Below are 67,532 nucleotides of genomic sequence, written 5' to 3' on the forward strand. Positions count from 1 at the left end.
GGATGCCTTCAGAAGTCTTATTGGTGGTTGAAGCTCATTGCAACCTGAATATTATGAGTACCGTAATTCTCCTAAACCCCTATTTTATTGGTACTGTCACTGACGTAGTGCACTTTTGGCTCCTGGTTTCTGTCTTCTTTGTCTTTCTTCAGTCTTGGATTTTCGTGGTCCATTACCCATTGTGTATATTGATATGTAACCTCGACCTCACAGTGATGCTTAGTATAAGCTATAATGTCACACAGCCTTCTGCCCTACAGAGCACTCTGGGTGACAAGCTGTTATTCCTGCTCCCCAAATAAAAAAAAGTTCCACAGTAATGCACCATGGCTGTGCTCAGATGTGACTCAATGGGGAGTGCCTGTCCACCGCTGGTACTGAGTGCTTAAAAGCACCTTGCTGGTGCACGAGAGCAGGTCACAGCCTGAGAGGCCTTAGATAGATACATATTGCATATGTGCTGAAACAGTATATTATACATAAACTGATAAAAAAAAATATTCTTCACATTATATAGTTTTATTTTATTATTCTTTACATTTATTTGGAATTGTTGCACAGTTTTAGAATGCATTATACAATAATGTTGGGAGCTATTAATATTCTAGTTATACTTATGGTCTACTGATGATAATGTGCTAATGTTATATCGTAATAATTGATGTGCTTACTAATGTTTCCAACATAATAAAATGTGTTCTGCCATGGTTTTACTTATTTGTGTACCATTTTCCCCCTTTTCCTTTAAATGCCTGATACAAGTGGGAAAGAAAATTCATAAGACGAGTGTAATTAACTAGTGACCAGTGTTAAAAGGAACCTGAGGTGATCAGAACGATCAGCAGGACAGCCAGGCAATGTGCATCGTGTAAAAGGAAAGAAATGTGTCATCCTCCATATGTCTCTCAATTTAATAAAGAAAACACTAAAATAACAAAATCCAAGAATAACAAAACCAAATTCATGCTAAGGAGACACTGACCTGGCAGTGAAGAGTTTTATGGTAAAACACAAAGGTGTGTGTGTGGGGGGGGGAGGTCCTACATACACAAGCTTTGCAGCTGTGTGCATTGAGCAGCATACAGACAACGACAGTGGTAAGTAGAGTATGGTGGTAGACCAGGTAAGTAATGATTATCATAGAGAGAAATCTGTTGTTTTCCCCTGTCCCGTCCCCCCCACCAATACAGTGCTGGGGCCCCCCCAGAATCTCTTCAGCAAGCCCTTGTCGATGATTGCACACACGCTCCTGTCCGTGGGCTCAGGCAGAGGACGTCTCACACCTGTGCAGTGTGGCAGCACTTGTACAGGACGTCAGGATGGTCCCACCACTGGATTGATGGTAGGGAGAAGGACATGGGCAGACCGTGGAGCCTTTTTTTTTTTTATTACAGGTTTGTCTTGAAGATCTAAAATGTGAATTAAATAGTTTAACCCTTCAGGGACAGATTCTGACACGTAAAGAATATATTGATCCACCTTCCGTTACATACACCTAGCCACAGATATTTAATAGAGATGGGACAATGAATTCATCAAATCCCAGAAACTTCATAAAGATTTGAATCCTATCCCTCCATTTCCACAATTCAAATCCAATGGTCTTCATGAAGATTTAAATCCTACCCAATTTCCACTATTTGAATTTAAGTTCTTGTTGACAGGGACGGAGCAAGACCAAGTTGCGCTTGGGGCAAGGTCAGGTTTTGGCGCCTAAAGGTCAGGTTTTGGCGCCTAAACTGCCATTCATTTTGCCGCCTCTTTAAGAATTCAACAAACTGCGCCTGGGGCAAGATACCCGCTCCCCCCCCCCCCCCCCAGATCCGTCCCTGCTTGTTGAGTATGTTCAGAGGGTCCCAACGCTGGAACAGATATGTAACCAAATGGTGCTGTAGTGATTGGGGAAAAAAGTGGACTGCAAAAAAGCCTGCACTTTGGGAATAATGGATTGCTGTGCATACAACAATAACCCCATCCATACATAATGCCTAACAATATAGCTGAGTTCCCGTTGGGGATTAAATCCCAATCTAAAGGTGCCCGTACAACTTGTCCATTTTCCTGGCAGATTCCATTAAAATGATCAAATCTGCAGGGAATAATTTTCCAAAATGATTCCCTTTCCAATGATTTTGACCTGAAATCAATCAAAATGATCGATCAGTCCTGAAGGAAGATTTAGTTTGTTCCAGGGCGGTGCATAAGCAGTAGTTGATCAACGTCCCAATAAGATCGCAGGGCACTGAAAACTCGAAAGCGCTTCAAAAAAAGTGTGCTCACTGCCTAAGGCCAATACAGAATCTATTCAGTGTTCTGGCCCAGATTTACACCCAAGACTTTACCTCTGCTCGGCAAAGGTGCTATCCACTATGCCACCAATGTGCACATAACAGTCATTCAAACTACATGTGTAAAACATTTTAAATCAGTCAATAAATAAGTCCAGGGGTTAAAATAAGTAACAACAAATTACTAATAAGGCAAAACAGGACTTTCTGGATAGCTTCAGGGCAACAACTTCAGATGGTCAACTCAGGACACTTGAAGTGAGAGGGATACAGAGGCTTCCATATTTATTCCCTTTTAAACTATACCAGTTGCCTGGCTATCCTGCTCATCATCTGCCTCTAATACTTTTAGCCATTGAACCTGAACAAGCATGCAGATCAGATATTTCTGGCTGAATTATCGGCATGCTTGTTTCAGCCCTGTAATTCAGACACAACTGCAGTCAAAGAGATTAACAAGACTGCCAGGTAACCGAGTATGGCAGGCGTAATATCCCTCTCAGTTCAGGTGTCATCTCCTCCACTGATCTGCTGTCAGCTCCGGTAAAGTCAGCTGGGTCACGCACCGTGCACCTGGCCACGGGAGTGTGATCAAGGAGGCGCACTCCGGAATCTGCAGATGCGCAAAAGTGCGTGACCCAGCTATCTTGCAGACTTGGGGCCATATGCAATTCACATTTTCACCTGAGTTTTCTCCTAGGTGAAAATTTTAAACTTGTCAATGAAAAATGCATTTTAAGCCACCAGCAAGCAAGAAAATACTGAAAATAATTTTAATAGTACTTTCTCACCTACTTTTTTAGTTGAAAAGTTCTGGAAAGATATTTTAAATGGAAGATGAAACATTATCTCCTAGGAGAAAACTCAGGTGAAAAAGTGAATTGCATATGGCCCTTGGAGGACAGAGAGGTGCCTTCAAGACGGGTCCATTCACACCGAATTAGTTGATGTCAATTATAACTGAACGGACAACTAATTAGCAAGGTAATGTCCATGTTTCCCTATGGCTCAATTCACTTTAGATGCATTTTAACTGTTTTTTTTTTTTTTACAATGCACTGCTATGGAACAACAGATCAGTTAAAACGCATCCATTTCTCAGCGTTCATTGTGAATTGGCTCTTAGGCCTTGTTCACATTATAAATCGCCAGCGCTATCGCAAGTGCTGAGCGATTTATTAAGCATTTTGAAACTGCTTTTCCCTGCGCTTTTAGCTTAGAAAAGTGCTTTTGTATGTGCTTTTCTAAGCCCTTTTGCTCAGCAATTCAGATGACGTCAGGATGTGAACTCTTTGACCCGAAAAAGAAAATACAATGGGCTCGATTCACTAAGGCCCGGTTCACATTAGCGGCTGCTATCCGGAATCGCCGTGCCGGAGCCGTGCCGGAGCCGGACCGCATGCGGACCGGACGAAACGGACGCACGGCATAGCAATGAAAGTCTATGCGACCGTTCACATGCGTCCGTTTCGTCCGGACCGGAGCCGGACCGGATCCGGACTCCGGCGTCCGTTCCAACATGCGCTATTTTTTGGTCCGGCTGGTCCGGCTGACGTATCCGGACCGGAGCCGGAATGTTGCATCCGGCCAATGGAAACCAATGAGAACCGGAGAGCGCACAACACACTGGCTATAAAAACCGGATGTTGTACCACACTTCCTATGCTGACTCTATGGTATGGTGGCCATTTTGGATGGGGACCACATGGCACCAGCGTTCACAGAGTGGAGCAGCAGTGACTTCATGCTGGAGCTCTTTGGCAGCAATATGGAGCAGGATCTGTCTGATAGCGAGGGGGTGAGGCCCTACACATCAGAAGACCTCATCCTACAGGTGCAGCAGGTACCAGCCCTGTGGGACAAGGGGGATGCGGACCACAGCAACATCAAAAAATGCAGAGGACTGTGGAAAAAAATTGCCAAGCTGTATGTGGAGGACTTTGAGAACTTGAGCAAGAGACAGCAAGGCACAGAGGGTATGTTGACTAGAAGTTTTTGGGGGGGGGCTTGTGGTTTAAGCTTGTGATGTATTCAACTTTTGCTATGGATTTGTGTCACCCACGTGTTGCCCACCCACCCGTGGCCCACCCACCCGTGGCCCACCCACCTGTGCTGTATCCCACCCACCTGTGATGTATCACACCCACCTGTACCCCACCTGTGATGTATCCCACCTGTGATGTATCCCACCCACCTGTACCCCACCTGTGCTGTATCCCACCCACCTGTGATGTATCACACCCACCTGTACCCCACCTGTGATGTATCCCACCCACCTGTACCCCACCTGTGATGTATCCCACCTGTGATGTATCCCACCCACCTGTACCCCACCTGTGATGTATCCCACCCACCTGTACCCCACCTGTGATGTATCCCACCCACCTCTACCCCACCTGTGATGTATCCCACCCACCTCTACCCCACCTGTGATGTATCCCACCCACCTGTACCCCACCTGTGATGTATCCCACCTGTGATGTATCCCACCCACCTGTACCCCACCTGTGCTGTATCCCACCCACCTGTGATGTATCACACCCACCTGTACCCCACCTGTGATGTATCCCACCTGTGATGTATCCCACCCACCAGTACCCCACCTGTGATGTATCCCACCCACCTCTACCCCACCTGTGATGTATCCCACCCACCTGTACCCCACCTGTGATGTATCCCACCTGTGATGTATCCCACCCACCAGTACCCCACCTGTGATGTATCCCACCCACCTCTACCCCACCTGTGATGTATCCCACCCACCTCTACCCCACCTGTGATGTATCCCACCTGTGATGTATCCCACCCACCTGTACCCCACCTGTGCTGTATCCCACCCACCTGTGATGTATCCCACCCACCTGTACCCCACCTGTGCTGTATCCCACCCACCTGTGCTGTATCCCACCCACCTGTGATGTATCCCACCCACCTGCGATGTACCCCACCTGTACACATAAAACATACACAATGACCAATTATTATACATCAATTTATTGTAAAAAATTAATACATTTAAAATCACTCTAACTTGAAACTCCAAAATAAACACATTTCAACAAAACAAATTAAAAACCAAACATTCACCCTCGTCCAGGTGGTGTGGTAAAATAAAGTCTCAGTTGGTCCCTGTTCCGCAGTGACACTACCCTTGGCCTGGTTGCATACCTCCGCAGGGGCATTAGTGGAAGCACATTCGGGGGTTCCGGAGTCTCTCTTTCCTCCTGCCGCACAAAGTTGTGGAGGATGCATGCTGCCTTCACCACGACAACTGCGTTGCCCGGTTTCAGCAGCATGGGCGTGTGGAACACCCTCCACTTTGACACCAGGATCCCAAATGTGCACTCCACCATTCTCCTTGCACGGCTCAACCGAGCATTGAAGTGTAGCTGGCTGGCATCAAGTCCCCTGTCTGGGTACGGACGCATTACATGGTCGGACAGGGCGAAGGCCTCGTCCCCCACAAACACATAGGGGTAGGCCGGTGCCCTTGTCCCAGGCCAGGGTCTGTCACGGGGGAGACGCAGTCTGCCTTCCTCCATCAGCCGGCAAAGGGTCGTACGCTGGAAAATTCCAGAGTCATTGGAACTACCGTACGACCCCACATCCACGTACACAAACTTGTAGTCCGCATCTGCCACTGCCATTAGAACAATGCTGAAGTATTTTTTATAGTTGAAATAATGGCTGCCACTCCCCACGGGTTTCTGAATCCGGATGTGTTTCCCATCCAGTGCGCCAACACAATTAGGAAACTTGCACTCGGTCCAGAAGCCCTGGGCGATCTCCTCCCATTTCGTGGTGTCCGGCACAGGCATGTATCTGGCCCTCAGTCGCGTCCAAAGGATCCTCGAAGTCCTCACGACGATGCCTGCCACCGTGCTCTTCCCAATACGAAATGTGACATGTAGCGATGTATATGTTTGTCCAGTTGCGATGTACCTACAAGAGAAATAATCGAAATCAATTTTTCATGTCGTTACAGGAGAAAGGTACAAGACAAGGTGGCGCAATATACGGGATGCATATGTGAAATGGCTACGGAAGAAAAAACTTGCCGAACGAAGTGGCAGTGGCGGGGGAAGGCGACAAAAAGACTACCAATTTGCCAAGCAATTGTCTTTCATCAATGCAAGCCTGGAACCTAGACTGTAAGTACCACTACTGTGGGCAGGAACTGAGAGCTCATTACCATGACTTCGGCCATGTATTGCTATGGCCTCAATTCCCATGGCTAGCGAACTTTTCTCACAAGCTTTATCAAATGTTGGGTAGAAACTGGTGATAAAGTGATTGCTAGTGTTTGCTAGCTCTGTGAATTGACGCCACATGCTGTTTGGCACACCAATAAATATTTTTTTTATCTACAGGACTGAAGACAATTTGGAGCAAGAGGAACCGACCCAGGAGGCACGGTTCAGCAGTGAGGAGAGCTTGGTGGATGATGACGTCGCCGATGTAACCTATTGCCCCGAGGCGAGGAGTAGGAGGAGGGAGTCCTTAATCACAACTCCGTCCTTTGATGATGACTTGGCAGAAGAGAGCTTGGATGTTGAGGTTGCAGGACCGAGTGTGGAAGAAGCTGAACCTCCACAATCGACCACTATGGAAGCTCCAGGGGAACAAGAACAAAGTGAGGAGCACCGAGAGACTGCAGCACAACCAGCACGCAGGGCAACCCCGACACAGGCCAGAGGACGGGAAGATGCTGCCACACCACCAGTGAGGACCACCACACCAGTGAGGCGTCGAGGTACCCTCCCCCCAACAACGAGAGAGACAGAGTCCGAGATGTCCGGGGCTGTCTCCGGACTTCTCGGGATTCTTCAGAGCCACCAAACTCTCATAACCCGGCAGTTGCAAGATGAGGACAGGGGCCATATCATGGAGCAGTACAAGTCCCACATCACTACACTGCAATGTGAGCTCGACGCTGTACATGGGCACTACAGGGACGAGCTTAAAATGATGCATGAGATGCACAGAGGAGAAATCGACCAACTGCGTGCGCAGCATCATCAGTCGGTGGGCCAGCTGCAGAACATGATGCAGCAAATGCATCAACAAAGCAAGGAACTACTGAAATTGCAGGCACACCCGTGTTTTCACACTGTGATGTCTCTAATACCATATCTTGAAAAGGTGCCTTCACAAAACCTGATGGCGTGCCATTCCAATTTGCTGGAGGTGATTAAACAGCACATGGACACGCCATTATTGCAACCACCAATTTTTAGACCCCCACAACCAACAGCGGTGCCCACCTGGCAATCATCACAGATGTACACCGGCTACAGAGGCAGTCAATATGGGCCACCGCTGTCAGGGTCCAGCTCATCCACGACCAGCACCCAAGAGAGTCCAGATTTCCAGGCAGCAACTCCCACCTTTTCTAGTAGTGGTGCCGATACAATTTGAAAAAAAGTCAAATTGTTCCTGGACATGCTCCTCTGAATACCTCCGATCCTCGAAGGAAGGATACCATCACAGGGCTTTTTAACTTTTGGTTTTGCTGGACTTGAACTTTAGGGCCTGGTGTCCCCGAAAGACACTACCTGGGTCACAACCTTGTGCCTGTTGCACTGCACCTGTAGTCCTGCACCTGTGCCTTTGATTCCTCTTGTTCCTTACTTTGTTGATCCTAATCACTTGCACAAGACCCTTGGAGCCATGGGTGAAGGACACCTTCACTGGTCGGTGAGAGGCCTAGCCTTTTCACTGACCTGTGTCCTTCATCCATGGCTCAGAGGGTCCTGTGCCAGTCGTTAGGTTTTAGAAGCACTAATAATTTAGGGCCTGGTGTCCCCGAAAGACACTACCTGGGTCACAACCTTGTGCCTGTTGCACTGCACCTGTAGTCATGCACCTCTGCCATCGGTTCCTCTTGCTCCTCACTTTGTTCTTGTTCCTAACCACTTGCACAAGACCCTTGGAGCCATGGATGAAGGACACCTTGACTGGTCGGTGAGAGGCCTAGCCTTTTCACTGACCTGTGTCCTTCATCCATGGCTCAGAGGGTCATGTGCCAGTGGTTAGGTTTTTGAAGCACTTCAATTTTAGGGCCTGGTGTCCCCGAAAGACACTACCTGGGTCACAACCTTGTGCCTGTTGCACTGCACCTGTAGTCATGCACCTCTGCCATCGGTTCCTCTTGCTCCTCACTTTGTTCTTGTTCCTAACCACTTGCACAAGACCCTTGGAGCCATGGATGAAGGACACCTTGACTGGTCGGTGAGAGGCCTAGCCTTTTCACTGACCTGTGTCCTTCATCCATGGCTCAGAGGGTCATGTGCCAGTGGTTAGGTTTTTGAAGCACTTCAATTTTAGGGCCTGGTGTCCCCGAAAGACACTACCTGGGTCACAACCTTGTGCACTGCACCTGTAGTCCTGCTCCTCTGCCATCGGTTCCTCTTGCTCCTCACTTTGTTCTTGTTCCTAACCACTTGCACAAGACCCTTTGAACCATGGATCAAGGACACCTTGACTGGTCGGTGAGAGGCCTAGCCTTTTCACTGACCTGTGTCCTTCACCCATGGCTCAGAGGGTCCTGTGCCAGTGGTTAGGTTTTTGAAGCACTTCAATTTATTAGGGCCTGGTGTCCCCGAAAGACACTTGGGCAGCTATGCCCTGCAACTCTTCCAGCACAAAGTTGGTGGTTGGTGTTCCTTAAAACTGACCGGGCTATACCATAGATATGTTATTTTTTTGTCTTCCATGTTGGAAGAATGTTTCCATGTTGGAAAGTGGTTGTTTTTGCAATAAAAAAAGTTTTTACATACCTCAGTGTGATGAGTAGTTGTTCTTGTGGTGTGACTGCTCTCCTGAACGTGGTATCCTTCTTCCTAAGGTCATCCTTCACCATCTCCAAAAGGGTATCAAACCTGTCAGGAGATGTAAAGGAAGAAGCTGTAAAGTATGTTGTGGGACAAGGTGTTGGGTGGAGGATGGGGGAGGTGTGTTTACAGAGGTTTGGGAGTGTTGTGGAGGGTGGGGGTGTAGTGTATAGCTAGGTATACAGGGGTGTGGGGGTCAGGGTGGTGTGTTTAGCTAGGTATACAGGGATGAGGTGTTGTGGGGGTGAGGGTGGGGTGTTTAGGAATGGTGGGGGTTGGTGTATTTAGGCCTATATACTTACAGGGGAATAGACATCCGAGTGTAGCTGTAGAACTTCTGTGGGTGTCGTCTGAGGTCCCGGTAGAGGGCCTGGAACTCTCCCTTCCTCTGCCTCCTGGCTAGTAGAGGGTGCACCCACCATCTCCTGCGAGGAGCACGCCTTCTCCCCACATAGTAGTAGGTAAACAACAGGAAGGAGAGAATTCCCAGGTAATAAGCGTAAAAAATGACTGGATCCATGGTCCCAACTGCTGTCTCTGTATCCAAGGATGGTCTCCACACGTCCAGCTGTCTCCAAAAATGACCCCAGAGCTTCTGCTGACCTCCCAGAACCCCAGGTATTTATACAGGTTGTTATCTCTTTAAGAATCCGGATCCGGACCGCAACCGTGTTCATACCGCACGAAAACCGTATGCAACCGGACCGGATCCGGACAGGAACCGTACGGTTCAGGTCCGATCCGGCTCCGGTGCGGTCCGGACATCCGGTGCGGTTTTTGCAAAACCGCAAGTGTGAACGGGGCCTTAGACAAATAGCATGCCTTATCAAAGTTAACACGCCTTATCAGAGTAGCATACAAACCCACAGGAGCTCAGGGCAGGACGAGTGGAGCTCTTGTAATTTCCAATTAGCAGGCATAAGTTCGTAGCACTCGCTATGCTACTCTGATTAGGTACGTTAACTTTGATAAGGCGTGTTATTTGTCTTAGTGAATCAAGCCCAATGTATTTATTCTTAAAAGCACTCTAAAAATCGCTACACAAAGCGCTTTTTAAAGTGCTTTGCTATTTCCTTATACCTTGTACTGAGCAAAAACGCTGAGAAAATGGGACATGTAGCGCATTTGCGATTTGTCAAAAATCGAACCGCGCACATGTGAACACTCTCATAGGAAAACATTGCACAATCGCCCTCAGAGAGATTTCTAAAAATCGCCAGCACTTAAAAAAATATTCTATTGCTCATAGTGTGATCAATCCCTAAGGCCTCTTTCCCACTGAATGCTTAAAGAAAACCTGGACTGAAAATTAAAAGTCAAAATAAGCATACACAAGTCATACTTACCTTCCATGTAGTCTACTCCTCAATCTCTTTCTCCTCTCCCGCATCCTGTTTGTTCACTGTGATCAAGGGAATTTTCCGTCCTCCATTTTGAAAATAGCCATTACCCATAACAGCTTTCTGGTCAGCACACAGTTAAACTGTAACATCGCCCACTTGAGCTATAGGGAAACATGGACATTTACCTGGTACATCAGTTTTCCTCTCAGCTATAACGGACAGCAACTGATATTTTACTGACAGCAACTGATATATTTCAGATCTGACAAAATATTGTCAGAAATGGAAGGGATTATTGTCAGAAGAAAATGGTGAGCTTCTGACAGGAACTGATGGCAAGGTAACTATGTAATGTTCATTTGAAGTTACCTCATGTGTTTATTTTAAATATTTTTACTCAGTACAGGTTCTCTTTAAAGAGACTCTGAAGTCTCTAAAAAAACGTATTTTTATTTCATAAATGTGTTTAATATGTTATCCCTAACTAAACCGCCGCACCCCCGCCACAGTACGCTAGCTAAATCCCCCCAAACTCCCCCCCTACCTCTCCCCCGCAAAATCCACGACTTTCTTGGTCGTGGATTTTGCTGCCCTGTGCGCTTCCATGTGAGGCAGGGCTATGAGCTGCAGCCCTGCCTCACACACGTCTGTCAGCGGCAGATCTCTACCTCTCCCCCGCCCCTCTCAGCGAAGGAAGACTGAGAGGCGGGGGAGAGGCGGCGATCCGCCGCTGGCAGACGCATGTGAGACAGGGCTGCAGCTCATAGCCCTGCCTCACACGGAAGCGCTGCCCAGATTGCCCCCCCTGGGAAGTTTGGGAGGATTTAGATAGCGTACCGCGGCGGGGATGCAGCGGTTTAGTTAGGGATAACACAATAAACATATTTATGAAATAAAAAGACTTTTTTTTAGAGACTTCAGAGTCTCTTTAAAACGGATGTGTTTTAACTGTGTTGTGAAAAGATTTCAGTTAAATGTATATAATGTGGACTGACCCATAGGGAAACATGGACACTGGGCTGCACATCAGTTGTCTGTTCAGTTATAACTGACAGCAACTGATATAGTGTGAATAAACCTGGAACCAACAAGCAGCATTAGCAAGAGCTTTTCAAATCACAAGCGCTTGAAAAGAGCTGCTACTGGGTCCCAGGCCTTAGGGCTATTTCACAGTGCATCAGTTGTATAACAGAATAATTCTGCATGTCAACTCACTGCCCATACAATTGTATGGGCCTGTTCACATTGCTGAGTTGTGGATGGGAACATACTTTCCATCCATCGATCTAAATCCCCCGCAGAAAAAATGACGGTCTCTTATCAGAGGACGCGGTCTTTCTGCAAAACAAAAAAAAAAGTTTCCCGTCCTCTTTGTTGTTCCTGGAAGCGAGATCGTTCACTTCCAGAACTTTTTGACTGTGGCAATCTTGTGCCCAAATAACAAAAAGTATTTGTCCGCAAACACTGGCAAGCTATATGAGTGTGCTTGGGCCCAAAAGAAGAACTATGCATGTAGAAGAAAGAAAGCCCATATGTACAGCACCACTCTAGAGATATATTAAATTGTTATAAATTTATTGACAAGAATTAACATCTGATAATTGACACATTGGAAAGTTCAATATATAAAAACACTTAAAAAGACCACATTGTCCTAGAATTCCAGCTGCAATAGTTGATATCCATCATACTAATAATGAATAATTACTTGCAAATATAAAGAAATAAGCATCAATAAAATGTAAATAAATACCAACTTGGTGGGCTACAATGTAGAGCCCACCAGTGGTAGAACCCGGGTTCAGTATTACCTAAAGTGCATATAACATGTGAATACAAATATATATATTAAAAGTGCTAAGTGCAAAAAATATACATTAATGTGCAAATATTGAACTGCAAAAACTGTTGATCACTGATAATAGGAGCAGCCCAAGGATAGAGTGCATAGAGCGTGAGAAATAACAGTGAGAAACAAGATACTTAGCCCAGGTACTAGAATGTAGGCAGCTGGAGCAAGACTGGGGACCCCTCAGACATTCCACCAGGTTCGCGAGCGTCACCTCGCTTTGAGAGGAGGAGAGGACACCACAATCTTGTGGCCAAATAGTAAACTACACCCACATACATTTTTTATTAAATAATTACATTATATTTACATTTAAAATTAGCTGTTTACCTCCCACACAAAAAATTACCCAAATATTTTTTTTAATTAAAAAAAAAATAAAAAAATGACAATAAAAAAAAAAAGCAACATAAATAGGTACCTAAGGTTCTGAACTTTTTAAATATGCATGTCAAGAGAGTATATTATTATATATTTTTTTTACTTATAAGCTTGTAAATAGTGATGGAAGCAAATTGAAAAAATGCACCTTTATTTCTAAATAAAATATCAGCACCATAAATTGGGATAGGGACATCATTTAAACGGTGTAATAACCGGGACAAATGGGCAAATAAAATACATGAGTTTTAATTTACGGTAGCATGTATTAATTTCAAACTATAATGGCCAAAATATGAGAAATAATGTTTTTTTTTCCATTTCTTTCTTAATCTTCAAGTAAAAATGGATTTAGAAAAAAATAATTCTTAGCAAAATGTACCACCTAAAGATAGCCTAATTAGTGGCGGAAAAAACAAGATATTGATCAATTAATTGTGATAAGTAGTTATAAAGTTATTGGCGAATGAATGGGAGGTGAAAGATGCTTGGATGCATAAGGTGAACAACACTGTAAGCTGAAGAGATGAAGGGGCATAAAAGATTTACACATACTTGGGGCTTCCTCCAGCCCCCTCCATGCAGATCGCTCCCTCACTGCAGTCTAAAGCCTTCTGGATCATCAGTATCAGCCCTGTTCTCCTCAGCCAGTCAGCGCAGTGCGGCCAATCGCGCTCCCCCATCTCAGTCCCGGCATCGGGTTCGCACGGCCAGACCACACATGCGCAGTACACCCGATTGGACGGGGAATACGGGACTGATACTGGATGATTCAGAAGGCTTAGGGCCCATTTCCACTAGGAGTGGTGCGATGCGGCTACATAGCTGCATCGCACCGCTGATGTCCTGAAACACATGCACGCCAGTGGAAGAGTTTCCACTGTGTGCATGTTGTGCGGAGCAGTGCGATCCGAAAATCTGCAGCATGCTGCAGATTATCGCACGGCCGCAGCCGCGTCCCATCTCCCCCATGGACTTCCGCATCGGGCGGCGGCGGAAGTGATGTGATGCGGCTAGGTGGCCGCATTCGCATCATTTATAAGTGGAAACCCGCCCTTAAAGAGAACCAGAGACGAAGAGCATAACAGATTTATACATACCTGGGGCTTCCTCCAGCCCCATCAGTCAATGCAAGCACAGTGCGCTCCCTCCGTACTGCACAGGCGCATGCGTAAAGAGCCGGAGGGAGCCCCTGCGCATGCGGAAAACTGGTTGGGTCCGGCGGAAGTGACGGGACCCGGTACCGGCGATAGAGGCAGCGGAGCACGGCGGCGTGGGAGCTATCCATGCGGATGGGGCTGGAGGAAGCCCCATGTATGCATAAAAGCTTTTTTCATTTTTTAGCTAGTCTTCTTCTCTGGTTCCCTTTAACACCGCAGCAAGGGAGTGATCTGCATGGAGGGCACTGGAGGAAGCCTGAGGTATGTAGAAATCTTTTATGCCCCTTTGTCTCTGGTACACTTTAAAGTATTAAAAGATTTGAAAGTTCTTAGCTGGCAGCAGATTAACAGTTAAAGGGATACTGTAGGGGGGTCAGGGGAAAATGAGTTTAAGTTACCCGGGGCTTCTAATGGTCCCCCACAGACATCCTGTGCCCGCGCAGCCACTCCCCAATGCTTTGGCCCTGCCTCCGGTTAACTTTTGGAATTTCAGACTTTAAAGTCTGAAAACCACTGCGCCTGCGTTGCCGTGTCCTCACTCCCGTTGATGTCACCAGCAGCGTACTGCGCAGGCCCAGTATGGTCTGTGTCTGTGCAGTACGCTCCTGGTGACATCAGTGGGATTGAGGACACGGCAACGCAGGCGCAGTGGTTTTCAGACTTTAAAGTCTGAAATTCCAGAAGTGAACCAGTGGCGGGGCAGGAGCATTGGGGAGTGGCTGCACGGGCACAGGATGTCTGCGGGGGACCATTAGAAGCCCCGGGTAACTTCAACTCATTTTCCCCTGACCCCCCCCCCCCACACACACACACACAGTATCCCTTTAAAAACTATTTTAGTGTTCAAAATATGCCTTTATTGATAGGCAAATCAATGTATAACAGCCACGAAAAACAATTTTAATAACAAATAGCAAAAAAAAAAATTAAAAAAAACACTTGCACACCACCAATCTCTTTTTTATAAGTTTCATCATAATACAAGTGGAACAACCCTATAATGGACTGACAATTTCACATATCACAAGCCACTCGGTAGTTTTTTTTCCCCCCAGTAAATAAATAATTCAGCAAATGATACCACAACTATTTCGTGCGGTGCCCATCCGCAATCATGGTCAAATCATCACTACAAACGTCCAGGCTGTTTTGTGGAGTAAAGTTAAGTTACGGGCTTCCTAAAAGAAGAAATACCAACGCCCAAATATCACAACCGCACAAGCCACCCCCACCTCTCACAGGCATTACGTCACGCAGCACTACAACGCATGTGCGGAAATATGGAGTTGCCCTACACAAATATGGCGCTAGCGGTGTAAGGTCACCGGAAGTGTGGAAGTTCAGCATGTCTGCGCCCAAAAATGCTTCTGCGTCGTGCGTTTCGTAGTTACTAGAGAGGGTCGGAAAGTGTTGTGACTGTTCTACTGATGAAGTTAAGCTTTTCGAAGCTTTGAAGGAAGCCATGTCCCTTCTCCAGCGGAGCAGATTCCTCGTACAGGGTAAGGGGGCGATATGATAATGAGGAGGAGGTAACATGAAATAATGTGTCAGGCAAGGTGACAGCTACAGTAATTTCTGCAGTTCCCTCACTATTCCTTCTTCAAGAGTATCCCATCAATCTTTAACATTGAATTGATCTTTATAAGTTCAGAAATGGCCGTATAGTATATTTAAATGTCTTACACCAGTAATGAATAATAAATGTTATTTGACTTTTACTCCATCCAGGGTCTGTGTGCCTATTACACATGTGTGTTGCAGGTGGTTGTTTTGTAGAAAATATCCATCAATCTATGTCCATAGCTCCCAACTGTCCCTCTTTGGAAGCCCTGTCCCTCTGACCCTTTTTCCTCCTCATTTGTCCCTCTTCCAGGACTTTGTCCCTCTTTCTATGTAAATATATATTTTTATCTGCTAAAAAATGTATTTGACTCTAAACTTTATTCCCATCCTGTAAATTGATATATTACTAATGTTAATATGAAGGAAAATGAACCAGGATAGAAAGGACCAGTGTAGTTTGAATTATGAAACAACGTAATGTTCTTATGAAATCTTTATGGTATGCGTTACTAGGGGTGTGACAGATGCATGATCAGAGGTGTGGCAGGGCGTGACTTAACCTCCCTGGCGGTCTATTAAGATCGCCAGGGCGGCTGCGGGAGAGTTTTTTTTTTAATTAAAAAAAAACTGTTTCATGCAGCCAACTGAAAGTTGGCTGCATGAAAGCCCACTAGAGGGCGCTCTGGAAGCGTCATTCTGATCGCCTCCGGCGACCAGAATAAACAAGGAAGGCCGCAATGAGCAGCCTTCCTTGTTTTGCTTACATCGTCGCCATAGTGACGAGCGGAGTGACGTCATGGACGCCGCCTCCGATCCAGCCCTTAGCGCTGGCCGGAACTTTTGTTCCGGCTGCGCAGGGCTCGGGCGGCTGGGGGGACCCTCTTTCGCCGCTGCTCACGGTGGATCGCCGCAGAGCGGCGGCGATCAGGCAGCACACGCGGCTGGCAAAGTGCCGGCTGCATGTGCTGCTTTTTATTTCGCTCAAATCGGCCCAGCAGGGCCTGAGCGGCGACCTCCGGCGGTGATGGACGTGTATAGTCGTCCATACCGCTGAGGAGGTTAAGTGTCCCTTTTTCTAATCTCAAAAAGTTGGGAGGTATGCTATGTCCCTTCCATGGTGTTATTGTGGCAGGTGCTACATTCCTTCATTATTGTCTCTTGTGTACATTTTATAATTTGGAGATGTGTGATCCGCTAAGGCGTAGTTTGCACATGACATAATTTGTTGTTTCCTCCATGTGAATTTGCATCTGGAATGATAGACTATTGAAATTGATAGGCTGTTCCTGAGAGTACATTTGAAATCGGCGCCAGTAGATTGGGCGCAGAATACAGCCGTTATATGGCTGATCCTGCTTCTGCACAAGTCTGGGCCGTATTAATTACTATTCCCCCTCCAGGCCGCCATGGATAGTGGGGGAATGAAATAATTCGGCTTCCAGCGATTGCTGGAGGCCGAATTATTGTTTTTAAGCAACCTCGGCTCCGTTTTCTGATGGCGCCGACGTTACTCACTGAGTGCTGCAATAGGAGTGATTCCTATTATAGTCTATAGAGGAGCTGGCTGCGCCCAAATCTAGCAGCGCTGAAAAGCACTGCTCTGGTTCCTGAATCATGTGCAGGAAAAAAGTGCATCATTTTTTTTCCTACAGATTGCATCCGAATCTCCCTGCGGTGGGGGTATGTAGATGCAAATCTGCATTGGCACAAGTGTCACGTTTGGGAGATGGACACTGCAGGAGATTTGCGATGTGTAGAAACAAGGCTTCAAGACTCTTGTTAGTACAGAACAACATGGATCGCATTATTCTGTAGTAATAAGATTTTTATTGTAGATTGATTTGCCTGTTTCCTAGACCTCCATTGTAATGCCCATGCCATGCAATGTGTACAGTTGTGAATGCCGAAGCTTAAAGTGTACCAGAGATGGAGGGATAACCAGTCGAAATATAAAAACCTGGGGCTTACTCCGATTGGTTAGTTCCTACTGTGTCCTCTTCTTCCTCTCCATTTGGCCGCTACTGGCTCTGGAAAATCCGTCGGTCTGGGCCAGTCGGCGCATGCACTGTCCAGCCAGGCTCTCCCACTGCAGGGAGCCCCAGGCGACGTGAATGCGACAGAAGCGTGGTCGGGCTGTGCATGCGCAGTTGGGCCCGGAACAGAGGACTATCCTTTGGCCAATTGTAGGCGGACGAAAAGGATGCCATGGGAGCGATCTGGCCGAAGGGGGCTTGAAGAAGCCCCAGGTATGTATATTTTAATAGTAATCCCCCATCTCAGGTTCAACTGAAGTGAGAGCTATATTGAGGCTGCCATATGTATTTCCTTTTAAGCAATACCAGTTGCCTGACTTTCCTTTTTTTGCCATAGACCCTGAACAGGCATATGCAGATCAGGTGTTTTTGACATTGTCAGATGTGACAAGATGCTTGTTTCTGGTGTGATTCAGACACTACTGCAGCCAAATAGATCAACAGGGCTGCCAGGCAACTGGAATTGTTTAAAAGGAAATAAATATGGCAGCCTCTATATTCTAATCACGTCATTTGTCCTTTAAGCCCTATCCTTTGCTATGTAACCAGTGGAGGGATTGACGAGGTGAGTGGCATCTGAGGAGTGAAAGGAGAGATTGGTTAGTCAAGCAGTGGAATTTAGGATAGACTGGAGAGGTGTCAGTTAATTAATTGCCAGAGCACAGAGCAGGATAGTTCCAATAGTCTAGTCAGGAAATAAGGGCATGCACTAGCATTTTACTTGCCCATATTGAGTTTAAGAATGCAAAAGGATATGAAGTAGGACATATTTTAGAAGTTAAAGGGAACCTGAAGCAAGAAGTGTATTGAGAAACACTTGATCTGCTGCATGCTTGTTCAGGGTCTATGGCAGGCATGGGCAAACTCGGCCCTCCAGCTGTTACGGAACTACAAGTCCCACAATGCATTTGCCTTTATGAGTCATGACTGTGGCTGTCAGACTCCTGCAATGCATTGTGGGACTTGCAGTTCCTTAACAACTGGAGGGCCAAGTTTGCCCATGCCTGGTCTATGGCAACTGGTATTGCTGAAAAGGAAATATAGATGGCAGCCTCCATATACCTCTCCCTTCAGGTTCACTTTAAGCCAGAAAGACTTAGAGCGGAGAGATACATTTTTGTTATCATTGTCATGTAAGTGGTTGGTAGATGGAGAAAAAGACACCCTGAGCCCTATAGTCCGACAACAGAAAGAAGATTATGGATAGAGACTGTTTCAAGGGTGGCAGCACTGGAAGTCCTTCCACTAAGATTATAAAAAACATGACAACAGCCTGAAATATCTAGAGGGTAGAGAATTTTGAAGATGTAAAGGATGGTCAACAATGTCAGATCCTGAAGACAGGTCAAGAAGAATGAGTATGACATTGGGCTCTATTCTCAAAGAGCCAAAAGTACCGCAAAATTTTACCGCTAAATTCCCGCCAGCGGTAAACTCCGCATTTTTTCAGCATTCACTAACATTTTCCGCATGTTTGCCGCATGCGGGAAAAAAGATGCGGAAACAGCCATTATTCATGCGGGAATCATGCGGTAAAAAGGTCGCATGAAAAAGTGTTTAAAAAAAAAAGTTAAAGTCCAGCAAGCACAGCCCTTAAGCCTCCAGACTTCATTAAAGTCAATGGGATGCGGAATATTACTTGTAGGTGATAAAAAATCGGTAATTAACGACGAAATGATGCGCCTGAACATTTTTGAAAATTGATCTTTTATTGCGGAAAATACCGACTTTTGCGGAAAGTTTTCCGCAAGAATTCCGCACTTTTACCACACTTTTTCCGCATGCGGAAAAAACATGTGGAACCTTTTGAGAATTTCAATGTGGCGGTGTTTTGGTCGGTAACTTCCCGCATGCACTTTACCGCATGCGGGAAGTCTTTGAGAATAGAGCAGTAGCATTTAGACTAGTCATAAGTTTCTTTATTGATGGCAGTTTCTGTAGAATGGTTAAAGCAAACCTGGATTGGGGATGGGGAAGTTAGATAATTACCTCAGTAGTTAAAAGCCATTGGATGGTCCAGAGGCTTCCAGTATCCTCATAGAGGCCACCACCGGTCCAGCTCAGCGCACCACTTCATACTATGGCACTACTCCCGGATGTGGCTAAGTGCATCCAACATGGGCAATGTTTCAGTGGAGGAAGCATCTGAGTTACATGAAACGAGATGTAGAATGCAGCTCTGTGACTTTCTCCGCAATTAATGGTGCAGTACTTTGAATGGCATTATCCAGTTTTCCAAATAAGCAAACCTGGATTCAAACCCTTACACTATTAAAGCGGTATAAAACCCTGACATAATATTCAATAAAAACATGTTTTACTACTTTTTATATGCCATACGATTATCATATTTGCTTTTGTGCATAAGTATTGTTCATTTAGAAATTACAAGATTCCAAAGTACAATTTTATTTTTTTTTGCACAGAGAGCTGCCTTTGCATTTTATTCATAACTGGTTCATTCATCTTGTAATGTGTGCAGAAATGCTTTCTGAGTGTCTGTCTGCGTTCAGGAGTGCCTGCACAGTCAGAGAAATGTTTACTTACTTGTATCAAATGAGGAATGTAAACACAAGATAACATTATCTCCAGTTTGGATGCGTCCAGCTTTCCCTGCAGTGAGCTTGTAAATCACGTGTTTAACTAGTTGAATGCTGTTCTAGTAAAACAAATGGTGGTAGTATATAATATGCTGTTATTAATCTTTTAGAGCAAAGAAGAAATGCTGGATTTCATAACGCTTTAAAGAAGATACTGTATTTTTTGGACTAGACGACTAACTTTTTCTCCCCCAAAAGTGTGTGTGTGTGTGTGTGTGTGTGTGTGTGTGTGTGTGTGTGTGTGAATTCACTGCATCTTATAGTCCAAATGCAAGGAGTTCCTGACTTGTGAACGCCTGCCTATACAAACCTCCAACCTGCTGAAATGTCAGGGACTCCCCTGTACTGTGCCCATGCAGAGGAGGACACAAGGGGACACACGGGCATAGAGGAGGACAGAGGCGGACAGAGGAGGACACAGGGAGACACAAGGGGGCATGAGGTACAAAGGTAACATAATCCACAAGATGCCCCTTCACCATGGATGTACCAGGTTTAGTATATAATTTATTCAGGGCTGTGGAGTCGGAGTCGGGCAATTTTGGGTGCCTGGAGTCGGAGTCGGGAAAAAATGCTCCGACTCCTAATGAATTTGTAACTGTAATTAAAATAGAAAATATGATAAAATGTTCTATTTCTCATATAAAAGTCATTAAAAATAATGTATATATACAGTAATAGCTGTGCTTAGTCCACAAAAATGAAAATTAGTTACTTGTGCTGCTTCAATAAAGCAGTCCCCGTATTTTTAAGGTCAGATATACATATCTGATTGTGACTGTATATATGATGTGTACACAGGAATCTCTTATATATACTAAATAACATCTATGCTGTAAGAATAAAGCCTGATGTGTAGCTGTGTCACTAATAGAGATGGTCAACGAGATGGAAATAATTCTGCATTGATGCTGATTTATGCAAATGTATGCACTCCTTTTGCTGATGAAATCAAATAATTTGATATGTTATTAAAATTTGGTTTGGTGACTACAAATTAAAGGGTAACTGAGACGGATGAAAAGTAAAGTTTTATACATACCTGGGGCTTCCTCCAGCCCCCTTCAGGCTAATCAGTCCCTCACTGTCCTCCACCACCCGGATCTTCTGCTATGAGTCCTGGTAATTCAGCCAGTCAGCGCTGTCCGGCCGCATGCCGCTCCCACAGCCAGGAACATTCTGCACCTGCGCAGTAGTGCTGCACAGGTGTCGTATGCTCCTGGCGGCGGAGTGTGTGCATGCGCACTATGCCTGACTGGCTCAAGTACCTGGACTCATAGCAGAAGATCCAGGTGGTGGAGGAGGACAACGAGGGACTGATTATCCTGAAGGCGGCTGGAGGAAGCCCCAGGTATGTATAAAACTTTAATTTCATCTGTCTCAGGTTTACTTTGTTACACAGTAGTACTATACTCTACATATGCACTCCCCACAGAGCTGCAGGGAATCCACTGAGAATGCTGTGCACATTGAACACAGAGGTGTTGTCTGTTTACAATCTCCTCATTCCCCTGCAGAGTACCTGCACATCATTCTTACATGTACCCACACTTACATTGCCTAGGGCCTGATAGATGTTCTTTGTTCCGGTTTGTACCTTTTACAAGTACTCTTACCAAGGACTAGTTTTAGTCTAAAGGGAATAAATATAGTAGTCTACATATCCTTCTCACTTCAGTTGTCTTGTACAATTCCTAAGCGTTGGCAGTTAAGAGACGATTTTCATGTTACATATTTTTAATCAACAAAATTGTAATATGCAAATTAGAGGAGTCGGAGTCGTGGAATCCTAAACTGAGGAGTCGGAGTCGGTGGATTTTTGGACTGACTCCACAGCCCTGAATTTATTTATTTTTTTAACCCCTGGTTCTTGTCCTCTAAACCTAGGTGCGTCTTATGGTCAGGAGCATCTATTAGTCCGAAAAATACGGTAGTGTTTGATTTGACAATTTAGTTTTGTAGGGAGAAAACATGCTGAGGAAATGGAAAGCTAGGTTGTATAGTCAAGCTATTTCTAATCATGTGACTTTTATCTTTGAAGTGCATAGTACGGTAAATAAGCAATTTGCAGTCATATGAGGCGGAGGAGGGAGTAGGGTATTGAAATAATTGATAAGCTGTTTGTGGTTATTATGTATTCTATAAGAGAGAGGTGGTAGGCTTGCTTTGCTGCTGTGTTATTTTGACCTGCTGCAAGATACATCTGGATATAAGGCAAACATTGCTTGATTTACTGTTTCACCAGTGCCATTCTGCCACACAAGACTGTTGTTTTAATGCGCCAGAGTGGTGGGCTGAGAAGGCAAGGAAGATGGTTATTAAAGAGAACTATGTTCTCCCCAGAATTTTTTTTCAACCAGGTGACATGAAAAAGTAGCTGTGTAGGGAGTGACGGGGCGAATGCAGGGTTGGCACAACTCTGCTTACAGCATAGAAGGATAAGGTGGCGGAAGGCAGATGACAGCCGGGTGTTCACTAAAATTAGCTGGGTGGACCACCTGGCTAAAAGTCTGGGGAGAACACTGGGGAATCTGTGGAGGGAGGTAAAGTTAGATACTTTGCTGCATCCTTGACCCCTTTGCTGCTGGCCAGCTCCCGCTTCATATTTGAGGCCACGCTCTTTTCTGTGGATGAGTGTAGCCATACTGTGCATGTGTTTGTATGGTCTGCACATATAGTAATGTACTTCATTTTCACCAAAAATCATTGCAGTTCGCAAAATATTTCTCAAAATGGGTGCACAAAGTAAAGCTAGTTAAAAATATTAAAGCAGTACCAGTAGGGGGCAGTATTACGTAAATTAATGCCTAAGATTTTCAGGACTTGGATTGTTTTGTAGGTACTTTAGTGTTTTGTTTTTCCCTTCCTACTAAATCGCGCTAAAATGCTGCAGCCCGTTTGCTGATTGCAAGCACAAGCAAAATTGGCAGTGGAACCAAACTCCTGGGGTTCCACTGCCGTTATAGGGCTTTGTCGATCAGCAAGTTCTGCAAAAGTGCTTGTAGTGGGCCCCAGCCCGTAGTTGTTCTTCACTTCTCTTTCTGTAGTTATGCATTCTCGTGTTTTTTTGCAGCAGTGTGTTGTAAAAAAGCTCTTAGTTAAAACATGGATGTTAACCAACCTATAGGGAAACGCAGACATTTTCTTCACCTGTGCTTTGTATCAGTTGTCTGTTGCTTCAAAGCTCACTGCAACCTATTTAGCTAGCTACCTGTACTTCTTAGGGAGTGATGTCATTCAAAAAGTTTTAGCTCTATTAAGAGGATGACTGTAATGACAGGAATATGGAGGCTGCCATATTTATTTCCTTTTAAGCAATACCAGTTGCCTGGCTATCTTGCTGATACTCAGCCTCTAATACTTTTTAGCCATAGACCTTGAACAAGCATGCAGCAGATCAGGTGTTTCTGACATTATCGTCAGATCTGACAAGATTAGCTGCATGCTTGTTTCTGGTGTTATTCAGACACCACTGCAACCATATCGATCAGCAGGGCTGCCATACAACTGGTATTGTAAAAAGAAATAAAATATGGCAGCTTCTATAGCCTTCTCACCTCAGTTGGCCTTTAAAAAAATCCTTCCATTTGTTTTAATGAAAAGGCGGTAGATCCCTTCTAAACCACGCTTTCGTTGGCAAGCAAAAACGTTGCATATCCCGCCATGTGAATAATAATAATGTGAACTATCCCTGAACAAAGACCTGCTTTAGTATACATGTGCTGCCAGGATTTAGTATGGCTGTAAATATTCTAGAAAACAAGAAATAATGCATGATGTAATGCAGATGGAAAAACGGTGTGAAAATGATGGTCTGTGAGTGTTTAGTGAGAGTGTATAGACTCAGGCTGACATAATGGCATCCTTTTGTTGAAGTATTAGATACACATTAGGAAGTTTACATATGATCCACCCACACAGTAGTCTGGGAACCCTTGCCAAGCCAGTGACTTCATATCAAAGAAAGCAATAACACTGATATCAGAGACTATCTGGCAAACCTTATATGGTATAGACCGATGATTTGCCACTTACAAATGGGATTTTTGTTATTTCTTAAAATATACTGCATCATTCATCGCATTTACCATAACACTTTATGATAACAGTTTGATAGTTGCCTGTTCATACTAATTCCAGACTTTTCTTACTGAATGGTGTTTTGTTTTTGTTTTTTGTGTGATTTAGCCATTCGGCCAGCGAGCAGCACTGCTAGTGCTTACACGTCACCAGTTGTTGAGGTGGACACAAGTGAAAATGAAATTGTGAATCCAGAATTCAACAATCGGAATCCTCGTAATTTAGAACGTCTGGCGCTGGCAGTTAAAGACCGTGGCTGGGGCACAATGTGGCCAACGAGGGCTTATTGGCATAGGTAAGAGCGGTCACCACTTCATAATTGTGTTTAACCCATCCACTTTGTTTCTCTCAAAGCAACTATGTTCTGATTCAAATCCAGGTGCTGCTTCTTCCAGCATTTAGAATGTGCTAGTTACTTTTTGCAACTAACAGTTTACTGACCTCCACCACACCGCATACCTGGTGTCTAGTTCCCCCCCCCCCCCACACACACACACACACACACACACATACACACACACACACATACACACACACACATACACACACATATACACACACATACACACACATACACACACATACACACACATACACACACATACACACACATACACACACATACACACACATACACACACACACACACACACACACACACACACACACACACACACACACACACACACACATACACACACATACACACACATACACACACATACACACACATACACACACATACACACACATACACACACATACACACACATACACACACATACACACACACACACACACACACACACACACACACACACACACATACACACACATACACACACATACACACACATACACACACATACACACACACACATACACACACATACACACACATACACACACATACACACACATACACACATACACACATACACACATACACACATACACACATACACACATACACACACACACACACACACACACTGTTTACCTGGTGTCTATTGGTCCTTCCTCCCCTCCCCCATACAACATACCTAGTGTCTAGCCCTCCCCCCTTCCATATATAATTACCTAATGTCTAGAAGTTCCTGTTCCTTCTCTATTGGTTCTCCCTCCCCCATACAGTGTCCCTGGTGTCTAGTGGTTCCCCCTCCCTCCCCCATGCAGCATACCTGGTGCCTAGTGATCTCCGATCCCATAGCATGATCCCTGGTGTCTAGTGATCTCCCCTCATTCCCCCATACAGTGTACCAGGTGTCTAGTGCCCCACCTCCTTCCCCATAGAGCATACCAGGTGTCTAGTGGTCTATTTTTTTTTTTCCCCAAAATTACACTATTATCTTCCCCTAGTGGAGGGAAAGCATGAAATTTATCCCGCAAGATTGGCTTTGTGTTATGAAAATATGATGCAAGGGATATTCTCCTGATCAGCACAAACAACTGTAACATCAGAGCTGATAACCTCTCCAGACTGTGTAAACTTTAATTCACACAAGAGGCTAATATGAGGTTCAATAGTTAGTATTGTAGACTGGTACACCACTAAATAAACGGCTAAATAAACAGGAAGTAGGTATTTAAACCAAAAAGGGTGACCTCTTATTGGCCATACTTAGTGTAAGCACTATAGAGAAAAGGAAGTAGTCCCAGACCAGTGGATACCAATAAATCCAAAAGTATTTTATATGCCAAGAAGCAATATAACTAAACACATACAAAATTGTCAAAAGTAAGCACAAGAAAAAGGTCAAATAACGACCAACACATTAATGTAAAGGGCAACTGTGAACGTATGGACACATTGTACGTGTCTGTTGTGTACCCAGTGTGACAACCTAGCACACCAGACATTGAAAAAAGTCTAAATTACAGTAGTTCTTTATGTTCTATTTAAAATATCCCTTACCCAGTAATTTCCATAGTCCTGCATTAGTGGTAAACTCAACAGATTAGGAAGTATTACAACTTGAAGGAAATCTTAAGTGAAAAAAATGTATGTTACCTGGGACTTTTGCAGCCCCCTGGAGTGATCCTTTGCCCACGACGTACCCCCGCAAAGCTGGCAGGCCAAGCACCTCCTCGCCGTGCTCCAGATGCTGGAAGCGCAATCAAGGTGAGTGTGTGGCTCAGGGCAGAGCAAGCACTGTAGTCGGCGACTACCAGCTTTGCAGGTGTCACCGCTGCTGGCCGGAGGGACTCAGGATGGCATAGGAACAGGATCACTCCAGGGGGCTGCAAGAATTGTTTTAGTTTTTTTTACACTTAAGTCTCCCTTTAGCCTCCGTGGCGTTATTATTATTTCCGGAGATTAGAGTTTTAAAGCGGTGCAATTTTTTCACATGCTATCATACTGCTAGATAGATCTGCGGCAGCCCTGCACATTTACACACCTCCCATGGATCAAGCTTGGGTTTACCGCTCTGAGCTGCAGATTTCTGTCCAGAGCGTAACTCAGGATTAGCGCTAAGGAGGTGAAGAGGAGTCATCTGCAATAATAAGCAGACCAGTAGGCATAGTTCTGTTACTATTTATATAACAAGTCTGTGCAGATACAATAAGAAAAGTGAAATGTTTGCAGAATTCCTTGTAATGCATAAGTCTGATCTTTTTATTCAAGCAAATCTGAAATGCTACAGTAAGTGGTGACGTGCACTATGAAGGACTAGACCAGTGGTCTGCAAACTACGGCCCGCGGGCCGAATGCGGCCCCTCAAGGCTTTTTCACTGGCCCCCAAACACAAATTGTACAACTTATAGATGTGGCCCACTGCACCTTTAAATATCGGCAGCCCGCATATAGAAAAGCAGTGCTGGCACCACCCATCCACATACTGTAGAAGCCAGCGAGCAGTCATTTGCTAGCTTCCAATACTGCATCAGGTGACACTGCTGTCCAATTGGAAGGCAGGTTGTCACCTGGGTATGCTTCACTGTCTGGTGCACAAAGACGGTCTTCGGGCGCAGCATGACTGAATGGCTGCTGCTGGGAGTTCTCCTCCGGGCATGATTGGGGGGAATCAATACCTAGATTCAATGTTTTTAAACATCATTTTATGTATGTTCTGGCAGTCTGAAGTATGTTGACGCGGCTTTGACCAGAAAAGATTGCACTGATGTAGCTATACCATCTGATCACGTAGTAAACAGTGCTATTTCTTGATATGAAACAAAGCTTCTGCAAGTGGTCATAGGACCTGGTGTGGCCTAACTGGAAGGATTAACAGCTGGCCATGTGGTCAGATTTGCTGCCTGGCTTGGGACAGGATCATTATTTTTCAACTGCAAGACTCGGGGCATAAACTGAGCTTTTTTTTTTTTTTTTTTTTTTTTTTTTTGAGAAAACTGAAATACTTTAAATGGAACGTGAATTGAGAGATATATGGAGGCTGTCATATGCATTTCATAATAATTCCACTACCCTGGAATCCTGCTGATCATTTTGGCTGCAGTAGTATCTGGTCACACACCTAAAACAAGCATGTAGCTAATCCAGTCAGACTTCAGCCAGGAACATCTCATCTGCATATGCTTGTTCAGGGTCTCTAGCTAAAAGTGTTAGAGACCGAGCACTAGCAGAATGCCAGTCAACTTGCATTGATTAAAATTAATAAATAGGTTAACCTCTATTCCTCTCACTTCAGGCTTCCTTTAATTAGTTTAACATCAGCTAATGAAAGCATTTATAAGAAGAAATAAAAACTGTTGTACCTCAGAGTGTCCACGTAGGAATGGAAAAAAACAATTGTTCTTGGTATTGAAGAATTGATGCAGTAAATAAACATGTTTCTCTATGTTCTAAAGCACAGGTGTATAACTCCAGGCCTGGAGGGCCATATCTATGCCAGTGTTTAGAATAGACAAAGGAAGGAATGTGTTCTACCTGATGGACCACACCTTTCCTGATTCAGTCCCATCAATTCATTTGTCAAAAATGTGTGAGGACCTCGGCCCTCTAAGGATTGGTTTGACATACATGCACTAAAGTGTGAAGTTAAATCATTTGATTACTACGGAAAAGAAGAAAAAAAAATTTGGTTGAAGTAATCAACAATATTTTCCCCATTCTTACCGTATTTTATTCACTTTCTGTTCTTTTTCCTAAAGGCTGCGACTGGAACGCAGTCATCACCATGTTACGGCCTATGTGGAACATGCGAATGGCAAGATTGTGCTGTCAGCCTCCACCAGAGAATGGGCAGTGAAGAAACAGCTGTACAGGACAACAGATGTTATGGCTTGTCAGAATATTGGGAGAGTGATGGCTCAGCGCTGTCTGGAAGCAGGGATACATTATATGGTCTTTCGGGAGATCCCTTGGGTGTATCGTAGTGAATCGGTAAGATAAATAACAAATCTGCATATAGCAGGATATTATTTGTAATACTGGTGTTAAATCGACTTACAGATCTCAACTGTGCCAACAGTTTCCATATTCAACAGAAAAAGCTACCTAACATAGCCAACTTAAAGGGAACCTGAACTGAGTAAAATTATTTAAAATAAACGCATGATGTAGTTGAAAATGACTATTACATACTAACCTCACCGTCAGTTCCTCTCAGAAGCTCACAATTTTCTTCTTACAGTGATCCCTTCCGGTTCTGACAATATTTTGTCAGAACTGAAATATACCAGTTGCTGTCAGTTATAAATCAACAGCTGTCAGTTACAACTGAATGTGCAAGGTAATGTCCATGTTTCCCTATGGCTCAAGTGGGCGGTTAAACAGTGTGCTGACCAGGAAGCTGCTATGGGGGGGGGGGGGGGGTAATGGCCATTTTCAAAATGGAGGACTGAGAATGCCATTGATCAGTGGACAAATGGGACGCAGGAGAGGAGAAAGAGATTGAGCAGCAGAATGTACAGGAGGTAAATATGACGTCTGTATGTTTATTTTGACTTTTAATTTTCAGTTCAGGTTCTATTTAAAGAGAACCAGAGATAAATCAAAGAAAAGCTTTTATACATACCTGGGGCTTCCTCCAGCTCCATACGCACGGATCGCTCCCACGCCGCCGTCCTCCGCTGCCTGTATCCGCCGGTACCGGGTCCCGTCATTTCCGCCAGTCGGCCGGTGGACGCGGCCAATTGTCCGCATCACAGGGGCTCCCTCGTTATCCTTACGCGAGCGGCGCCTTACTGAGCAGCCGCATGCGTAAGGGTATGGAGGAAGCCCCTGTGTATGCGGACAATTGGTCACGTCCACCGAAAGTGACGGGACCCGGTACAGGCGATAGAGAAAGCGGATGATTGCGGCGTGGGAGCGATCCGGGCTTATGGGGCTGAAGGAAGCCCCAGGTATGTATGAAATCTTTTTATTTTTTTTACTTTCCTTCCTCTCTGGTTCCCTTTAAATGTACTTAAAGTGAGCCTGTAGTAATAATAATAATAAAAAAAAACTTGCCCATGGGGGTACTTTCCTCAGGAGTGGGGATCCTACAGTCTTCCCCAGTCCTTCTCAGCCATCTGGATCCAGTGCTAAATCCCCTGGACTCAGAGCGACAATATTTACAATTGTCACTGTGCACATTCAGTAGGCGCTCTCTGCTCGAGCTCCGGCAGAAATAACCGAGCCCGATTGGGTCTGCTCTATTGCGCAGGCGCATACGGCTGAGCGGACCCAATCAGGTTCGGCTATTTCTGCCACAGCCTGAGTGGAGAGCCGCTACTATGCATGTGCGCACGCCGACAAAGAGATCCTCTGGGGGGAGGCGGATCGGGTCCCAGTGCTGGATCCCCTCTACTGAGGAGGAAGGGGGGGGGGGGTTGGGTCCTAGCGCTGGATCCCCTCTTCTGAGGAGAAAGGGGGAAGCCTCTTTAGGATCCAGAGACTTACCCCTACCGAGGTAAGTACCCCCAGGAGCTCTTTTTTTTTTGTTACAGATTCTCTTTAAAGTAAACCTGTAATTTTGAAAAAAGAAGAAAAAAATCCCTTGGGAGGAAGAAGCCTCTGGTTCCTACTGAGCTTCCCCGGTCTCCCTCCACCAGCACGATCCAGCCCTGCCACCCCAAACAGGCACAATAATATTTACATTTGCTTGCCTGCGCAGACTCACTAGCGGCTTTCTGTTTGGACTCTGGTGGAAATAGCCAAGCCCAATCGAGTCCGCTCTGCTCCGCAGCAGAGTGGACTCAGTCAGGCTTGGCTATTTACGCCAGAGCCGGTGGGAAAGCCGCTAGTGCATCTGCACAGGAGCCAAGTGGGCTTTCAGGGAGCCATCGCTGGATCCCCTCTGCTTAGGATCCAGAGGCACTTTTTTTCCCTTCAGGTACACTTTACGTTTTTTTCTGAGTCTTTGGGGTTACCGTGAAGGCTGGAGTCCTTTTTTTGTTTAGAATTAGGGTCTGTCTTTAACCATTGAGACTGTATGTCCAGCTCTACTTGCTAGAGTTGTTAGAATAAGGGGCGACTATGGCTCAAAAATATACTGGCAGACTCCCCACTAACACTTGGTATGTCTCAACTATTACTGTATTTGTATTTTGATGATGGAACCATTGCACAAAAACGGCACTCAAAACCTTGCAAGATTTAAAAACACAGGCAGTGCTAGGTGAATTATAAACAGGTGAAACACTAAAAAAAATTAGAGTATCGTGCAAAAGTGTATTTATTGCAGTAATTGAACTAAAAAGGTGAAACTAATGAATATAATACTAATTCTACTAATTACATGCAAAGTGAGTTATGTCAAGCCTTTATATGTTATAATTTTGATTATGGCTTACAGCTTATGAAAACATCAAAATCTCAGGAAGTTAGAAATCGGAAAATGTTCAATATTCTAGACTTATTGTCAGACTCTAATCGGCTAATTAACCACTTCACCTCCAAGGGTCTTTTCCCTTAAAAAAACAGAGCAATTTTCACCTGTCAGCGTTCCTTCCATTTGACTATAACTTTGTTATTACTGATCACAACAAAACAATCTATATCTTGTTTTTTTTCACCACCAATTAGGCTTTCTTTGGGGGTTACTTTTTGCTAAGAATTATTTTATTCTGTCATTTAACAGGAAAAAAAAAATGGGAAAAAATCATTATCTCTCAGTTTCGGCTATTATAGTTTTAAAATAATACATGCTACCGTAATTAAAACCCACACATTTTATTTGCCCATTTGTCCCTGTTAGTCCAACGTTTAATATTTTTTCCCTATTACAGTGTATGGTGCCAATATTTTATTTGGAGATAAAGGTACTTTCTTTTCAGTTTTGCGTCCATCACTAATTACAAGCCCATAATTTATAAAGGAACAGTAATGCACCCTCTTCACATACATATTAAATAAGATCAGTCCCGAAGGCAACTATCTATGTATTTTGTGTGTGTGTGTGTGTGTGTATAGATAGACAGACAGACAGACAGACAGACAGACAGAGACACACACACACACACACACACACACACACACACACACACACACTTACAAACACACACGTTGACAAGTCTCCTCCTATGCTCATGCTAGGAACCCCTCCCTTACAGTTTGAAGTCTCTAAAAGGGTTTGCTTACTCTGTCCAGGGGTCTCATTCTTCTTATCAGAAAACAAAAAAAAATACAAAATACAGAGAAACAAAAATATAGTCGTAACAACAACAACAACCAGATGTTTTGTATTAACCACTTCCCCTTCTCTGGGATGAGTAACTATCTCCCTGCGAAATCCCTCTTTTCCCGGATCGTCAATCGGACAGCACCCCTGGATGAGACCTGTCTCCCTCCCAATCGTGGACAGGAAACTGCAATAGAAGAATTTGCATAAGCTACTGGCAGCCTACTATATAAGGTACCTACTTGCTACTATACCTCAGTCTAGTTTACTGTCCCGGACGGAAGCGGAGGGAGAGGTCGGCAGGGACAGCGGTCAGCAGGTCTCCGGATAGAGCTGTGCAGTGCATAGTGCGGAGTCCTGCAGCGTATGGGAGGCTTCTCCGGATTTGGCAGCAGTATTATGCGCGCGCGCATAGAAGAAACAGCTTCCGGGTTACCCGGAAGTAATCACGTGCTGGCGTCCCGCGTGATCTGAGGTCTGCAGAGCGGCAGGGGCCGCGGCGGAGAAAGACAAATCAGCGAAACAGCTGATTTCATTCAGCAGATGCATTTGCCTGACTAATTATGCGGCAGGGGCCGCGTCGGTGACACGTAGTCAGATCGGAGGCTGATTTGTTAAGGTATGTGAGACTGATTGAATAAATTATGCAGCAGGGGCAGCATTAATTCCTTTCAGCTGGGTCCTTGTTTCTATATATTTGGCTAATAGTCCATGAGTCAGTTGTTGCTGTTCATCATGGAGGACGCCTCTAGTTCAGCTCCTTTGCAGTCAGCTAAGTCTGGACAGGACCCCTCTCTGGCAAGTAGATGTGGTACTTGTGATACTCCTGCTTGATTGTTTGTGTATGAGAAACCATAGTAATAGTTGTTCCTTGTTTGTGTTTTTTTTCATAGCCTAAAAAACATGACAAGTTGGACAAATCTGATAAGAGTGAAAAATCTGACAAATCTGCTACTCAGACCAGTCAGCATAGTTCGAGCAGGTCTGAAAAGAAGTGTGCAATTTGTGGCAGTCGTATATCTTCATCTTCCTCTAAGACGTTATGTCAAAACTGTACAGAAAAAGTGGTTAAAGAGGAGTCACCAGTTATATTTAAGGATTTGGTTGGCTGGATGCGGGCGGAAATGTCCACCGCTATAAAGGAGATTAAGGATTCTGCTATTGCTTCCACTTCTGTAGTCCCGTCTGACCTTCCTGGAACTAGTGGGAATATGGACGCAGTGCCGGCTATTACTACCCTCACATCTCCTGTGTTAACTTTATCCCAAACAGCACCTATTGGTTCTAAACGCAGAAGGGAAAGTGACTTGGAAGGATCAGAATTATCAGAAGGGGACATTTCTGAGTTTGAACAAACATCAGATACAGAGGAGCGGTCTAATACAGATAGGCCAAAATTTGCTTTTTCTACTGATTTGAAGGACTTATTGGGGGCCATGTATGATACAATGGGCATTAAGACAGAACAAAAATCTTTGACACCTTTGGATGAGATGTACAAAACTTTGGCGGACCCTCAGCCTCAGTTTATCCCAGTCCATTCCACCTTAAAAGGTATGATTAAGAAGGAATGGGATAATCCTGAGAAACAAGCCTTTTGGCCTAGGTCCTTGTCTACCCGTTACCCTTTCTCTCCTGAGGACCAGGGTTTTTGGGGGACTCCGCCTAAGTTGGACCCATCCTTTTTAAGGGTGTCAAAGAAAACCGATTTATTTGAGGATTTAGGTAGTCTAAAGGATCCAAACGATAAAAAGATGGACAATCTCTTACGCAGAGCATGGGAATCCTCTTCTTTGACCTTCAAGCCTGCTGTAGCTTCAACGGCGGTGAGTAGGTCATTGAAGACATGGCTATTAGAGATGCAGGATAAAATTGCTTCTGGGGTTCCTCGAGAGGAGATCCTGAATGATTTCCCTAAAGTTTTAAATGCCTCTAATTATATCGTCGATGCTTCTGACGACACTGTAAAACTTACGGCCAGAACTACTGCTTTGGTTAACTCGGCCAGAAGAGGAATATGGGTCAAGACTTGGAATGGTGACAATTCCTCAAAATCAAAACTATGTGGTATACCATGTGAGGGAGGTCTCCTGTTTGGGTTCAAATTAGATGACACACTGGATAGAACAGCTGATAGGAAAAAGAACTTTCCAGATAAGAAAAGACCTTTTCAATACAAACGGCCTTTTCGTCCCCCTAACAGATCAGAACAAGATTCCAAGGCCTCTAAAGGTAAAGGTTGGGTCCCATATAGAACACAGAAGTCAAAGCCTAACTTCAATCCTGCCAAAAGGCAGGACAAACAATGACGCCAGGATCCCAGTGGGGGGGGAATTGCAAACTTTTACGAAACATGGCAGCCACAATTTGCAAATCAGTGGTTACTAAAGATTATTCTGGAGGGATATCAGATCGAGTTCGATCACCCTCCTCCAGTAAAGTTTTGCATTACTCCCCAGCCCAAGGATCAGAGAAGGAATCTAGCATTACAAAGCGAGGTCCTCTCTCTACTAAAAAAGGGTGTGATAAGAGACGTACCAACTTGTCAGAGAGGAAAAGGTTTCTACTCTCCAGTATTTCTAGTAAAGAAACATCAAGGAAATTTCCGGTTTATTCTGAACTAAAAAAAAAAAAAAAAAAAATCTGAATGTAAGATATAGAAAATTCAGGATGGACAATATAAGATCTGTGATTCATCTCTTGCAGAGAAACGATTTTCTTGCCTCCCTAGATCTGAAAGATGCATACCTCCACTTACCCATCCATCCATCATCTCAGCAGTACCTAAGATTTGCGGTCCACATGGAGGAAGAGGTAAGACATTTTCAGTTTATTGCTCTTCCTTTTGGACTTTCCTCAGCCCCATGGCTATTTACCAAGGTGATGTCTGAAGTGTTAGCGAATCTTAGACTAAGGAAGATTAATATTATTGGCTACTTAGATGATTTTTTGATATGGGGATCATCAGCAGAAATAGTAAAAATACAGATGACCTCTACAGTAGATTATCTTCAAGAGTTGGGTTGGCTTATAAATTGGGAGAAGTCTTCCCTGGTTCCGTCTCAAGTTATTGAATTTCTAGGATTTAATATTGATACTAGGAAAGAGAGACTTTTCTTACCTAATAGAAAGACGACTACTATTCTAAACGCTGGTTTTTCCTTTCAGAAAGCAAGAACAATATCACTGAGGAGAGCAATGGCAATACTCGGCCTCCTAACAGCCTCATTTCCGGCAGTACAATGGGGGCAATTCCACGCAAGAGTTCTACAGTTGTGGATACTCAAATCATGGAACAGAAGCCTCAAAGTCCTAGACAAGAGAGTTCCTATCCCATACAGCATAAAGGTGTCTTTACTTTGGTGGCAGGACCAAGTTCACTTCTCGACAGGTCGTTTATGGAATTACCCAGAACAATAATTACGACAGATGCCAGCCTATGGGGATGGGGAGCCCACCTGAATTCTCTCCCAGCCCAGGGACAGTGGTCTGCACAAATCAGTTCGAAATCTTCGAACAGCAGAGAATTAGAGGCAGTATGGAGGGCATTACTACATTTCAAGGATCAGATCAAAGGATCGCATGTTACAGTAAAGACCGACAACAGGGCAGTTGTTGCGTTCATAAACAGACAGGGAGGCACAAGGAGTCAAACATTGTGGAATCAAACATCAAAAATTATGTTTTGGGCAGAGAGCAATCTCAACTCACTAAAGGCACTTCATCTAAAAGGTGTGTCAAACAGGGTAGCGGATTTTCTCAGCAGAGAAGTGCTAAATCAGAACGAATGGTCACTGAATCCAAAAATATTTCAGATGATAACTTCGCATTGGTGAAGTCCAGAACTGGATCTATTTGCCAGGAGAAGGAACACGAAATGTCAGAAATTGTGTGCCCTGTACCAAGAGGACTCTCCTTGGGCAGTGGATGCATTCACAATCAGTTGGACGGGTATGATGATGTATCCTTTTTCCCCAATTCCATTGCTTTCAAGGGTGTTGAAGAAGATAGTCCAGGACACAGCACGGGTCATATTGATTGCTCCAATGTGGCCCAAACGTCCATGGTTTACATTGCTTCAATCTCTGGCAATATCGGAACCAATAATCCTTCCGCTGACGCAGGACCTGTTGACCCAGGGCCCAGTGTCTCATCCAGAATTGAATCTACTGCACCTCTCAGCCTGGAACCTGAGTGGAAGGTCTTGAAGTCCAAAGGGTTCTCAGATGGTCTCTCTGAGACGTTACTTAATAGTAGGAAGAAGGTTACTCGGGTAATTTACCAAAAGGCATGGAGAGTCTTTAATGACTGGTGTACAAACAGGTCTGTTAGCAACAGGTCACTCAGATCTGTTTTGGAATTTTTACAATGTGGATATAAAAAAGGCCTCAGTGTTAGTACCCTGAAGGTTCAGGTTTCAGCTTTAAGTGTATTTTTAGAAAGAAAATTAGCACAGGAAGATTATATAATTCGATTCTTTCAGGCACTGAGAAGACTAAAACCATCTATAAGATCAAGGGTACCACCTTGGGACCTTAATACTGTCTTACAGGGTCTATGTGACCCACCATTTGAACCCTTAACTCAGAGTTCGGACAAATTCCTCACGTTAAAGACTGTGTTTCTTCTGGCCATTACTACAGCAAGAAGAATAGGAGAACTACAGGCATTATTCATAAAGGAACCATACTTTATTGTTTCAGAGGATAAAATTACATTGCGTCCGGATGCAGCATTTCTGCCTAAGATGGTCTCTTCCTTTCACAGAAACCAGGAAATATATATACCATCGTTCTGTGAAAATCCTACGAATGATAAAGAGAAAAGACTTCATTCTCTGGACGTAAGAAGATGTCTATTAGAATACATCGAAAGGACTAAATCATGGAGGAAGTCAGACTCAATCTTTGTTCTGTTTGCAGGCAAATCGAAAGTAAGCAGGGCTTCTAAAACAACTTTAGCACGCTGGATTAAGCAGTCAATTATGTCAACATATCAGACACAGGGAAAGACATTAACTTCTTCTGTTAAAGCTCATTCAACAAGAAGTATCTCTACGTCTTGGGCAGAGAGGGCAGGGGCCTCTATTGATCAGATATGCAGAGCTGCAACTTGGTCGAGTCATAACACCTTTGTGAAGCATTATCGGCTTAACGTATCGGCAAGCGCAGATTTATCCTTTGGAAGAAAGGTTCTGCAAGCAGTGGTCCCGCCCTAAGCCTGATCTCTGTTACATCGTCTCATCCAGGGGTGCTGTCCGAGTGACGATCCGGGAAAGACAACTTTACTTACGGTAACATCTTTTCCGGTAGTCAGGAGGACAGCACCCCGACAACCCGCCCTTATTGGGTGGAGAAACAAAGATTTGTATAAGCATTATTAGTGTCCGTGTTATCTCTTTTATTTACTGAGGTATAGTAGCAAGTAGGTACCTTTTTATATAGTAGGCTGCCAGTAGCTTATGCAAATTCTTCTATTGCAGTTTCCTGTCCACGATTGGGAGGGAGACAGGTCTCATCCAGGGGTGCTGTCCTCCTGACTACCTGAAAAGACGTTACCGTAAGTAAAGTTGTCTTTCCTTGCAGGGACACACTGTTAGACGGGAGATCAATGAATGAGAACACAGTCCCTGTGTGAATGACTGATGGCGCCCTCATTCACAAGAACCGATACTTACACGTCCACGCATTACTTCCCGGTTGCGTAGTAATACTACGCTCAGGAAAGTGATGCACGAGGACATCTTGTGGCAAAATAGTAAAATTACATCTACAAACATTTTTTTCATTAACAGGTTTTTTTTACATTTAAAGGAGAACTGTAGAGAGAGGTGTATGGAGGCTGCCATATTTATTTCCATTTAAGCAATACCAGTTACCTGGCTATCCTGCTGATCTTTAGCCTCTAATACTTTTAGCCATAGCCCCTGAACAAGCATGCAGCAGATCAGGTTTTTCTGACAATTTTGACAGATATGACAAGATTAGCTGCATGCTTGTTTCTGGTGTGATTCAGACACTTCTTCAGCCAAATAGATCAGCAGGGCTCCCCGGCAACTGGTATTGCTTAAAAGGAAATAAATATGGCAGCTTCCATATACCTCTCACTAAAGTTCTCCTTTAAAATGAACCCCTTCTCTCCCACACTCAATAGTTACTCCAAAAATGTTTTTGTAAAAAGTAGAAAATTAATAAATATACAGTGATGTGAAAAACTATTTGCCCCTTCCTGATTTCTTATTCTTTTGCATGTTTGTCACACTTAAATGTTTCTGCTCATCAAAAACCATTAACTATTAGTCAAAGATAACATAATTGAACACAAAATGCAGTTTTAAATGATGGTTTTTACTATTTAGTGAGAAAAAAACCTCAAAACCTACATGGCCCTGTGTGAAAAAGAAATTGCCCCCTGAACCTAATAACTGGTTGGGCCACCCTTAGCAGCAATAACTGCAATCAAGCGTTTGCGATAACTTGCAACGAGTCTTTTTACAGCGCTCTGGAGGAATTTTGGCCCACTCATCTTTGCAGAATTGTTGTAATTCAGCTTTATTTGAGGGTTTTCTAGCATGAACCGCCTTTTTAAGGTCATGCCACAACATCTCAATAGGATTCAGGTCAGGACTTTGACTAGGCCACTCCAAAGTCTTCTTTTTGTTTTTCTTCAGCCATTCAGAGGTGGATTTGCAGGTGTGTTTTGGGTCATTGTCCTGCTGCAGCACCCAAGATCGCTTCAGCTTGAGTTGACGAACAGATGGCCGGACATTCTCCTTCAGGATTTTTTGGTAGACAGTAGAATTCATGGTTACAAAGTTAAGGAAAGGTGGGGGGGAAAGGCTGCGCATCCCTAAACACATGCTGCAATTGAATGGTTAATCGCACAGGCATACACCGCCTCTGCCAGACTGAAAAATGCATGCCCTGCATCCAAGACAAGTGCTAACATTTATTAAACTAGGAGGTACTTTAGCTTCCAATATGGTTTGCATGCAAAGTATATTATACTAGACACTTGCGCCACGGTGAGGCAGACCTCCGGGCAAGTGACCTAACCTAAATTTAAAACCTCGGGAGCAGCTAAGCATCTTTCCTTAACTTTGTAACTATGTAACTGTCAGGTTAGCTGCTCCCAGCCCCTCCTCCTGAGTTTCCTGTTTGCATGATAAGTAGTAGCAGATTTGCACGATTTGCATCTGAATTGAATGCGTAGTGTGTAGAAAGTCTATATAGGTGCTACACACTGAGCTGGTGGTCATTTCAGATGCAACCTTAGTGGTATGCGCTGGCGTTCTCCTCGCAGTACAATTCATGGTTCCATCTATCACAGCAATCCTTCCAGGTCCTGAAGCGGCAAAACAACCCCAGACCATATTTTACTGTTGGTATGATGTTCTTTTGCTGAAATGCTGTTACTTCTACGCCAGATGTAACGGAACACGCACCTTCCAAAAAGTTCAACTTTTGTCTCGTCGGTCCACAAGGTATTTTCCAAAAAGTCTTGGCAATCGTTGATCTGTTTTTTAGCAAAATTGAGACCAGCCTTAATGTTCTTTTTACTTAAGTGGTTTGCGCTTTGGATATCTGCCATGCAGGCCGTTTTTGCCCAGTCTCTTTCTTATTGTGGAGTTGTGATTACTGACCTTAATTGAGGCAAGTGAGGCCTGCAGTTGTCCTGGGGTCTTTTGTGGCCTCTCGGATGAGTTTTCTCTGCGCTCTTGGGGTAATTTTGGTCGGCCGGCCACTCCTGGAAAGGTTCATCACTGTTCCATGTTTTTGCCATTTGTGGATAATGGCTCTCACTGTGGTTCACTGGAGTCCCAAAGCTTTAGAAATGGCTTTATCACCTTTACCAGACTGATAGATCTCAATTACTTTTGTTCTTCTTTTGTTCCTGAATTTCTTTGGATCTTGGCATGATGTCTAGCTTTTAAGGTGCTTTTGGTCTACTTCTCTGTGTCCGCTCCTATTTAAGTGATTTCTTGATTGAAACAGGTGTGGCAGTAATCAGGCCTGGGGGTGACTACATAAATTCAACTCAGGTGTGATAAACCACAGTTAAGTTATTTTTTAACAAGGGGGCAATCACTTTTTCACACAGGGCCATGTAGATTTGGAGTTTTTTTTTTTTTCACTAAATAATAAAAACCATCATTTAAAACTGCATTTTGTGTTCTCTTTGACTAATAGTTGACGGTTTTTGATGAGCAGAAACATTTAAGTGTGACAAACATGCAAAAGAATAAGAAATCAGGAAGGGGGCAAATAGTTTTTCACATCACTGTATATTTATTAATTTTCTACTTTTTACAAAAACATTTTTGGAGTAACTATTGAGTGTGGGAGAGAAGGGGTTAATTTTAAAGAACTTTGGTGAGAGGTATATGGAAGCTGCCATATTTATTTCCTTTTAAGCAATACCAGTTGCCGGGCAGCCCTGCTGATCTATTTGGCTGAAGAAGTGTCTGAATCACACCAGAAACAAGCATTCAGCTAATCTTGTCATATCTGTCAAAATTGTCAGAAACACCTGATCTGTTGCATGCTTGTTCAGGGGCTATGGCTAAAAGTATTAGAGGCTGAGGATCAGCAGGATAGCCAGGTAACTGGTATTGCTTAAATGGAAATAAATATGGCAGCCTCCATAAACCTCTCTCTACAGTTCTCCTTTAAATGTAAAAAAAGGCTGTTAATGAAAAAAATGTTTGTAGATGTAATTTTACTATTTGGCCACAAGATGTCCTCGCGCATAACTTTCCTGAGCGTAGTATTACTACGCAAACGGTAAGTAATGCGTGGACGTGTAAGTACCGGTTCTTGAGAATGAGGGCGTCATCTCATTGATGGCGAAAGTCATTTACACGGGGACTTACATCTATGAATTGGAACTGTGTTCTCATTCATTAATCTCCCGTCTAACGGTGTGTCCCTGCAAGGAGAAGAGGGATTTCGCAGGGACATAGTTACTCATCGCAGAGAAGGGGAAGTGGTTAATACAAAAATCTGGTGGTTATTGTTACTACTATTATATTTTTGTTTCTCTGTATTTTGTGAAAACTGAGGTGTATCATTTCTTAGATGAGTTGTGCATGTCTTTGTAGTGCTGGTTGACCTTTTTTTTTGTTTTCTGATAAGAATGAGACCCCTGGACAGAGTAAGCAAACCCCTTTCAGAGACTTCAAACTGTAAGGGAGGGGTGCCTAGCATGTGCATAGGAGGAGACTTGTCAACACTCATCCATTTCAGTATTGAGCTACAGTTTCTAAATATTGGTGTCATTTACACTGAATTATATTTACATCACTTAAAACTGATTATAGAAATAGCATAGTGTAAGTCTCGATGCCACCATTTTAAAAGCACGCATGTATATTCATTGCAGTGGCAATCCTATGCGTCTTGATTGTACAGAGTTTTGCACGTCTCCTATGCTCCCCACTGTTTGTACTATGTACAGTGCTACAGAGGATGTTGGCGCTATACAAAAGAAAAACAATGAAATGTGCATAACATAATCACTTATACATGAAAATAAAACCATCACCTTTGTAATGGGAAAATATAAAAGAGCTACAGTATAGTCCGTGTAGAAACCAGAAAGTTATTTCTCAGTAATGCATTTTGCACTGGTGGTATTATTATTATTATTATTATTATTCTGCATAGAAAGCCAGATTATCGAGCAAACACCTTTTCTGCAACAAAGCCTGACTGATTGCCATGTTTCGCTCTATGAGCTTTTTGTCTCCAGCTTTTAGATCTCCTGAGAAAATGGAGGCACTTGAAATGATAACTGAGCTGTTGTTAAAGCAGTACCATGTGCACATGGTGTATGAAATAATAAGTATCATTAATCACATTGTTGTTCACATACAAACTCTTGTTGCAGTGCTGGGTTCTTGTTTGCTTTGGATGCACGAACAAGTAAAGGACATTACCTTGTCAGTATACACACAGGAGCGCCCTTCTTGTTTTATCACACTGCCATTCATTTGTATGGCCCTATATTTGCTTAGTTTGAGGCTTAAAAGCATCATTGTTTGTCTTGGAAGTGAAAAGTGGCAGTTCATAAATTAATTCATCAGTTGGGCTTAGTTTGTGCTGTTGATGAGGGATATCTAAATAGTGTGATTTACCCTAAAAGCTCATCTGTGCATTTGGCACATGCAAGACCTCTGCTTGTTCCCATCTTATTACCAGTAGAAAATCATGTGGGAGACTAGTGGTTCAGTTTGAATCAGAATCATAAATCGACTGGGTCGTGCTCGGAATTGGGTTTGGCACAGGAAAGATTGCTCAGATGGGAAGACAAAAGCATTAAGACAATTGATGACAGTAGATTTAGATTGTAAGCTCGCAAGGGCAGAGCTCTCTCCCCCTTTTGTGTCTTGGAAATCATTATACATTTTATTTATCATGTTACTTTTATCACTGTCATTACCAATTCTGTATTTTGTATCATTTTTGTATTTTGTCACTAATTATGTATATTGGTGTACACCATTGTCTGTATTATTATCTACTCCATGTTTGTTTCTTACTTTGTACAGCGCCACGGAATATGTTGGCGTTTATAAATCAATAATAGTAAAAACAAAACTATACACACAGCAGCAGTTAGTAGTGATTGTCAATACAATAACAAAAACAGTTTGCAGCATGTGGCACTGGGGTTCACCATTCTATAGAGAGCATTCGCCGCAGAAACATTTCTGGGGGGAAGCATTCCCCCCCTGCTAAAGTTCTAGGGGGGGACCCACAGTATAGAGGTCAGGAGGTTGACAGCGGAGGGGAAGAACGAGTTCCCGCACCTGGTAGTCTTGGTGGAAATGACCCGAAGCCTCCTTTGAGACAGGAACCTGCTGAAGCAGGGGTGGCCTGGATGTGAGGGGTTATTTGCAATCCTCTGTGCCATGGATTGAAGTCTGGAGTAGTAGAGGTGGTTGAGTGGAGCAAGGGGTTTCCCAACGATTTTCTCTGCTCACCTTATGACCCTCTGCAGCTTCTATCTGTCCCTGTTCGAGAAGCTAGCATACCATACCAGTATGGATGAGCAGATGACAGATTCTATGGTGGCAGTATAAGATTGACATAAGCTCCTGGGCCGACTTGTCAGTCACTGTCTATAACAAAAAATATTATTGTTCATAGACCGATTACTCACCAAAGTTACAGTTGATCAGTGATTTTCTTGTTTTGGGTAAAGTGTGGTCAAAGTGGTTCAAGATTCCTATTTTCTATATCTTATATACTAACCCAGCGCTGGGCGAACTATCACTGATGGGCCATGTCCAGCCCACATGCGCTGTGCATCCGGCCAAGCGGCCAGATTCCCCCCCCCCTGTATTGCGAGCAGGTGATGAGTGGAGGTTGAAACTTACCTGATCGCTGGTGACAGGGTTTCACATGACACGCTGTCAGGATGTGCCAGTGTATTACATGCTGGTTGCCAGCGGGTGATAAAGCTGGCACATCCTGATAGCGTGTCACTTGACGCCCTGAAGACGCAACGCTGGAATCAGCAATAATGTGAGTTTTAACCCCTGCTTATCGCCCACTTGCAACTCTGCAGGGAGGAAGGAAATAATTTTAGGAAAGCGGCCCGTACTCTTCAGCATGCAGCGTAAAGTTTGCCCAGGCCTGTACTAACGAAGGTTGTAAATATGCACGGACTTGGAAGCACCTGTGGGTGGCGGGTTAGGGCATTCTTTTGAGAATTAGGGGTTTCCTGGTAATACATAGGGTGGAGAGAGTTGGAGTGTTGTTGATTATGATTATTATTATAATATTTTATACAGAGAAATCAGAACTTTCTGCCATCATGGGATAATTCAGCAGAAACTTCCAGTTCTACATAAAGCTGGTCATAGACATCTATTTTTTATTTTATTTTTTTATTTTTTTATAAAGTACGAGCATATTATGCAGCAATTCACAATAAGTAGAAGATATAGGTCACAGACATGACACAGAAGGAGGGAGCCCCAAGAAGTACCGGTGACTGGAGGTACTGCCCTTTGGTGGTTTGCTTCAAGAAAAGAGGAAATGAGCGGGCAGTTTTAAAGAACTAGATTCTGATGGGAGGCATGGGGACTGACTTGTTTAGGGAAAAAAATTAGTTTCCAATGAATCGGCTACCTGAAAGTAGACTTAGACCTCTTCCATGGACAGCTGAAGGTGGTTTATTCACCCGCCTGTCAGCTGCTTCCATTCACTGGTCACCAGTTTGCTAGTACTTATCACGGGAAGTGAAAAGCAGCCCCCCCCCCCCCCCCCATGTAGTTGCATCTGAGCACAGCGATTGCCACCCTCAGACGTAAGGTGATATTTGGACACCGAGTAATGCTACCACGTGTCAAACCTGACACGTGTGGTCACTAAAACGATACCATTTGGCTGCAAGTAACTGCAGCCAAAAGGCACTTGTGGCCAGGAGGCTTAACTGCCAGACAAGCAAGCAGTTCTGCCGCCCATGTAAGAGAGGTCTTGTAGACTTGCATAGGGTGGTGGTTATGTATGAATAAGGCCAATTGGGTAAGTCTTCACCAAGAATCTAGCTGTGTGCTGCAGTTGATGTGCTTAAAAAGTCCAAGAGTGCTAAATCATCCTGGCTGAGCACATCGTTCTCCCCACTACCTATCCTGCTGAAAGCTGCTTCATCATGCCTTGTGCCATCATCCCTCTTCCATAACAGATTGCATCACTAGTCTATAGATGTCTGTACAACACTCTTCCCTGAACTTTCGCCTCGGATCGATTCCTGTGGGCAGAAATAATTGTGCATGTGGTGGTAGTATGGGCTGTGTTTGTGCATACTGTCAAAGATAAAGCTAGAGCAAGAGGCATGAAGTAATTTAAAGAACTGCAGCTAACAGTGGTAGTTGTTGTTGTTATCTTTGGCGTAGATGGTCACTGAAATGCTAGTACAGTATAATCTTGTTATAGTAAACTCCAAGAGACCAGGAAAAGTGGTTTACTATATCAGAAATTGTCATAGAAATGGTCCAGCATGCCTTGGTATATTCTCTCCTGCAAAAGAGCAAGCGAGTGGCTGCCTCTAATCAGTGACTGCGGCAATTTTTAAGGAGCCCTGGATACTGTACCAGCTATTTGTCCAGCCTGGCTATGCAGCCCTGAGGTACACTTACCTTGTAGTCCACCAAATGTGCAACTACTTGTACTATACTGCCAATGGGAGGACAGAGTTGGTCCTTTAAAACAGAGAATGTAGCAGGGCATTTTTAGGGAAATTTCTAATATAGTAAACCATTTTTCCTGGTCCCTTGGAGTTAACTATAACAAGATTATACTGTAGTAGCCTGCCCTATAAACAACTCATATATACAGATAGGGGTGCATCCAAAAAGTTCCACCTTATCTGGGAGAGAGAGAGAGAGAGAGAGAGAGAGAATCACTAAGACATTGCCCTAATTTCATAGCCTGTTTTGCTACAAACCTTTTCCTATGCATTTTGTATCTAAGATGCCAAAATATTTTTGATCCTTCATGATCCATAGTATAAGCTTGACCTACTCTGACAAAATGTATTTTCATTGCTATATTTCTGTAATTCCTTAACAAGTACTCTCTGTGACGTCCAGCCCCACGATCCCGTCTAACTTACTCCAGTACCATCGGGGGATAATCCCTCTAATGCCTTGTAAGACTGTGCTCACCCTCCAATGTTCCCTTTGCCACCGTTTACCATTCAGCCTCAGACCCTGCGGGAATACTGAAGGCATTTCAGCACTGCAGGCAAAGTAATCTTTTGAAATGGTTGGTGAGTCCACACACAGTCCAATTTTCATTGTATGTACAATCAATACAATGTGTGATTTCATATAGAGACCAGGTCGCTGCCACCAATCCGCAATTAACCTTGCAAATACGCTAAGTCTAACTCTAGCTAAATCCTGTAGGAAAAAGGGTTAATTCACAACCTTTCTAGAGATAGCAAACTAACAATATTAATATCAAAACGGTTATGGTAACATTCTCTCAGGAAACGTGAACTCTTAGCAGAGATTTCAGAGCAGCACTTAGACGAACAATTTTTAATCGTTTATTTAAAGAAATAATGCAGAACTAAATATAGCAATTGAAACCAATACAGTAAAAATGATTAAAAGTGAAAATAACTGGAGATAATGTCAAGAGCAGTCTTTGAGTCAAATTTATGTATGTCCTTTGGAGTATAAAGTCCAATTATAGAAAGTTCTGTGGATAAAATTCCATGGATAAAATAGCCAATAATAGATGATGTATGGATGGCTGGGTGTGCGCTCTCCTATCTATCTATCTATCTATCTATCTCTAACAGGTTTTTAACCCTTTCTCTGCCAGAGGGTGGAGATAGTAAGAGGAAATAGGCTGTGTCTACCACATGGCTCTTTCTTGACCCCTTTGTCATGACTGGCAGAAAAGAATATGATGTATCTGAAATGGTCATATCTCGGCAACCATTGATCAGAACTCGCAGAGAATGATACAGGCGTATTCCTGGCATTCTCTACTTTAATCAGAATCCAAACTCTGGTATTATACGATGTTTCATTTTCAGATAAAATCATATCATAGGCCTAGAACGTGGTAGTCCGACGCTTGGTGGTCCAAATACCTCCAGCTCGGGCTTAAGGCATATCTGATAATTCTGACTTGCCTGGCATCTACGGAACATTGATTCATTTAGTAAATTGTCTAAATGACTATTCTTTCATCCCATAGTGAATTAAAAGTTATTTTGGTTACTCTGGTCAGGCTACATGCAGTTAATTAATTTATGATGGGGTCTGGTTTTCTCATCCATGCATCCCCTTATCTTTAAACTAGAATGGGGAATCTTCATAGAGGACCATTCCATTATTGCCAATCCCCCCCCCCCCCCCCCCCAACAACCTTTTCCTGTGTTGCAGGTGTTTGTTTTGAAATGAACACTGTTTTGTGTTTTAAGGTAAGTTAAAGGATACCACAGCCCAGCTGTGGTAAAATAAATGCTGCTATGCGTAGGGAGAAATAAAGGACATACTCGCTGCTTCCCTCGCTCCCTGCCGTCGGACCCCGCTCTGTACCCACAGCTTCCGTTGCCGGCCGACTCTCCTGACACGGACATGCTGCGCATGCGCAGTATGCCCTTTAATCTTCCCTTATGACGGCAGAAGAACGGACCCCCCCCCCCGCCTCCTCCCTTCCCAGCGTGTGCGCTCCACTAATAAAGCTAGCGTGACATGCTAGCTGGAGTTGCGCTGGGAGGGGTGATTTGGAGAGAGAATTCTGTATGAATGTCAGTGTAACAGCCTAGCTGGATGTCACACTTGTTAAACCACCATTGCACTGGGTTTTCAGCCTCATACACACTGAGGCATTTCTGTCACCTGGCAGATATCGATACTTGAACCCTTGGGTGAAAGTGTAGAGCCGCCCCGTATAAATTAGTTACTAGCTAAAAGACTAGCAATGTGTGGCTATGGAGGGGGGCAGAGGGAGAATGAGTGGCACACGATGGGGCGGATACTCACATTGCTCATTTTTCTGTGATCTCTAAAGATCTGGCATGCAGGATCATTAGCTGACGACTTTCTAGATTCTCAGCCAAGATGGTCTTTATCATCCGCTATAGCGGAGTTCAGACCAGCTTGTGTATTTGGCTTTAGTCCTACAGCAGGGAAATGCTTATGACTGCTACCTAAGAAATATGTAGTTGTATTGTTTTATGTTAGCCTGTACATTTTTGAAGACTCTGACTCCAGGTACCTCTAAATTGCTTCCGATGCGGTCTCCAATTCCACAATCCTGCCTGAAATACTCAAGTTTGCTAATCTTTTCCAACATCATCCTCGTACTTTCTGTGCTTCTGAAGGAAGAACAAAAACAAAGTTGTTATGCTTACATTTTAAAACCCAGCAAAATTTTACATTTAAGTTGTTGCATTCTGAAGGGATCCATCTTAGCTAGTGTAAATTATAAGTGTTACTTTTTACTCTTCTTTTCATCTGCTTCATAGCTGTGCTTGCTTACAGCTGTACTTCAGAGAGTGCGACCTTGAAATAACATCTCTTGTCCACACAACTAAATATGAATGGTGGGTGGTGGACTGTGCAGCTAATGAAGCAAGTGTTTACAATAATTCCCTGGGCCATCCTTGTTTCTGTCACCCCAGTGTGTAGCTATTTTCAGCCACATGCTTTATTTTGTAATGCTGGGAAATGTAGCCTGGCCTCTATTGTTCTAGCAGGAAAAGGTAAACAAATATACAGCGCCAGACCTCCGTCTCTGAAGCCTCATCTACACAGGTAGATGAGGCTGCGATCCGGCGGCTCGATTAGCCTCTTCCGCGTCACCGCGCGTGCGCCGCATTCGATTCCCCGCCGGTGCTGCTTATCTTCCGCTCGATTCCCTGCCATTGTCCTCTCGGGGGAGCGAGCAGGGAATCGGCGGAAGCAAGATCCGTCCTGTCGGATCTTATCAATCGAGCCGCATCAGCGGCTCGATTGATAAGGAACATCGCGGCCGCATCTACGAGTGTAGATGCGGCTTTAAGGTCCGTACACACGCCGGACTGCAGGCAACGACGGGTCCGTCGTCACCTCCCGCTGGGTGGGTGTTCCAGCGACAGTCCGGCGTGTGTACAGTCTGTCTGCAGACTGATACGGCTGTTTCTGAGCGATCCGCCCGGCGGATCGCTCAGAAACAGCCGTATCAGTCCGCCAACAGACTGTACACACGCTGGACTGTCTGCTGAACACCCGCCCAGCGGGAGGTGACGACAGACCCGTTGTTGCCTGCAGTCCGGCGTGTGTACGGACCTTTATGCTAGGTACACACTATGCAGTTTCCCGCCCGACAAACGGGAATCGGGCGATTATTTCCGACATGTCCGATCAGCTCCCGATCGAAAAAGTGATTGATTTTGCGCATTTATAGTTGGAAAATCATTCGCTGTATTGTTCAGGTGCACTTTGGACATGTACACACGATGCAACTTGCCGTCAGATCACCCGTCGATTGGGTGGAAAATTCCATCGTGTGTACCCAGCACTACCACCTCATAACTCCACTGTATTCCCTATAGAGTGTAGAAAGTTCAAATAGATGAAAAGAAAAGGTTCTGGCGCTCCCACTACTTCTGATATAAACTACATTGTGCCCCGGCTATCCACTGGCTAGAACCTTCCAAGCACCAGTCACAGAGACTCAAAAAGTGTAGCACAGACAGCTGCGAGAACCAGGCTTTTACCACTCTGCTTCCTCCTCCTGCGGGTAGTTTTCAGTCTCCTCTGATCTATGTGGTTTAGTAGTCTCTGGATATGCTGGCTGCAGCTCTGTCTGCAAAACATAATCTGCTCTGATCTCTGTGCAAACTTCCTCCCTCTAGTGGACCACCCAGCTCAGTATAGTGGCCTGGGATGATCAGTTACAAGAGTAGTGCAATCTTGTGCGCTGCATATCACATGCTTAGGCCGTTCACTATAATGTGCAATTGTGCAACAATGTAATCATGACCCTGAGAACCTGCATAAGTATGAAATTAGTCAGTTCTGGCCTTTTCATCTGTTTTTATATTGTTGCCACAAGCTGGGCAGATTTTTGAAGTCTTTCACCTAGTTTGCACAATTGTACTTTATTATTGCAGTTATTCTTTTCATCTGTTGTTCTGCTGTGGGCAGCCCACCAGCTAAACCCAGGCAGGGTAAGATTGAAGCTGTGTTGCAGCTACAACCACATTCCACCCATGAGAATGGTATTTTGTTTACCACTTTGTGTCTGTGCACTGCTTATGTTCACTTACCATTCACTTACCATTCTAATTGCAGTGATTATTTGCCATGTTCAATTTTTGCTTTAGTCAGACTTAAAACCTCCAAACACATAGCTTTATTGCTCCTCCATTTGTGCCTGAGTGGCATTTAGTTGAGTGTTGAAAAGAACACCAGACGGGGCATCATGGGAATGATTATCATGGCTTCAATTTATATGCATTCTTCTTATACATGCACAACACTTACATTTGTATTTTTCCCCAGGTGCAGCAGTTTCGAAAAGCAATGACAGAAGGTGGAATACTGTTCACAGAATCGCCACGCATTTATGAATAACAAACTGTAAAAATAAACATTTTCTTTCTACATAAAACTTCTGACTGTCTTTGGATTTAAACAAACCAGTTTTGTGAAGTCTCTCAACAACTTTCGTAGGAATTTGACCAATCAGAGCTGCAACATTCTTCATATTTTTCTGTGTCTTACATTGGTTATGCGAAGACTGACTTCACCGTTTGACCCTAACTGTCTGATGCTTAATCCAGTGGAGTGAAATATGAGTAAACAATAAAGCACTGTATTCCTATGCAACTAGTAGTATGCAGAATGTGTATCCTTTCTAAAAACAGAACAGAATCTTTGGGGGGGGGGGGGGGGGTAGAAAGAACCTGGACACACGCACACCTACCTACCTACCTACCCACCTACACCTGTACTGAGTAAAAACCTTTGGATAGTTGACATACAGTCCCACCCATTGCAATTTCATCTTCTGGTCCCTGCACCAGTGCAAAGCCTGAAGCACAGTGACATGGGGGAGAACTTTGGTCAGCAAAAAACACTGTCCAACCACTTTGCCGGTAGCATCTACCAGGGTTATTGAATGAGCATTTTACTTTGTAGACTCCAGGGAGAGGGGGAGTTTGGTTGTGGTGATATAACACACACACACACACACACACAGCAGTCTAAATTAGTGCATGTAACACAGCCTGAGGAAGGGTTTACTTTGTAATATAGAATCAATGCATGCACGTTTTTTGCACACACATTTGTCTCCATTACAATGTGTGCGTTTTGGCACAGTAAATAATGATTGTATACTAGCGTGCATGTTTTGTGTTGTGTTTTTTTTTTTTTTTTTTTTTTCTTTCCTACATACAGAAATTGAATTACGTGTGAGCGTGTCCATTGATTTTCATGCAGGGAACAGGTGCAGTCCTGCTAAGTGTGAACCCTGCCTTACTGTGACTTTACTTTCATTTTGCGAGCAGAATAAGAAAACGTAGAAAATGCATGACATTATGGCCTCAATTCACTAAGATCATGCTGGAGAAAATAAGGCAAGAGAAAACTTACCTCCACACAGTGCGAGAGTTATTTTATCTCTTCATTTCTTAAGTTACCTCCTCTGTAGTTAATTTACCTCCTCTGCAGTTATTTTCACACGCAGTTAATAAACAGCCTGTCTTTAACTCTGGAGTTATTTTAAGGACAGAAGAGTTAACTTTAGGTTTGCCTGAGGTAAAATGTTTCCTGAATTCATGGTGATAACTCTAGAAACGTTATTAAAGACAGGAGATAAGCTTAGTGAATTGAGGCCAATATCAAATATTTTCCCTTTTGTGGTATTGCTTTATAGACGATTCGAAAACAAAAAATACAAACACAATAAACCACAATAAAAATAATAAAAGGATTCAATTCACAAATATTTATTTCAATGGTTTTATTTTCTTTTACCAAATGAGTTTAATTTTAGCATGTCTTGAAATTCACAAAAAAAAAAAAAAAAACTTGTACTTAGGCCTCTTTCATACCAAGATGTTGCATTTTAGGGGACGTTAAGCTCGCATAATGTGCCCCTAATGCAACTCATGGTGTTGTTGAAGTTGGACGTCAGGTTGAGCCGCGTTATGCGGCTCTTGGTGCGCGGTTTTCCTTCTTTCTATACTGATAGAACAGCCGCTCCAGGATAGTGATGGGAAGTCTGGATCTTTTCAAGGATTCGGATGATTAGAATCGGATCATTTAAAAGATCCGGATCTTTGAACCAAATCATTTGACTCATTTTACTAAGGAAACAGACTGGGGGTGAAATGATTAGCAGGACAGGACTTTCCCTGCACTGTACATTCTGTATGTTCCTGTTTCTTCCAGACAGACATCCACTGTGAACCGAATCGATCATTGTGGTGATTCGGTTGATTCGACTCACAAAAAAGATCCGGATCAAATTAACAATTCATTCATGATCTGGACAACACTATGAGTGAATATTAATTAGCCATGTGGCTAGTCACTGAGCATGTGCAAGCAGTCTAAAGCAGCTAAAGCCCAGTATAACGCACAGCATGCTGCACTTTCCCAGAACGTGCTGCGTTACAATGTAACGCAACGTGGGCACTGTGAACAGCCCATTGATTTTTCATTACTGTGCGGTGGGCTGCATTACAGGCTGCTCTAATGTGCGCCTGTAATGTCCCACTGTGAAAGCAGCCTAAAAGAACAATTATATTTTTAGCTGAATATCCCTTATTTTGATGCTGTTTAACCATTTAGGAAATGTAACATAGCCAATTTTAAAGCAAACCTGTATAAATAATCCTACCTAATAATAGGCAAGTGTCTCTGAGTACCATGTCCCTATGTCAGTGCTTTTTCCATTATGCGCATGTGCAGGGACGCAGAGACACTGCCGAGAGCTGGGGGGGGGGGGATATGACGCGCAGCAGAGGACAGGTCCAGAAGGGGGCGGGTGCGTACGCATAAAAGGAACAGAAAAAAGTGCGGCGAGGCTGGGGGACTGCGGCAGCCACAGTCTAGCGTCATCTCGTTAAATGGGACTTAACCCCAGTAATAAGGATGGATTTGCCTAAAAAAATTATTTATATATATATATATATATATATATATATATATATATTTTCTCTTTAGATTTTCAGATGTATGTTTTCTCTCATGGGGAACAAGGAAGTAGGAGGCACACTTCCCTGCATTTTGCTATCCTGCTATACTAGGGATGAGCAATGAGATGCAAATAATGTTGAGGTGATGCAAATTCTATATGCAAAGTTATGCATCTTGATAAGGAATACAATCCAAAGTTGAATTTGATTAGTCTTTTTCCAGGCTACATAAATGTGTGTATGGATTTTGCATAGACCTGCATCAACTCAACTATTTACATTTTATTGTCCATAAATATATGTGACAGTGACTGTTGGATCCCCTGAAAGGTTTGCCCACCTCCCAGCTGTCACAGGATTGTGTTGCATCTGAAACAAGAAATATGACTTGTTGCTATGGTCAAAAGTCTGCAATTTTATCTCTGTCACAGGAAAAGCTCTTCTAGGTTAGTTGAAAAACGAGGCCTACTAATTCTGCCCCTGATATCACATGACCAGGGATGATAACTGGCTTAAATCTTAGGCTACATACACACTTGAGCTAAAATTATTTGGAAAAAGGCAAGATCACAGACCAATTTTACCCCATTCCATGTAGTGTGAGAGCCATACTCTATACAGTCTATTCTATTGAGCTGAAGTCCCCATCAGATAGAAATCTGTGCACAAAGATGCTGTACACATTCAAAAGATCTGTTCCTGCAAAAGATCCGTCCCTGCAAAATGCATTCATAGTCTGATATCTGCAGATCCTTATACACACCTTGTTTAACAGACTTCATCTGCAGAATAGACTGTATAGAGCAGCGGTGGCGAACCTATGGCACGCGTAGCCTAATCTGCTGGCACGCCACCGCTGCTTATGAACTGGCCGCAGCGTCTACTAGACGCCGCCGCGCCAGTTCATAGCCCGCAGCCCCGTAGACTCCCGGGAAGCAGACCAGGGCTACGGCAAGATGGCTGCCGAAGCCCTGTACTGGAGACTTTGTCTCCAGTACAGGGCTTCGGGCGCCATCTTCTCGTAGCCCTACACTCTGCCTGTCAGCGGGAGACTGCAGGAGGAACGTCCGGGGGAGATGCGCGCCAGAGCTCAGCCGAGAGAGAAGACTTCTGTCAGGTGAGTACATTACTTGTTTTGCAGGTGAAATGCGGCCCACTGTTATTTTCTGGTAAAATGTTTTGTCACATTGTGTTTATGTCCTATGACATGCTGCCCACTGCGTTTGTTTTCTGGTGAAATGTAGCCCGCTGCATTTGTTTTCTGGTGAAATGCTGCCCCCTGCATTTGTTTTCTGGTGAAATGCTGCCCGCGGCGTTTGTTTTCTGGTGAAATGTGGCCCGCTGCGTTTGTTTTCTGGTGAAATGCTGCCCGCTGCGTGTTTTTTCTGGTGAAATGCTGCCCGCTACGTGTTTTTTCTGGTGAAATGCTGCCCGCTACGTTTGTTTTCTGGTGAAATGTGGCCCACTGCGTTTGTTTTCTGGTGAAATGTGGCCCACATTGCATGATTTTCTGCTGAAATGTTGCACACATTGCGTTTATTTTCTGGTGTCTGGGGTAACTGTTGCTGCATTTATTATTAAGGGCTCATTCACACTACAGAACGTATGCACGAATGCGATTTCATGCATGCGCTGCAAACGCAGAGTGATCGCACGGAATGCACGTTGTGGTGCGCTAAAGCGTGGATGTCGGCAGCTGTACCCATCGGGGAAACGTATGCGTTGTGCGTTAAAATGTTCCCAGATGCGTTACAACGTAACGCATGGGAACGCACACCTGTAGTGTGAATGGTAACATGGAAGTCTATTGACTTTCATGTTACCAAATTAATCTTATATTATCTGCGTTGCGTCAAAACTGACAGCGCAGCACATAGTGTGAATGAGCCCTTAATGGTCATAGTTGGCTATATTTGCTGCTTTGGGGTTAAGGCAGGTATAAATAGCATCATACAGTTTCTGCACACCCATGATACGAATCCTTGTTTCACCTCATCATGGCGGAAACACTGCTTTCTTATGCCTCGCTGTTACATCATTACGTTAGCTCCGCCTATACAATACCATGGCCATGCCCATTTTTCGGTGCAACACCCTCCCCCCCGTTGGCACTCGGAGATAAATAAGTCGATGTTAGGTCGCAGTTTGGGCACTCGGCCTCTGAAAGGTTAGCCATCACTGGTGTAGAGTATGGCTCTCATACTACATGTTATGGAGTAAAATTGGTCTGTGATTTTGCCTTTTCCAAAGACTTTTATCTCAAGTGTGTATGTAGCATAACTCCATATTAGAAGAAAATACACAATTTCAGAGCAAAGAAGTATTGCACTGAAGTCAAACATGGAAAATAAGATAGCAACAGGAATACCGTTTTCACAGGTTTGCTTTACGTTACAGAAATTCGACATAAGTTCTCTCTTTCTTTCTTTTTAAGAATATTGGAAAAACATTGTGACGAACAGCCCCGCAATCTCGTCTAACTTACTCCAGTACCATCAGGGATTAATCGCCTCTGATGGCTTGTAAGACTGTGAGCAAGTTGACGTTAAAATACCGGTTGCTGGGTCGTCAGGTAATAATGCAACAACGCGCGCCAATCTTGTCTAATCTGACACCGTTGCCATTCGGGGAATAGGCACATCCGATGGTTTGTAATATGGTGAACAGAGTGACGCCAGAGATTGGTCGCACCGCTGCCGGCAATGTGACGTATGCGCAGTCACCCACCAATTCCTGTTCCCTTTGCTGCAGTTTACCATAAAGCCTCAGACCCTGAGGGAATCCTAATGACAGTCAGAACTGCAGGCAAAGTAACCTTTTGGATTGGTTGGTGAGTCCACACACAGTCCAATTTCGATTGTATATACAATTGATACAATCTGTGCTCTCATATAGAGGCCAGGTCGCTGCCACCAATCCGCAATAAAAGCGTGCGAATGCGCTAATTCTAACTCTAGCTAAATCCTGTAGGAAAAAGGGTTAATTTGACAACCTTTCTAGAGATAGCAAAACTAACAATATTTAATATCAAAACAGTTATGGTAACATGTCTCTTTGAAGATGTGAATTCTTTTGGCGAAAATTTGTTTCAGAACAGCACTTAGACGAACGATTTTTAAATCGTTTATTTAAAGAAATAATGCAGAACAAAATATAGCAATAGAAACAATTTGATACAGAAATAATAAGGGTTCAATAAGAAAATAATAGCTGATTACAATACAATAATACAATACAATAACATTTCTATAGCGCTTTTCTCCCATAGGACTCAAAGCGCTTAGGCTCTCTCAGATTCAGTAGTTAGTAGGATGAAGTATTCACACAACAAAAGTTATATTTCTGCAAATGCCAGACTGAACAGGTGGGTTTTCAGTCTGGATTTAAACACATCCAGGGATGGGGATGTCCTGATCTGTTGAGGTAAGGAGTTCCAAAACATAGGGGCAGCATGACAGAAGGCTCTGGGACCAAAAGTTTCCAAGTGGACTCTGGGTATGACTAGATTATTAGAACCTGTGGATCTGAGAATGCGGGGATTGCTACGCAGCTGTAACATATCTTTCAAGTATCCAGGGCCTAGATTATTCAGGGATTTAAATGTCAGTAGGCCGATCTTGAATAGGACCCTCCATTCTATAGGTAGCCAGTGAAGGGAATGCAGGACTGGCATTATGTGGCAGTGACGGGGTTGGTTGGTTAGCAGTCTGGCAGCAGTATTCTGTATCAGCTGTAGGCGGTACAAGACCTTTTTTGGAAGGCCAGTGTAGAGAGCATTGCAGTAGTCCAGTCAGGATGTGATGAAGGCGTGGACTAAGGTTGGCAGATCTTCTGGGGGTATGAGGTGCTTGATTTTTGCAATGTTCTTCAGGTGAAAATAGGATGATTTCACCACCGCAGAAATTTGAGTTCTGAAGTTTAAATCCCCATCAATTAGAACTCCCAGGCTACGCACATGATCAGAGCTGCGTAGATCCGTGCCTCCTATTGCCAGTTCTGAAGACTGCAAGTTAAGTTGTTTTGTTATCATGCTCTGCCCTCCAATCAGAAGGACTTCAGTTTTGTCTGCATTTAGTTTCAGCCAGTTGTCATTCATCCATTGCTGTAGTTCACGTAAGCAGGCGTTTATAGTTAGAGTTGGGTCTGTCACACCAGGCTTGAAGGAAAGATATAGTTGGGTGTCGTCTGCGTAGCAGTGGTATGTCAGGCCATGTTTTTGGATTAGTTTTCCCAACGGTAGCATGTAAATCGTGAAAAGCAGGGGAGAGAGGATTGAGCCCTGGGGCACCCCATACTTAAGTGTTACAGGGGTGGACAGGAAGGGCCCCATAGACACTTTGTGGGTTCTGCCACTCAAGAAGGATTGGAACCACTGAAGTACTATGCCATCAATGCCGCAGTATTCCTGTAGCCTGTTTATCAAGATGTCACTGTCAACTGTGTCAAAGGCTGCAGAAAGGTCTAGCAGTATGAGGATCGAGCACTCTCCTCTGTCTCTTGCCATGAGCAGGTGGTTGCATATTTGGATGAGGGCAGTTTCAGTGCTGTGGTGTTTCCTGAAGCCAGACTGGAATGGGTCATAACTGTTATTTTGTAGGATTCTGGCTTCTAGCTGGAGGTATACAGCTTTTTCAATTAGCTTGCCCAGAAAGGGGAGGTTAGAGACAGGTCTGTAGCTGGTCATTGCATCTGGGTCCAGGGAGGGTTTTTTGAGGAGAGGCCTGATGATTGCTTCCTTCAGTAAAGCAGGAAATATCCCTGATTGTAAGGAACAGTTAACAATTTTGAGGAATACCGGTACGAACAGGTCGGGGCAGTTCAACATGAACTGTGTTGGGCCAGGATCCAGGTCACAGGTAGTTAGGCGGACGTGAAGGAGGATGCTTGATGTGACTTCTTCATCAATTTCTTTGAAGTTTGACCAAGGTGTTACGTTGTCTCTGCTAATGGTCTTCGGCGCTATATTAGGCTCAGATGCTGTAAGTTGGATGGCGGACCTTATAGCGGAGACTTTGTCTGTGAAGAAATGGGCAAATTGGTTACAGAGGTCCTTTGAAGACTCGATATTAAGTTTTTGACATGCTGGGTTGCAGAGTTTTTACACTGTGCGGAACAGTTGGGCTGGTTTGTTAACTGCATTTGCAATCTCTTGTGATAGAAAGGATGATTTTTTTTCCCGTGATTACCTTTTGGTAGCTCTTCAAGTGGAAGATTAAGGCATGTTTGTCTTCTGGGGACTGAGATTTGCGCCACAGCCTCTCAAGTTTTCGGCCTTGTCTTTTCAGCTCTTTTATAGCGTTATCAAACCACTGTGCATGATGGTGTGGAGTAAGATATTTGGTGCGCAGAGGAGCAATGGTCTCAAAGGTGGAGGACACACATTTGTTGTATTTAAACACCAGAGTATCAGGGTCCAAGCTGGAGTCAGTCAATTCATCAAAGCTAAGGTTATCTCGGATATGTTGAGGTGTTAGCCCTTTTAAGCGGCGATATTTTATTTGATTCTTGACCTGGTGTTTGACGGCTGGTATTGAGAGGGAGAAGTGGATAGTGTGATGGTCTGACCAGGCAACAGGATTAATTTCCACATTGGCTATTGACAGCCCAGTATGGAATATAAGGTCCAGAGTGTGACCTTTCCTGTGAGTAGCAGAGCTAATTGATTGGAGGAAGCCCAGTTCATGTAAGGCACGAGGTAGCTCTTTTCCAAATTGTGAAGAGGAGTCGTCCACCCATGTATTGAAATCTCCAAGAACAATCCATCTGGGGTGTTCCAGTGTTAGGTTGCACAGGAGGTCTACAAGTTCCTCAAGGAAGTCTGAGTATTTTTCTGGTGGGCGGTAGATCAGCAATATGTTAATGTTTTCCTCAGCTGAAAGTTGCACCCCCAAGCATTCAAACGAGTTGGTAGGACCTACAGTAAGTGGTCTGATTTTCAAAGCTGATCTAAAGCAAAGTGCAACCCCTCCTCCCCTGCGTTCTTTCCTGTTGCAGTATATCACGGAATAGTTTGTTGGCACAGCTGCCTCCAGGGTGGGGCCAACAGGTTCAGAAAGCCAGGTTTCAGTCAGGCAGGCCAGATCAGAAGACTCTATTAGATCATGTATGATTGCTGTTTTGTTGTTTATTGATCTGACGTTGCAGAGGACAGCCTTGATGGGGCTACCCTGGGAGCTGAGGTCTGAGTTTGAGGACTCCAGGAGGGAACAGTCTCCAGATGTGTGGCTGTCATCTCTGCTGGATTGTGCTGGAGCTATTAGGGTTGTTGGCTGGGTGTACTCTGTAGATTTTGTCACAGAGTTATTTTGCTTCTGCAGTGAATAACGTCTTTTCCCACGTCCCCTGGATCCTCTCTTTGTCTTTCTGTAGATTCCAACAGACTTAAGTAGAATTATTGTTGATTTGTCAATTGGATATATATTTCTTGGTTGGTATACAGCTAGAAGTGTCTGTGCTGAATATTGATGTTTACACATTAGGATGGACAAGAGACAGCTCAGGGCTCCTGCTAAGAAAGGCCCTATTTAAAGTCAAGGTGTGAACTTTCACAGCTGTGGCTGGTATCCTGCAGAGATCAAAGGGCCTGTATAGACTGAATTGTCCTTACACAGAGATGTATGGATGGACAGCATGGATTTGGAAACACAGTCCTTTGTTTAGGAGTTTGAAGATATAATATATAATATATGTAGAAAAATATAGTCTATTGAGCATAGATGCTGTAGATAATCGATGAAAGTTACTCACAGGATGGGAGACGGCGGGCACAAAGAGGCAGAAAGTCTTTAAGGTCTCAGGTCAATTCCAAGGAAGGTGTGCAGTGTCCAGCAGTGTGTGATACCAAGGAAGATCCAATCCAGCTTAAATCTTTGCCATCCCAAGTAATCCAGGTGTTCTGAAAGGTTATAGGTGTTGCTGGAGAAGTGATACATTAGAATCCACTGAAATTTCGGTCCAGTCTTTCCATTAAGAGGTTTAAAGTAGCAGAAATGAGATGTAATGTCTGGAGAAGCCTTAGAGAGCAGCAGCACCAGTCTGGGCGCGCTCAGTCTGAGCACTTTGTCAAGTTACCGTGTCCTTTGTGATATGAAGTCCAACAGAAGATTAAAAATCCAGTTATGGAAAGTTCTGTGGAATAGATAAGTCTTGTAATGCCAATTCCTTTGATGGTATCGGATGGCTGGACCAAAGACTCCCTCCTCTGTCCAGCATTGTTGGTTTTAACTCTTCCTCTGCCAGAGGGCGGAGTTGTAAAAGGAGATGGGTGTTGTATACCTTCTCCCGCCCTTTGTCATAAGCAGAAAGAATAGACAATAACTGGGATGATCATAGCTCGGCAACAGCCGACCAAAACCTGCAGCGAGTGACACGGGCGCGCTTCTAGCGTTCACTGTGTCACACAGATACTAAACATGTGCATCTTGGGGTATCCCAAGGCAAATCACACTGTTGCTTGTTTTCGGATAATGGTAGGAACATTCTGAATGGTTCCACCACACACAAATCATTACTAATAATGGTCTGCTAATTTTGTAATGGCTAGCCTCGACAGAAAACTGATTAATTTAGTAAAATGTCTGAATGACTTATTCCTTCATATCAGGGTGAATTAAAAGTCATTCTCTCTAACTCCCTTCAGGCTAGATGCAGGAATGTGAATGGGTCCTAATGAGTTTACGACCCGTTCTGCTTGTCCAGGCCTAGCTAGTTATCACCTTTGAAGAAGATTTGTGTGCTATGTGAATGCTCTGGTTTTAGGGTTTTATTGGGGTCTTCAGGAAGTGTAAACAAGCACTCACATTCCCCCAGTGCAGGAGTTGTGAGATGGAAAAACTAATTTTCTAAAAGCAGGCTAATGCATTTAAAGGGGCTCTCTGGATCATTGTTTGTGCACCTTTACATGCGCTTGCTGCAATGGCGTTCGCGGAATCGTGACAAACATAGGATCATATAAAACATTGTGCACTTCCAAGTACATAAATCTGCTCAGCAACAGTCATATAAGTGGAATGTAGAGGCACTGCACTGTCCATAAAAGGTGCCTTTTATTCAAAGCTGGGTACAGCAGTGGGGGTGGTGTGGCCTGACAGCCATTTCACTTGAATCACTTCCTCAGATATCAATGTTAGAGTGTAACATTGGTTTGTGATGAAGCGATTGAAGGTGCCTTTAATGGATGGTGTAGTGCCTCTACTGCTTTTTCATTCCACTGATTGACTGCTGTGTTTCAGGAGTGCACACACTGTCCTGGCACAATTTAGCTGTGCATCCACTCTCCATCCAGCATCTAGTACCGGGCTTGGTCTACCTTTTGAATAATCCAACAGCCATATAAACAGTATTATAAATGAACAGAGTATAGGTTGAGTATAAGAATAAACGTGTAATTCTAAAGCCTGCATAGAACATAATAGCAAGGGATCCGGAGTTATCCTAACTTGCCAAGCTAATGGCTATAACACATGGGTAAGTGGATTTAGGTTTGCTGCATTTACTAGTCAATTTCCAAGCTGCATATATTTGCATAAAATTTGCATCAACTCAGACTTTATTAGCATCTCATTGACAATCCCTAACATTTTATTAGGAAATTAGAACTAGCAAGATTTGATTCGCTTGGATTTACAGTAAATTGGTGGTCTTTCTGATTTGATGCTGGACAAACGGGTTCAATGATTTTAATGATGTAACCAGAACAATAGTTAGTTCAAGTGTACTCAGTTGACTGTACTGTGAGTCTTGGGAAACACTTAAATCATTTATGTTGACAAAAAATATTAAATTATGACAAACAATTCTGATAAGTAGACAGTTCAGTGAACTTACAAGGGCTTGAGAAAGTTGAGATGGAAATCTGCCAATACTTAGATGATACATTAAGAAAAAAAAAACGGTTGTTCCTATTGAATGTTAGTGATGTTCAGGGAGTAAATGAATTGTATCCTTTATTTACATTTATATTATATAAATCAAATGTAAACAAGGCTATTGGAAAATACAGTATACTTGCATAAGTCCATCCTCCTCTTTACATAAGCAGAAAAATGTCATGACCCTCAGATAAGATCAACAAGAACTTCAATGGCCAGCAGATGAAGTGAAGAAGCTTTGGAGACCCCCACTTCAGTGCAGAGTACACATTGGAGGCATGCTGAAGACCTCCACTACTTTGCAGAGTTTGCTTTGGAGGACCCCCAGTACAGTGAAGAGTGTGCCTGCTGTAGCTGAATCTCACACATCTCCTCTACCTCAGTCTATTCCTCCACCAGGTCCCTCCTCAGCAGCTTACTCCCATCCAGCCTCTTGGACACCAAGTCGTTTTCTTTGGACTTTTTTTACTATCTGCCACAGTCACATGAAATCCGGATGCATCTGTAGTCCTGATGTCATATGACCACTTTTGACACCACAAACAATCGGACCTCCCAGCCATTTCCCTCTCTAGGCACTGCCCACACAGACAAGCCTGCATGACTTGCCGCCAACAAACAAACTTTACAGATAAACCACAGGTAAGGCACGTGGATAAGTCAAGCCCCAGGCTTTAGGGATTAAAAGGTTGGCTTCCCTGCACATATATAAAATACATGAGTTAAGCCTATTCAATAGTCCTCCATAAGTGTAATGTATTCAATATGCAAGGCACCAGAAAGCAACTATGGTCCTGTAGGGTAGGAGCACACCGGATCTTGAAATCCTGGCCCGGATTTATAAATGATCTGCATAAAGGTCAGATAAATTGGCAACCGGTGTCTGAGTCACAAAGGTCCATAGAAAGCATTGCAGGGTAAGGGATTGTAAAAATACAGAAGGACCGTATTGATTCCAATGTCTACAGAGCACCGAAAATGAACTGCAGATGAAAAAGTACTCAAGATTTCCAACCCAAGAATAGCCAGGACAACAAACTCCATTACTAAATGGATGAGCCCCCCTCATAAATCCCTAAACATAAAAAGGCACAGGCCTTCCTACATCGACAAACATAGTCTGGAGGGTGAGGCTGCTTACCATTAAGGGGGAGAGAATTTTATTGCCTACCTTATGGGGGTCAATGCCTGCCTAAAGGGGGCTACTGCCTACCTAGAGGGGGACACTGACCATCTAGCAGGGACACTAAAGGCCTAACCAGGACAATGCCTAACTAATGGGGGAAACTTCTTTACTAAAACAGATTACTGTTTTTCTAACTTGTACGTTGTATAACTAAAGAGGAACACTGGCTAGATTCATTATTGGCGCTGCATGTGACGTTTAATTTGGCATTTGCAATGCATATTATTGGGTTATACAGTATTTGATGCATAATGTGGCAACTCGGCATTTCGGTTGCTTTTACCAAGGGGTGCCTTGAAAAACTCAACTATCAAACTTATAGTAAACATCACTGATAAGCAAATTACAGTTATAAAACTTTTCCTAGCAAAATACAACTTCTCAGAGCAGAGGGAGATAGAAAAAGGTCAATAATTCATGTATTTTTCTTTAGGGACACTTAATAGGCTGCTGCTGAGCAGTGAGAACAAAACATTCAATCTACATTGTAAATGTTTAACTATAAAATAAAACCATGGGATACCTAAAAAGGTCATTTTTAGGAGTATAAATTCCATTGTTTATCTTGTCAGTTTCTCTCGGGACCTTTTTTCTCTTTGTACTAAAATGATAATAAAAACATTTCTAAAGGTAAAAAGGAATAGAAAAGGTTCCTAGGCCGTGAAATGAATAGATTTTTTGTGTAGGGGGTGTGGTCCAAAAAGGTGGGTGGGCTGTAGGAGGTGGCTTAACAGTATTTTTATTGTTATAGGGTTTCTTTTTAGTGTCCCCAATAAAGTGTCTTCTCATTTATACCATCCCTACAGTGTCTCCTGTACTGTGTGTCCCTTATTCTGTGCTCCCTTATTTTCCCCTGTGGTCTAGAGATTCTGTTTCACATTTATAGCTTTCCCTGGTGATCTAGTGGTCTTCTTTGCCCCTGATAGTGTGCCTGGGTAGCCTAGTGGTCCACCTTCCCCTCATAGCTTTCCCTGGTTGTCTAGTGCCCCCTCTTCCTTATATATGCCCTGGTACTTCTAGCTTTCCCTGGTAGTTTAACCACTTGAGGACCGTAGGCTTTACCCCCCTTAAGGACCAGACCCTTTTTTTCCATTCAGACCACTGCAGCTTTCACGGTTTATTGCTCGCTCATACAACCTACCACCTAAATGAATTTTGGTTCCTTTTCTTGTCACTAATAACGCTTTCTTTTGGTGCTATTTGATTGCTGCTGCGATTTTTTTATTATATTCATCAAAAAAGACATGAATTTTGTCAAAAAAATGATTTTTTTTTTAACTTTCTGTGCTGACATTTTTCCAATAAAGGAAAATTTCTGTATTCGCTTCAGCCTATATGGACGAGCAAGCTCGTCCAGGCAGCGGCAGCTGAAGCCTATCTGGACGAGAGTCCGCGTCCAGGCGAACTTCCGTGTGTGCGCGCGCATGGTCGCGTGGTGCGCGCGGTGCGTGCTCGTCCCCGACGGCTTACAAGCCGTGCTGTTTGGTGAAGAGGAGCCAGCGCTCCTCTGAGCCAATCAGAGCAAAGAAAGTAAAGAATTCACATAGTTACATCCAGTAACAATGTGAATTCTTAATAATGTTTGTAAATAAAACGTTTCCCTCTCTCTGTCTCTCAGCTCCTGTCACACAGATCAATCACTGTTCTGTGGTGACAGGAGCTGAGAGACAGACTGACAGATAAACTGGTAGGACTTTCTTTTAATAAAATTTGCCCCCCATCCCTGAATTTTTAACCCCATAACTGCCCAGAATCCCTGATTCTCCCTCTCCTTGGCCATTTATTCCCTACAGATCTATTGATCACTGATCTATTGTGATCTTTTTCTTCCTATCTGTTACTATCTATACTCTACTGTCCTCCCCCCCCCCCTCTCTACTCTACCCCCCTACCACCCCCCCCCCCCCCCCCCCCAAAAAAAAAAACTTTAAAAAAAAACTGTCACTTTAAAAAAAAAAATCTTTCTATCACTTTTTTCATCTTTATCATCTTTATCTATCCCTTTCTAAATAATGGCGAGGAGGCTCTATTCTGTGGTGGAGGCAGCTGCCATCCTCCAGCAGAGCAGCAGCGAGGATGAGTCAGGTAGTGATTGGCTCCCTCCGTCCGGCTCTGGTTCAGGATCTGAATCTTCAGAGTCCGAAGGGCCGCCATCACGCCGCTTGAGGAGGGACCCAAGTCCTGAGTCCGCTGATGAGGGACCATCAGGACTGTCCACAGCAGGGGGCTCCGTGGGCGACCCAGCATCGGGCTCCGTGGGCAACCCAGCAGAGGGCTCCGTGGGCAACCCAGCAGAGGGCTCCGTGGGCAACCCAGCAGAGGGCTCCGTGGGCAACCCAGCAGAGGGCTCCGTGGGCAACCCAGCAGAGGGCTCCGTGGGCAACCCCGCTGCTGCTAGCAGCAGTGCGCCAGGGGGAGCTAGGCGCAGACAGGGTAGGCAGCCACAGGTACCTCGCAGGCAGGAGGTACCGCTTCATATGTTAAATGGCCCTGGGAACCCCCTAATTATGCTGCGCCCAACATCCCACCCTTCACAGCCACCACTGGTGTGTCAGTGCCCATTGTCAATCAGGCACCAATTGACATTTTCCAGCTTTTCATGACAGAGGCAATGTGGGAGCATTTAGTAGAGCAAACTAATTTATTTGCTCTACAATTTTTAGCTGACCACCCCACCAACTATATCGCCAGAAAATGGCACCCCACCAACGTGCCTGAAATGAAGGCTTATGTAGGCCTCACGCTCAGCATGAGCATCACCCCAAAGCCCCAGATAAAAATGTACTGGTCCAGGGACCTTTATCATAATGCACCCCTCTATCCAGCAATAATGCGCAGGCAGCGTTTTGAGCTGTTGTCAAAGTTTTTCCACCTGAATGACAACTCTCAAGATGTGGAACATACCGACCCTGCCCATGACAGACTGTTTAAGTTGAGACCCCTGTTGACCCACCTAAGTGCAGTGTTCATGGATGTATATACCCCACACCGGGAAATTGCTGTGGACGAATCCCTGGTACCGTTTCATGGGAGACTTTCCATGAAACAGTACATCCCAAGCAAGAGGGCAAGATGTGGGGTGAAAATTTATAGGGCATGCGAGAGTGGCACTGGCTATACCTTCACTTTTAAAATTTATGAAGGCAAAGACTCCATTCTGCAGCCAGCTGGGTGCCCTGAGTACATTAGCACCAGTGGCAAAATAGTGGTGGACCTACTGAATCCACTTCTCCACCAAGGCTACCACGTCTACTTGGACAACTTTTATACAAGTGTGCCACTGTTCAAGTTTCTCTTCTCAGTCCAGACTGGCGCATGTGGGACGGTGAGAGCAAACCGTAAAGGCCTCCCCCCACAGGTAGTAAATAAAAAACTATGCAGAGGAGAGTCCTACGCACTCAGATCTGAAGAGCTCCTGGCATTAAAGTTCCACGACAAGCGGGAGGTGATGATGCTATCCACCATCCATACTGAGGCCACAGTTGTTGCCACATCCAGAACGGAACATCGTACAAAGCCAGAGGCCATAGTCGCCTACAATAAAAATATGGGAGCAGTGGACTTATCAGACCAAGTCTTGGCGCCTTATTTATTAAGAAGAAGAAGGAAAGCATGGTACAAAAAAATAACATTCTTCTTGTTGCAGATGACCATGCACAATGCATTTGTGGTCTATCTAAAAACCACCACAACACCAACAAGCCAACAGATGACCTTTCTTGAGTTCCAGATTCAAGTCCACAAGTCCCTAATGTATTCCCCTGGCCAAATTGCACAACAGGATCCTATCCATTTGGAGAACTCAATTAGACTGAGGGAGAGACATTTCCCTGAACTAATTCCCCCCAATGAAGTGAAAAAAGCCCCCCTGAGAAGATGCAGAGTGTGTGTGAAACACAAGAGACGGTGTGAGTCACGGTATTTTTGCCCAGATTGCCCCTCAGCCCCAGCACTGTGTGTTATCAAGTGCTTTAGGGCATACCACACACTTGCAGATTACTAATTTATTTTTTTCCTTTTTTTTGTGTTTTTGTTTCTCTCTTTTTTTTGTGGGGTTTTTTTTTCTTTACCTGGACATATTTGACTGGCATTTTCCCCCTTCCTATATATTCATGTAACTTACAGACCCTCAAAGGAGCTCACATTTGGCATACCCCTATGTTTTTGGGGTGTTGGCGGAAACTGAATTGAGGAAAAAGAAAACACAAAGTAAGTTCAAAATTGAACTTTGGACCCTGCTGCTCCCATCTCCTGACTCTTGGATCTGCTTGACCCCTGGCTTATGGCCTCTGGCTTTTCTCTAATTCTGCAAGACATCCAATGGTAAGTTCCAATGTATTTGTTATCACTGTGAAGAGAAGTGATATATTCAAATTAGCCACATTTTGGATTTGTTATAACCAGGGCAAAGTGAAAATTCCTTTTGCAGTGTTCCTTTGAGAAGGTAGCTCACAAAATACCTACTGATGAATAGCCCTGGTTGTTAGCCTTCTATGATGGTGTCATGTGCGGTCTTTGTTTCATTCCAATCTCTCCTGGGAATATGCAAACAAACAATAGCTCTACAACAATTAGTGCAAAAAAAAATAGTGCACATTGGATATAATTGATTGCTGCACACAACCATTTGTTACTAAGTAAGGTATATGTTGTATCATTTTAACCGTGATGAGCTGTAGAATACATTTTGGTGTGTTTTAGGACTGAGGCCTAAGTCATCAGATTTTTTTATAGTGCCAAAGTGAAAAAAAGATGTAAAAAATATCATTTTCCAAGTTATGATTCAATTTTAGCAAAACCGCAGAAGTCCAATTGTTTCAAAATATGTGTATCTCAGTAGGCCTGGGTCTCTAGTTTTCAGAACGGTGACATTTGTGACCTGTTTCAAATGTTCTGACACTCCAGGGGCTTTGCGAACAAAGAATGACTGTATTACTTTTGTTGCAAAAAATGGCCTTGAAAATTGCATTAGTGCTGCTCATGGTTAACAGAGTATTGCGTGGCCAAGAAGCTATCTGATTATGTGTATAGGGTATCATTTTCACCGGGACAAGCAAGGGAATAGTATTTGGGGTCTTTGAGAGACAAAAACTATGTCAAGTGTTTGTTTTTTTTGT

At 43.9% G+C, this 67,532-nt stretch overlaps 1 protein-coding gene across 1 annotated transcript; it reads left to right on the forward strand.

Annotated features, from left to right (window-relative positions):
- The first annotated feature begins 15,141 nt into the window (after window positions 1–15,141).
- On the forward strand, window positions 15,142–50,041 carry MRPL18 (mitochondrial ribosomal protein L18). The gene is made up of 4 exons (XM_068272552.1): window positions 15,142–15,353; window positions 24,239–24,425; window positions 28,244–28,475; window positions 49,715–50,041. The coding sequence occupies exons 1-4, from the start codon at window positions 15,317–15,319 to the stop codon at window positions 49,784–49,786; spliced, it is 528 nt and encodes a 175-aa protein (XP_068128653.1). The 5' UTR covers window positions 15,142–15,316; the 3' UTR covers window positions 49,787–50,041.
- Window positions 50,042–67,532: the final 17,491 nt, after the last annotated feature.

This window comes from Hyperolius riggenbachi, chromosome 3 (genome assembly GCF_040937935.1).
Source record: "Hyperolius riggenbachi isolate aHypRig1 chromosome 3, aHypRig1.pri, whole genome shotgun sequence".
NCBI classification, from domain to species: domain Eukaryota; kingdom Metazoa; phylum Chordata; class Amphibia; order Anura; family Hyperoliidae; genus Hyperolius; species Hyperolius riggenbachi.

Bases quoted from the DNA above. Each gene is read 5' to 3' on its own strand.
- MRPL18 (XM_068272552.1), top strand. From the start codon at position 15,317: ATGTCCCTTCTCCAGCGGAGCAGATTCCTCGTACAGG. The intron at 24,426-28,243 runs GTAAGAGCGGTC...TTTTTCCTAAAG, and splicing joins ACGAGGGCTTATTGGCATAG to GCTGCGACTGGAACGCAGTC. The intron at 28,476-49,714 runs GTAAGATAAATA...ATTTTTCCCCAG, and splicing joins GGGTGTATCGTAGTGAATCG to GTGCAGCAGTTTCGAAAAGC.